This window comes from Dasypus novemcinctus, chromosome 12, assembly GCF_030445035.2.
Source record: "Dasypus novemcinctus isolate mDasNov1 chromosome 12, mDasNov1.1.hap2, whole genome shotgun sequence".
Lineage (NCBI taxonomy): Eukaryota > Metazoa > Chordata > Mammalia > Cingulata > Dasypodidae > Dasypus > Dasypus novemcinctus.
This window is the reverse complement of record NC_080684.1, coordinates 69,164,078-69,236,166: the sequence shown is the minus strand read 5'-3', so window position 1 is coordinate 69,236,166 and position 72,089 is coordinate 69,164,078. Positions and strand designations below refer to the sequence as shown.

At 35.6% G+C, this 72,089-nt stretch overlaps 1 protein-coding gene and 2 non-coding genes across 3 annotated transcripts; 2 read left to right on the top strand and 1 right to left on the bottom strand.

The window, feature by feature from the left end:
- Positions 1-28,696: 28,696 nt before the first annotated feature.
- RASSF9 (Ras association domain family member 9) lies at positions 28,697-69,347 on the top strand. Its single transcript, XM_004453449.4, has 3 exons — positions 28,697-28,912; positions 29,019-29,068; positions 63,436-69,347. Exons 2-3 carry the CDS (start codon positions 29,022-29,024, stop codon positions 64,694-64,696), a joined length of 1,308 nt encoding a protein of 435 aa, XP_004453506.1. The 5' UTR covers positions 28,697-28,912; positions 29,019-29,021; the 3' UTR covers positions 64,697-69,347.
- LOC111762954 (U6 spliceosomal RNA) lies at positions 50,610-50,716 on the bottom strand. Its single transcript, XR_002795945.2, has one exon. It is a non-coding gene; the product is annotated as a U6 spliceosomal RNA (small nuclear RNA).
- On the top strand, positions 57,349-57,480 carry LOC111762955 (small nucleolar RNA SNORA31). The gene has a single exon (XR_002795946.1). It is a non-coding gene; the product is annotated as a small nucleolar RNA SNORA31 (small nucleolar RNA).
- Positions 69,348-72,089: the final 2,742 nt, after the last annotated feature.

Below are 72,089 nucleotides of genomic sequence, written 5' to 3'. Positions count from 1 at the left end.
GTCTCTCTTCCTCTGTGGTTTTACTCTCTGTGTGTCTACTTCCATGTGAGAGTCTGCTTTGTCAGCCCACCATTGTTGGGGGAGGGGAGGAACTCAACCCTGTATGCCCTAGTGATGTGGGCAAATCAAAGCCCTAATCTTAACATAATTAGATAATATATATAACATATATATATATATAAATATAATATCTATATAAGACATCTCAGTTGAATCTAAAGCAATCCAAGTGTATCATACCCAGAGGAACACACCAGTTTAGAAGTATAATCAAATACCTGTTTTGGAATTCATAAATAATATCAAACTGCCACACAAGTGGTTTTAGACAATTTATTTTCAGTACTGCACAAAATGATACAATGAAAGAGCACTTTTTTCAACATGTACAAATGCTCTTTAGAAATGATTAGAAGTAGAGCTTCACTTTGATTCAGGTCAAAGATATACGTACTTTAAATTTTATATACAGAATATTGGAAAATTATCCCATAAATGGGATGTTTTAATTAAATATTCATTAATAACATGTGCCCTGTTGTTAATTCCATAATTATAAGGATAATCATTCTTTTAAAATTTTGCCGTCTAAAGTTTGAAAAGTAACTTGCCTTTGTTGTTTTATTTTCCATTTCTCTGCTGTCTAAAGATTCTGATTCTATTAGTTATCTATTGCTTTATAACAAGTTACCCCAAAACTTAGTAGCTTAAAACAACCAACATTTATTAACTCACAGTTTCTAAGAGTCAAGAAATCGGGAGCAGGGAAGTGAATGTAGCTCAAGTGGTTGAGTGTCTGCTTTACACATGGGTGGTCCCAGGTTCACTACCTGATGTCTCCTAAAAACAAAAACTAACAACATGCAAACAAATGAAAAAACCAACTTAGGGGAGCTGATGTGGATAAGTGGTTGAGCATCTGGTGGCTTCCCACATCAGAGGTTCTGGGTTTAATTCCTGGCAGCCCTGGTACCTATAAAAAAAAGAAGAAGAAATCAGAAGCAGCTGAGCTAGGTGTCTGTACTAGGATCTCTCATGAGGTTTTAATCAGGCTGTTGGCCATGGTTGCAATCTCTCAAGGGGCTGGACTATGCACGTAAAAGCTAATTCATGTGGTCTTTGGTGGCATATGGACCTTCACCCTATGGACCTCTCTGTAGGACTGCTTACATGACATCTTTTGGAGCAGGATGGAAACCCCAGGGTTTTAAAACCTAATACTGTAAAATATCATCACTCCTGCCATTATTTGTTAGAAGCAAGTCATTAAACCCAACCCACTTTTATTCAACAGAAATGCTAATTCTATTCTCTACTCAAGAGGAGGGGAATTCCATTATCCCTCTTAAAGTGAGGAGTGTCAGAGAATTCCTGGGCATATTTTTGGACATCTCTGCATTGATCTTCTTTAATCCTTCTGTGAATTGTTTGTGCAAATCTGTGACTATTTTTTTAAATTAAAAATTTTAGGGCTTCATTATATATTATAATCTGCAAGATCTGAAACACCAGATTGTGGTACTAATAGTATGATATTTATTGTATTTCCCCCTTCAGTTACTTGAGTAAATGTCTATAGCAGTAGGAAATCTAATATCCCTCTCTGATGTCATGTCCCCATTTCTCCTTTACTTGCCTTCTTCTTTTCTGCAAAAACAAAGCAGGCTTGCTTCTACATTTCAGGCTAACTCCCACACACACACTTGTACACTTAAGCAGAGTTTGAAGATCCATGGTGACTCTGTCTTATAAAGATTCCAGAATAAGTCATCTTTCACAATCTGTGATGGTTAGGTTAAAGTGTTCAACTTAGCCAGGCATTTGTGCCCAATTGTTTGGTCAAGCAAGCACTGGGCTAATTGTAATTCAAGGACATTTATGGACTTTAGTCATCAGTGAGTTTACTGCATAGATGGCTGATTACATCTATGATCAACCAGGGAGATTGCCACTAGATAAGTTGTATTTTATCCAATCACTTGAATGCCTAAAAAGGGGAAGTGATTTCAGCATTCAGAGAGAATTTCCCAGCCCGTCTTTCAACAGCCAAAGTCTCCTGGAAACTCATCAAGGACCTTCACTGGACTTTTAACGGAGCCCCTGGTTTGCAGCCTGCCTGCAGAACCTGGACTTGAGCATTCCCACAGTCATGTGAGAATCTTATAAAATCTCATACTATTTACAGATATTTCCTGTTGATTCTGTTCTCTAGAGAACTCTAACTAATACAGAACCTGACAGATTTTTGTGTTGAATCTTAGTATGTTAGTTTTCCATGCTTCTATGACAAATGCCATACAATGGGTTCGCTTAAAGAATGGGATTTTTTTAAAGATTTATTTATTTATCACCCCCTTCTTGTTGTCTGCACTATGTGTCCATTCACTGTGTGTTCTTCTGTGTCTACTTATCTTCTCCTTAGGTGGCACCAGGAACCAACCCTAGTACCTTCCAGAGTGGGGGAGAGGTGCTCAAACTCTTGAGCCACCTCAGCTCTATGGTCTGTTGCATCTCTTATTGTCTCTCCTCTGTGTCTCTTATGTTGCATTATCTTGCTGTGCAAGCTCTGGCCAGCATTCCTGCATGGGCCAGCACTCCTGTGCAGGCCAGCAGCCTGCTCGGGCCAGCTCACCACATGGGCCAGCACTCTACATGGGCCAGCCCTCCACTCGGGCCAACTCACTGTGTGGGCCAATTTGCCTTCACCAGGATGCCCAAGGAATCAAACCTTGGACCTCCCATATGATAGATGGGAGCCCAATTGTTTGAGCCACATCAGCTTCCCAACAATGGGAATTTATTGTTTCAGAGACTGGAAAGCTTCCTTCCTCCATGGGATCAGTAACATTCTAGCTGGCCGGCAATCCTTGGTTCCTTGGTTTTCCCATCACATGCCATGTCCTCTCCTTCCTCTTTTACTCTTCCCTAACTCTAGTAGGCTTCAGGCTCCTCTCCACAGCTTTCTCTTTATGTAGGGTCTCCAGTGATAAGATCAAGACCCATCCTGATTCAACTGGCTACACCCTTAACTAACAATAACATCTTCAAAAGGTCCTATACAATGGGTTCATTTTTTGTGTGTATTTTTCTGAAATACATAACGTAATCTACCATAATGAGAAAGATGGGAACTGCAAACTTCTTTTTGTTGGATTTGGTTTGCCGTGAGCTGCCCTAGTAGCCTTACTGTCCAGGAGAAACATTTTAATCCACCAGGAGATTCTATAATATTAAATCTCAAAAGGAAGATGGGAATGTATATCTCTATATATCCCAGGAGACATCCAGATCCAGATGCAAATTCACCCACCTCTTCTTCCCTAGCACAAACGATATTAGGAAAAGGTAGCTTTTTTTCAAAAGACAAAATGTCCTCTGATTATCATCCACAAAGACAATCAGTCCAACTGTATCAACTTCCTATCATTGATATTAGTGTTTTGATACATATGACGTTCATTATATTTACCATATGTTTTTATCTTAGGACTTATTTATATAGTGACTTTCACCGTTAAATATTATTAATTTGTATATCTATCAGTCTTTTCCTTTATACACTTTAAGTTTTTCTTGTTACAAAGGTTTTCCCCACCCTAGGAATTTAAGTTATTACATGTTTCCCCAATAATTTTATAGCTATTTTTAATGATGATTTTGTTTTGATATCATTTTCAATTTTTAATTGAATATGAGAGTATATATTAGGAAAGAGAGAATTATTTTGCCAAATGTATATAGATATTGCCTGATAAAATACAGTACACTCAGCTAAACTCAAATTTCAGTAAACAACAAATAAAATTTTTAGCATAAATCTTTCCGATGCAATATTTGTGACATATTTTTACTATTTAATATGACTTTCAAATTTAAATCAGTGTCCTATATTTTTATATGACCAAATATTTATTGAACATGCCATTATTTCATCCCTGCTTTGAAAGTCATTTTTAACTGTGAAATTTCTAATAAGCCTTTGTCTATTTAGAGCCTCTTTTCTGTTCCATTAATTTATTTATCTGTACATGCAATAATACCACCACTACTGAGTACTGAAGCATTAGAGTAGGTTTGGTTTGGTAAGGCAAGCAAGTCAATTAATTTATTCATATATTCATTTATGATATTGAGGAAAGGTTTTCATTTTTTATACTGGTACTTTCATTTTTATTGTCATTTACTACTAGATATAACTATTTTAATGGTAATGGTATCCTTTATTTTCAAGTACATTAACAAATATTTGAACTTTCTTAGGTGATCTAGTCAGTTAAATGGTCTTAAGCAGTAAAACTTCTATTATCAGTAAGGTAAAAATTGCATTGGCATAAATTCAAGTAAAGGGAATAATAACCATATTGCTTTTTGGTCATTAAATCTTAAACTGAAGCAACAATAAATAGTAAGAAATGTTCTTATGTTGTTATGTGTCAATGTGTTTTGGTGTAAAATAATTGAAAGTACCATACGCAATCTGTTTTATGCTTGCAGTTGATTTTTTAAACCTTTGAATTTAATTCTCTGTTTTCTTTTTGTACATCTTTTCTAGAATTTTAGATTTTCTGTACAATAAAAGGGCTATTCTATCTATCTGGGAAACTATTTTATCTGTTTATTTAAACAGTATAGAATTTTCATTTCCTGCGTGGTATTTTATATTTTCACAATAGGATTGCTCAGCCAATGTGACATTTCAGATATATTTTCAGAATTTATGCTGAGACATGTAGGGTGCGCCAAACAATTGCTGCATTGCTCATTTAATCATTTTTCTTTTAAAGTAACTATTTATAGCTTGTCTTAGTTTGCCAAAGGCTGCCAATACAAAAATACCAGAAATGGGTTGGCTTTTATAATGGAAAATGTGGTAAGGGTAAAAATTTACAGTTCTGAGGCTGTGAAATATCCAAATCAAGGCATCAGAGATTCTTTCTCACCGAAGTCAACTACTAGTGATCCTGGCATCCTGCCACATGACAAGGCAAAGATGGGGGCCAAGGTCCCTGCCTGGGCCTCCAAAATCTACTGTCTCCTGGATCTCAGCTGTGGGCAATCAGGTATAGGGCTTGTCTCTTTCCAGTCCTCCTCTCTCAGTCTCCCGAGTTCAGCTTTAAGCAATCAAGCACATGGTTTGTCTCTTCAGCCTTAAGCTGCTCTGTGGGCCCAGCCTCTTGGGGGTTTCATGCTTCAGCTTTGGCTGCTAAAGATCCTAAATTCCTCTCTCAAATGGCAGGATCAAAATGGCAGCTGTATTTCTCTCTGTGTGTTCTCAGTTTACAGTAGATTTAGTGAGAGTGCAGAGACTTCATCTGGGTCATGCCTCAGTGACGTAGTCCAATCAAAACCCTAAAGCAATCTGACCGAAAGTAATTTAATTAAAGGTCCCTTAACTGAATCTAATCAAAAGGCCCCATCTTCTGCATTTATAGGCACAGGAATGGGTTAGTTTAAGAACATAATTTTCTGTGATCTACAGAAGTCAACCCAGGACACAGCTCTATTAATTTTTGTATGTGATGTTTGCCTATTAATGATCCCCTATACTACCCACTTACCCATCCCACCACACAGATGTATAGACAGACATTAAGTGGGAAAAAAATGCTGGTATTGTATAGCTTTTGTTTTTTTCACCTTGGGTTGGTTCTTATAGCATAAGAGTGGATTCAAAATTTTCTGTCTAACCTGGGCAAGAATTAATAGAAATATGGATAGGTACAGAAATGCTATAAATTACATTCATGATAAAACATCCATGGAAACTTCTGTAAAGATAATCTGTTTTCAAAGTCCTCTCTCTGTCCTTAATTAGATAGAATTGTCATCCCCATAATTATTTTCCATACCACCCTGTCATCTTATGTCATGATGCCTGTAGAAAGCCTTTGTGTAGAATTTTTAAAACTTTGATTTCATAATTACATTTAGAACTCTTTGACAGCAAGAGACATAACTTGATCATCTTTCTATCCTGTAGTCCTAGTACAGTGCCTAAGTGCTCCATGAATGAACAAACAAATAGAATGAGTGAATGGTTTTTAGAATTAGAAGTCAGTGAATAAGATGGCCATATGTAATGATGACCATATGTGATGAATTAAATTACCTTCAAAAATGTTTAATAAGTTTAAAAGAAGGAATAGTCCCAAATCTATTTACTCAAAGAACTATTAAGTAACAAGGAAAAGTTTTCTGAAGGCCATATTGTATTATAATTATAAACCATTTTTGTTGTTAGCATCCATAAAATGGCAATAATAACACTGACTTCTGGAGTTTATTATATCCCTCAACTTTCTTTAATAGATTCCATTACTCCCTGCCCTCCTACCATCAACGTGTTTTATACATTCTCAATTCAAGGTATGATACTTGGTATTATAATTGTTTTCCCATTCAATTCAATCTTTTTGAAAACCAGAATTGTACCTTCTCAATCTTTGAATAGCAAGCTCCCTAATTCAGTTCCATGCCTCACATACCCTAGTGTCCAATAAATATTTATTATATCACAGATCAAATGAGCTTCAAGTCACTATGTTCATTAAGCATGAATCAAACATAAATAGAAAGGGCTAAATTAGCAAATGCATTAAGATTCTATACAAATCAGCATTTGTCTATTACATAATGTTCTCTTCAAATTCCCACCAATTAGTTTGAATCACTCACATGAAGCATTTCAAAAGAAAAAAACTAACTCTGAGTTTTATTTTTTTATTTTTCACCTTTTTAAAGATTTATTTATTTATTTTCCCTTCTTGCCCTCTGTCCACCCTACTGTTTTTGCTCTGTGTTATCTTCTCTTCTCCTTTTCTCTCCTCTAGGATTCACTGGTATTCAATCCTCGAGACCTCTGATGGGGAGAAAGGTTCCCTGTCAATTGTGCCACCTCAATTCCTAGTTTCTGCTGCACTTCACCTTGACTCTACCCTTGTCTCTTCTTTGACGTGTCATCATCTTGCTGCATGACTCACTTGTGCGGGACACTGGCTCACCACACAGGTACTCACATGGGCACTGGCTTGCCACACGGGCACACTTTCTCTTCTTCTTTATCACCTGGAGCCCTAGGGATTGAACCCAGGTCCTCACATATGGTAGGCAGAAGCTCTTTCACTTGAGCAACACCCTAAGGGTTTTATTTTTGATGATAATAATTGAAGTAAACCCTGGTGTCCTAAACCAACAAATGAATATCCTTTGTAACATTTTTTAATGCTATAATTAATGAATATTCTAATCATTTCTCTCTTTACAGATACTTGGCTGTATTAGTTAGGGTTCTCCAGGAAGCAGAATCAAAAGGAGATACACCTGTCAATAATATGAGGTTTTATGAGTCTTTCATGTGGCCATGGGGATGCACAAGTCCAGGTTCCGCAGGCAGGCTGCAAACCAGGGGCTCTGCCAGAAGTCCAGTGAAGGTCCTTGATGAGTTTTCAGGAGACATTGACTATCTAAAGATGAGCTGGGAAATTCTCTCTGAATACTGAAATCACTTCCCCTTTTAAGGCATTCAACTGATTGGATAAAGCATCACTCATTACTGACAGCAATCTCCCTGATTGATGTAGATGTAATCAGCTATCTATGCAGTAAACTCACTGGTGGCTAAAGTCCATAAAAGTCCTTGTATTATAATTAGCTTAGCGCTTACTTGACTAAACAACTGGGCATAATTACCAGGCCAAGTTGACACACTAGCCTAACCATCACAGTCCACCCCTTGTCAACTCGGCAACCATAAACATTACCTTAAACCATACTTAGTTTCTAAGTAAAAACAATAACAGACATATATATTTCTGCCTAACAATGTACCACTGGAAAAGCATTAATTCCCTACAGAATAGGGTGCACATCCTTGGGTAGTATTCATTCTTAAATAGACATCCTTAAATATTATGACATGAAACTTACACAAGTTTTCATATGATAGCGGAAAAGGTTGGGGAAGAAAACAAAGAAATTCATTTTGTGTACATATGCAATCACACTCATAACAAAACAAGGAAGAAAGATTCATGACTATTACAGTCCTTGCTGTAACTGGTCACATGTTTGAAGTTACTATTTATCACTACCTTCTTCCACTACCCACTCCATGTTTTGGTTACCCTCAGTAAGCACTTCAGCTGGCCGAAGTCTTTGCCGGGTTGGTGACCCAAACTTTCATTTCTGAAGATTCTGTGCCATTGTTAGTCCTGCTTAGATGGAGTTGTTGCAATTTTCAACAACTTTCCCTGTGACTTTAATCACAGGGAATTACAATACTAGGAGATGCCCTAGAGGATCTCCTCTGTTCCAGTCAAACTCTTCTTTACCCCCATTATGTCGATGCAGTTTCTATTTCCTCTTGATAGTCAGGATCAATCACCCCAGCCAGTATAGTAATTCCTTCTTTGCCTGTTGAATCACAGGGAAGAGAATCCCAAAGTGGCCAGGTGGCAGTTTTAACTTCCAGTTCAATGGAATCATTCTCCTTTTGGGATTAAAACTTGTAGAGTAGCAGAGTGTAAGTTTGCAGAGACAGTAAAAAAATTTTCCCAAGTGGGTCACTAGGGGTAATAGTGAATGGTGCCACTCCCATTTCCACCCCTGATTCCTACACCATGAATGGCCAAAGCTGTGGTCTGGGAAAGAGAAGATAACATGGCAGGCATGGTGATCATGGGCCTTTGGGCTACTTCTTCATGTATCTGATTTGTGCCTTCAGGACTTACTCAAACCCTATCTCATATATACCACTTCCACTTTATTATGAAGTGCTGTTGTGCATGCCCAACTTTATGGTTTGGTAGGTCAGACAATACCCATCTCATGATAGGCAACTCAGATCTTATAGTAACTTGATGGCCCATAATTAAGCAATCAGTCTCTACTAAGGTCCAATAGCAGGCCAAAACTGTTTCTCAAAAGGGGAGTAGTTATCTGCAGAGGACGGCAGTGCTCTGATCCAAAGTCCTAAGGTTCTGTATTGTGGTTCTCCTATAAGAACCTGCCAAAGGCTCCAGACAGCATTTCTATTTGCCACTGACATTTCCAGCACCTTTGGATCTGCTCAGTCATATGGCCCAAGTGGTAGTGCAGCTTGCACAGCAGCCTGGACCTGACACACAGCCTCTTCCAGTCCCCAATCAAAACTAGCAGCTTTTCTGGTCATCCGGTAAATGGGCTGGAGTAGCACACCCAAATGAGGAATGTGTTGTCTCCAAAATCCAAAGAGACCAACTAAGCATTGTGCCTCTTTTTTGGTTATAGGAGGGGCCAGATGCAACAGCTTATCCTTCACTTTAGAAGGGATATCTCAACATGCCCCACACCACTGGACACGTAGAAATTTCAATGAGGTCAAAGGACCTTTTATTGTTTTTGGATTTATCTCCTATCCACTCTAACACAAACGCCTTACCAATAAGTCTAGAATCTTTGCTACTTCTTGCTCACTAGGTCCTATCAACATGATATCATTAATATAATGAACCAGTGTGATGTCTTGTGGGAGGAAGAGACAATCAAGATCCCTACAGACAATATTATGACATAGGGCTGGAGAGCTGATATACCACTGAGGCAGGACAGTGAAGATACACTTCTGGCCTTGCCAGTTGAAAGCAAACTGTTTCTGGTGGCCCTTACTAATGGCAATTGAGAAGAAAGCATTTGCCAGATCAACAGCTGCATACCAGGTACCAGGGGATGTGTTGATTTGCTCAAGCAATGATACCACATCTGGGACAGCAACTGCAATTGAGTCACCACCTGGTTAAGTTTATGATAATCTACTGTCATCCTCCAAGATCTTTCTGTTTTCTGCACAGGCCAAATAGGAGAATGGGCATGTGTTTGGAATCACCACCCCTGCATCCTTCAAATCCTTGATGGTGGCACTAAGCTCTAATCTCTGCAATCCCTCAGGAATCTGGTATTGCTTTTGGTTTACTATTTAGCTAGGTAGGGGCAGTTCTAGTAGCTTCCACTTGGCCTTTCCAACCATAATAGCTCTCACTCCACAAGTCAGGGATCCATTGTGGGGATTCTGCCAGTAACTGAGTACATCTATTCCAATTATGCATTCTGGAGCTGGGGAAATAACCATAGAATAGGTTCAGGTCTGTGAGACAGACCTGAGCTAAAACTCCATCAATCACCTGATTGATATTTATGGACCACTACTCTGATTAGTTGACCACAGTGAAGTTTTAGGTCTCCTGGAATTGGTGAGCCAGTATTTAATAATCCCCAAAATGTGTGATCACTTCCTTTTCCCCAGTGCACAGTTATTCTGGTAAAAGGCCATGGGCCTCCTTGGGGAATTCTGGGAGGAAGATTAACAATATAAAAGTTTGGCAGTTTAAGAAGATCCTTCTCCAAGGGGACCTGGCCTTCTCATTCAAGGGGTTCAGGGTCTGTAAACTATCTGAAGTCTGGGAATTGATTAAGGGGCCATAATTCTCTGCATCTGTAATTTGAGTTAGGGTTTCGTTCACTTAACCTAGAAGTCTTCTGCTTATACATATCCAGAAGAAATTTAGTAGACTGCTCCTCTATTTCACATCTAGGTAATCTGTGATCTATTAGCCAGTGCCATAATTCTGTGCAACTCAGACTATGTTGAGTGCTGCTTTGAATCTGTCTTTCATTGAGGTAGCCAAGCTCACCTTATCTTCGGTGAATAACTGCCGATACTCAACTTTTACCAGAAGAAAATCAGATCATCCCCATAATGTTTAAGAATTCTAATTCCATTACAGCCCTCCCTATAATAATATCTGGACTACAGGGAAGAGCAACCACAGAGCTCTTCAGGGAAGGTGGAGTACTCTTACAAATTTTATTCCTCATAGTCCTGGTTAAATGTGTGTCCTCTGGACATTCCTGGGGTGGGTGGGCAGGTCTCAAAAGGTAAGTCTATTCTAGGATTACAATCTCTCTAATCCTTTGAATTCCCTTTTCTACCGTATACTAGGGCAAATCAAACATCTCAACCTCAGACATACTAGGCCATCTTTTGGTCTGTTTCAGTCAGCCACCCAAACAAACTGCTCCAATGAAAGTCCAATGAATGTCTTTGATGAGTTTCTGGAAGAAGTTGGCTGTCCAAAGATGAGCTGGGAAATTCTCTCTGAATACTGAAATCACTTCCCTTTTTAAGGCATTCAACTGACTGGATAAAGCATCATTCATTGCTGAAGGCAATCTCCCTGACTGATATAGATGTAATCAGCTATCTATGCAGTAAACTCACTGATGACTAAATTCCATAAATGTCCCTGTATTACAAGTAGGCCAGTGCTTGCTTGACCAAACAAGTGGACACAATTACCTGGCTGAGTTGACACATTAGCCTAACTATCACATCTCTTCTTTTCAAGTTTTTACAGATAATATCTAGTTAGACCTGAATTTTGCCCACAAATTTTGATTCCTTAAAATAATAATTCTAATAATTTCAAGTGTGAACAGTTGAGAAGGTTGGGATTGTCCAGGGACCATCCATTCCAAAATGATGATCTTTGGATTATGGACTGTGTATATCTAAAATCCAGGGACTGTGGATAGATGCAGCTAATGCTTATTGGCCATCTACTTGGCATACTGTATACATTACAATAGGTAGTATTATGCAATTGGTAATGTCCACATACATTGCCTAAAACACAATACAATATTGTATGTATACAATATTACCTAGTATTACTTATACACTAATGTAATATTAGTTATGTATTATATCCATTTGAGATTACTTAGGAATGTAAGGTTCAGTAGTAAATAGTTGAGACCAAAGCCAAACTAAGATAGGTCTGATTCCAGAACTCAAGTTCTAGACATTAGGAACAGTATTATATGGCAGCAATTCTCTAACTTTCTTAGAAATTCGCTTCTTTCTAAATGGAATATATTGACAGAGTTTCTTTTTACCAGTGTTAGTCAAGTCCCAAGAACTCTCTGCAATATTTCCTTCATATCAGTTATAGGATAGGACATATCCAGCAGCTTAGTTTCATTCAGACTTTCTCCTTTGGCTTCATATACCAACTCCCTAAGGGAGTCTGTTTATTGCCCCTTTTAATTCACACATAGAAAGTGTATATTTTGCTTTTGTGATCTTCCAGGTAACCATACATTGACAAGCTATTACCTATCAAATAATGCAGGATTTGATAGTTCTCAACTACACATCATTCAACATTCCTCTCTCTACCACCAAATTTAGAAGCCTATAAACTGTTTCTGAGATGCTTTGCCAGCTAGCTTTCTCTTAAACTTTGCCAGTGAAGAGAAGTGGCAGAAATTTGGAAAGTAGGAGGAGATGACAGATTTGCAAATATTGGCCCTATCACCATTGAAGTGCAAGCTTCAGGGTTTTGGCTGAACACCAGCTATGCAGTTCTACTAGGAGGAGGGCAAAGAAGTTTCTCCAGCAGCTTAGAAGCCATTGCTGACTCATGGGTTCCAGCACAAGTATGATAGCAGCTTCCTGGTATTGCTTCTCCATTTTTTCCAAAACCTTTCTCAAAAATTCTCTGCATCCACACTCTTATGTCTTTGAACAATCTAAAATGTCATCTAAAATCCTGGCTGGAGAAATATAGCTGAAGATTTTCTTTCCATGCCCATCCCTTATTTGTTAAAAGAGTTCTGAATTTAAAATCATTAGTCTTTGATCTATTCACAAATGCTTCATGAGTTAATGAAAATTATTGTCACTGGGGTAAAAATATTTCTTTTTTTTTTTTCATGAACTAACAAATGGAAGTCATTTAGGCCTCTGCAGTTTGAATCCAAGTCATTTAAATGTTTTCAAATAGCTACAAATTGGGTATCAAAGATTCATGTGATTGAAAATGAACACTTTGCCATGAAATTTGCATTGTAGTCCTATCAAAGTGTGAAGTTGGGCAAGTCATTTATTTTCTTATGGACTCAGAATCCTTAGCTATAAAATGAGGTCTTGCATAGGTGAATTCTAAGGCCTCTTTCATCCATCAAATTTTTATTTTGTATGTGGATCAAAATATACCTATAATCTGAGTTATTAATATAGTCTACATGGTCTATTCTTGTTTCCACTCCATGCTACTGCATATCCTATAGCATTTATATCTGGGTCTCATGTTCATCATTGGTATTATGCAAGACTTGGATAATATAATATCTGGGGCTCATGTTCTTCATTGATATTATGAGTTGGAATAGATATCATGTAAGTTTCTTCTCAACTCTAAAGTTACCTTTGATTCTAGTTTCACTCTGCTTCTGTTTTGAGTAATAATGAAATTATTATATGTTTCTAAACCTTAGTTTTTTATCATAAATTTAGGATAATATTTCTTTTCCTGATGACCATATTGAGATAAAAAAGATACTAGCTACAACAATTCTCTTGGAAGTGTAAATCACTTCAACATATTATCATGATTCTGTCATTTACACAGTAGGTGAATGCATAATGGGAATGTTTATATACCCATAAGAAAATATTTAATTTTATTGAAGTATCTGTGTTTCACAACACTTTCTTTGAAGTGGAGCAATTTCTAGTAGCAGCCACCCTTATTTGTCTTTGTCACTTTATCTCAGCAGAGTTCATAAAAGCCATGGTTTCTAAGTAAAGAAATTTGGCCTTTTATTTAGACATGAGTAGCTTAGCCAACACCCAAGCAGTCAGCTCTTCAAATACTGATTTTAATTAATTAAAACTTGGAACAACCTGTTGAGGCTAGATGACAAATTGGACACCTGATTATATCAGTCCTAAAAAAACTTAGGAGTGCCATTCTAAACTTCTTTGAGAATCAAAAGAACATCATTGCCATAGAATTCTAGAGCTGAAATGGAATCTCTGCCTTCTGCAGTTTATCTAAACTATTCAAAATGAATGGTTATTTCTTACATGCTTTAAGCCTCTTAGTGAAGTTATTTCACAACCCATGACACCTACATCCATTATTTAAAATGCTCTGTGAGAAAAGCCACACCTATTAAAAATTTTGGAATGGTTTCTATTATCATGAACACACTTAAGGCAGGAAAGAAGTCCAGAAGATAGATATTTTCTGGAGGAAAAGCAAAAAATAATAGCTCTGGAATTCAGTTTTACCACTGAATTCTCCACTGACCATTTTGGAGTTTTCTGCCTTCTGTTCTGCACAGGGCTCTCTGCCATATCTTGATTGTCAAAAGATTCTCATCCCAAGTACAGGTCCCAACCATTTCGTTAGCTCTAATTATTTGTTAGCTCCTTTCTGTTGTCTAAACAAAATAGACTATGTATCTTATAATTTTAGAACTCGTTCTCCCTTAATTGAGACTGAGTAGTTTGAATAAATCAGATAAACTGGTTGATTATAAGAAACTATATCTTATTTCCATACAGATTATCATGTAACTGTTGTGTTTTAGTTTCCTTCCAGCTAAAACAAATTTATATACTGGGTTGTCATAAACAAAGGGAATCTATTGACTCATAGTTCTGAGGTTCTGTGAAATCTAAAATCAAGGCATCAGCAAGACAGTGCTTTCTCCCAGAGCACTGTGGCATTCTGGCTGCTGGTTCCTGTTGGTCCTCAGCCTCTTTGTCCTTTAACAATGCATACAGTCATGTCTTTTCCTTTCTCTTCCAAGTTCCATTGACTTCCAACTCTGGCTGTTCTGGGTGGCGTCTCTCTCTGACTGAATTTCATTACGTTTACAAAGGACTCCAGAAATCCTGATTAAAGACACACTGATTCAGTTAGACTGAACCTTCACTGAAATGACATCTTTAACAGAGCCTCATTACTGTGGGTCCACACCCACCTAACAGGAATTGGGATCTGACCATGCCTTTTTTGGGGGTTATGATTCAGTCCCTAACATGGTGACAAACTGGGTCATGGTCAAGTACCAGTACTGTATTTTATGGAATATATGGAACCTTAGCTCTGCCCTTTTTATGAAGGCCCTGGGGGAAAGTGGCTCCTACTAGCACAGATGCATCTTATAATTATGCAAATTTAATCACTAAAATGTGAAGAGTAAATTTTAGTAATAAGAATATAGCATATTCATATAAAATTTAGTCCTATTTTTTAAATTAAAATTGCTCTTAAATTTACAACTAATGAAAAAGTGAAGATGTGTTATTATTAATTTCTTCATTTTGTGTATTATAAAACAGACTCAGAGAGATTAATTTATCCAAGGTCTTTAAACTAGGAAGTGGCAGAGTTGTGACATGGATCCTTGTCTGTGGAGCCCCAAGCCAAGCTCCTAACCTCTATCCTATATTGCCATCCTTTTAGGAAAGTAGTATGGTATAAAGCTAAAAATTAGAAAAGCTCATATAATAAATACTTTCGAGCGCCATCGCCGCCATAACAGGCGGGGTCAGGGATGGCTGGCGGTGTGGGTTGTGTCCTTACCAATGTGGAATCCATTAAGTTTTGAGACCTGCAGTAATGCCATTTCTTTTCTTACAGCCGTGTCTGTTCAAACCGACATGGTCTGATCCGGAAATACGGTCTCAATATGTGCCGCCTGTGTTTCCGTCAGTTCGCAAAGGATATAGGCTTTATCAAGTTGGACTAATCTTCCTTGAATGGACTGTCCAGGATATCTTCCTGACTAAACTATGCTAGTTCTTTGTATATAAAATAAAACTAAAAAAAACTGAATAAATAAATAAAAACCTTGAAATGCCATACTGAATCTGAAAGTCAGAGAAAGAGTTGAGCTAGAGATGAAAGTGGTATTTTAGAAAAATTCATCTTAGAACATATTGGAGCAGGAAGATAAATGAGACATTGATGTAAAGGATAAAGGGATGTTAACAAGACCTTACTCTCCATTCAGCCTATGCATTAGGTTAACTCAAAATATTTTGAAATTGAGTTGTTAGGAAAAGGAATTAAGACTTCCTAATCTGAAGCAATCTGGGTCTATGATTTGCAAATGAACTAGGCCAAGAATTGATGTATTCATTTCCTTTGTTTTACCTCCTTCAAAAACAGAGTTTTCTAACAAAATAAATGTATAAAAACTGTTTTGCTTTTGATATCAACTCGACCACAATTTTAACAATCTTCATTTAATTGAGGGGAATATCATTCATTCTTTCACTATCAAGTATAATATACTATCTTTCATGTTGATCACCTCATATATTAATCTAAATATGTAAGAGAATATATCTTTTCTATTTATTTTGGCTGAGCCTCCTATACATACATTGATGTGGGCTATGGGTGGAAGGCTCTTTGTCTCTTCAGAGATAACCTAACCTGAAGGCTGTGGGTGTGGAACGGTAAGAGGCTGCAGTCCTGCCCTTAGGGACAATGACAGCAGGCTCCAGTCCCAGGAAACAGTTTAACAATGCAAGGGCTATAAACTTTAAGTATTTAGGGGAAATGCAAAAAGTAAATATGCTAAAAGCTTATCTAGAATATCTGGAGTCCATGTTAAAAGCTTACCTAAGATGTGGAAGATATATATGCTAATTGAAGCCTATTGAGAACTGAAACAAAGGGACCATTTGGCCTTTCCTCTCTATACTCAAATAATTGAACTTCTCTCAAATTCTACAACAACATGAGCAAAAAGATATTGTAATTATTTTCTACCATCAAAAATCTTTTTTTCCCCAGAGTATCGTAGGAGGAAAGCAGAATAAAAGCTCCAGGAATCAGGCCATCTCTTAAAACAGCTATTGGATTGGCAGGAACTGTCTGAATCAACACTTTTGAAACTTCAGGGTCTAGTCAAACACTGTGAAACATCTAAAGAAGAGCTTGAGGAAGGCTGGAATATTACAGTAAATACTGGTGAATTTCAAGCTCCATTCATGGCTAACATCCCCCTTCCTCCATCCTCATGAAAGGCACCAGTGGTGACTTCAGCCTAGGCTTGTGATGGAGCTTGCTGGTGCCAGGGTGGGATATAAAATACTAGTCTTCCAAATTCCAGTGTGTGTGTGTATGTGTGTGTGGTCTGATCACTCATCACTGCTTCTGATCTGCTACTTCAGATTGCTGGGCAGCCATCGTTCAAACCCCCCTCAGGTTAAACAACAGAAGAATCTTAAAGACAATACCCTTCCTCAAAACTAAGGAAATCAGATAAAGGTCTGCAGTAATTGGATGAATGCAAAATCAAGAAAATGCAGCTTCAAAAGTCATAGGAAGGAGCAGATGTAGCTCAAGTGGTTTAGTGCGCCTGTTTCTCCTGTAGGAGGTCCTGGTTACAATCCCCAACACTTCCTTTAAAAAATTCATAGGAGAAGCTCTTGGAGCCTTTGGCTCCCCCCTCACCCACTCCCTAATGCTGGGTGGAGCCAGACTACTCTCCCATTGTGAGGCTCTGGCCCAGTTCCAGAAGGAGCTGCTGAACCCTTATGAACTTACTGGCGTGCCTGTATGTCAGTGCCAATCTATCAGGTGGAAGTTTAAAAAGGATGAACCAGGAAATGTGTCTCATATTCCCCCTCCCAGAATCTGTCCAGAAGGTAGAGAAACAGCTGGCAGATAGTTAAAGCAGTATAAGAAATAATTAAGACAGTGGTGTAAGGCAATGGACTACTTACATTAAGTCACACAGTAAAGCACCCAGGAGGGGATAAAAATCTGTTTCAAAGGGAGTAGAGGGGCATTTAAACTTCTGTAAACTATAAACAGGGAAATTCTGGGAGGGGGAGGAGACGCTATGGCCAAGCTCAATCCTAGGTAAAGAGGGAAGCTTCATGGTACCACAGAGGCTCAGATAAGACAGGACCTCTCATTCCCTTCAGGCTGATAGCAGAGCTAAGCTCTGAAGGAGATACCTGGCAAAGAGAGCTCATTTGCAAAAACTGAAAGGTGGTTTTTGCTTTGATTTATTTTTATTAGTTCCAGCACTTAAGGACGTCTATGTTATATTACTATTAGTGAAGCCATAGAAGTGTTGGATTCCTCTAGGTTCTGGGCTACATAGTATAAAAGAATTTAAGATCATACCAGTTTAGTTAGGCGTGTAAAAAGGATTTATTGGGAAATGGGAGTAAAGAACAGAGCTTGGTGAGAAATGGGAAAGAACAGAAATACACACTGAGATTTGGTGCAGGCTTCTCTATGCAGAAAGAGCCATTTGGCTTGTGTGGCTACTTTAATTAAACTATTAACTACTCCTCCTCTTGCTAATGCTAAGGGGAGGGGCTCTAGCTGTTATCGGTTATTCCACCAATGGGGGAGCCAAAGGTGAGGATTATTTGGAATATTTGGGGTCAAGGGGAGGTCCTGGAAAGAGACCCAGTTGGGACCTCAAGATCAAGGTCAAGGTCTCATTGGGGTCTTGGTAGGGTCTTGTGGCCATGTTGTCTGTAGGTCATCTTTTCCGTTGACCACATTGTGTCTCATCTTCTCCTTGTTTGCCTGTACTAACCTACTTCAGTAGGATATAAACATAAGGAACAGAATCTCAGGGACTAAATGCCACAATTAACACTTTAAATATTAAAATGTATAGCATGGAACAAAAGTTTACAAGACAAAGAAAGAGGAAATTATGGCACATCTAAAGGAACAACATAAAAATCCAGAAACAATCAATGAAAAGGACCAAACTTTGGATTTACTGGAAAAAGATTTTGAAAAGTAAAAAGATACTTGATATTATCAACAAGATAAAGAAAAACAAAGTTGTGGAGACCCAGAGCTCAGGCTCCCACTAAGCCCTCAGCACACTGCCACCTGCATGACCTAGGCATAAATTAAAGATTAATAACCTTTCCAGAGGGAAAAGAATATATAGATGATATTGTAAACCAGAATCTCCTCTGAGCAATAAAACTTCATTCCTATGTAACTAGTGATAACATCACAAGACCCCATATGTGCATGTCACAGGACCTTAGCAGAAACTCTGTTTTCATACACTATGGAATGTCTTTGTTCTGAAACCCTTACCTCACCTCTCATTTTTTTCTGCCTCTTTGCAGAGTGTTACCTTCATTTTCTGGACTGCCACTGTTATGGAAGAGAGAAGTCAAGTGATTGCAGTATTGAAGGCTAGGATGTGAGAAATCTCTGAGAAGGAAGATTTATTAACAGCCAGCTGGGCCTAGCAGACTTCTGTCCAAAAAAACAGACACCTGAATAGGATTTCTAGGTCCCTTTTATACACAGGATGTAGGAGCGGGGAGTCAAGTAGTGCTTTTATGCAAAAAGGACTTTCTTTGTTGGTTTCTTAGAGTTTTAAGTGTTTGTTTGGGTACCAGGTAGGTTTGAATTAACATACTGCTCACATCCAGGCAAGCTTGAATTAACATATTGCCCACATTCCATCTGGATGTAAGTTTGCATACACATTCAGTCTGTATCCTCCCTGAATATCCAAAGCCTATAGAGCCTATATCACTTAATTGGCTTTCTGGGAACTAGGCCTACTTGGATATAGAATGTGGTAAGTTTGAATTCATGCATAGTTCATATTAACACTTCTAGAGACTCTCCCCTATCCATAAGTCCAAATAAAGCTTATGTTAGATTCAGTGCCAGGAGCATTCTTTAGTCTCACTGCTGCACCAACCTGTGTCCTTCAGGAGTTGGGTTGGGAAACAGAGAAAAAGTAAAAGATATAAGGAAAGGAATGAATGAGGAATATAAGAATCTCAATAAATAGAAAGACATTTTAAAACACAACCAGACAGAATTACTGAGTTGAAAACCATAGTAATTGAAATGAAAAATTCCCTTGAGAGTTTCAACAGAAGATTGGAGCTAGCAGAAGTAAGAATCAGTAATCCTAAAGACAAGGGAATTGAAATGATTCAGGTTTAGGAGCAGAAATAAAAAATAAACAAACAGTGAACAAAGCCTTATGAGAACTCTGGGACACAATCAAACATACCTATATTTGCTTTAAAGAAATTTCAGAGAAGAAGAAAGAGAGAAAGGAGCAGAAGGATGATTTAAGGAAATAAGGACAACAGATTTCCCAAATATAATGAAAGACATGGATATGCACTTTCAAAAAACCAACGAACAACAAACAGGGAAAACTCAAAGAGAACCATGCCCACAAAGACTGTAATCAAAGTGACCAATGCAAAGGACAAGGAGAGAGCTCTAAAAACTGCAAAAGGAAAGCAACAAGTTAGTGAAGGCAATCACAATAAGAGTAGATGCTGATTTCTCATCAGAAATCTTTAAAGCAAGAGGTCAGTGGGATGAAATATTTTTAAAATGATGAAAGAAAGCCATTGCCAACCAAGAAGTTTATATCTGGCAAGAATTTCTTTCAAAATAAGGGATAGATTAAAACATTCCCAGATAAACAAAAGCTGAAGGAGTTCATCAACACAAGATCTGTCCTATAAGCAATGGTAAAAGGAGTTCTTCAGACTGAAAAGAAAGTACACTAGAAAGTGGTTCATATATATCAGCATAAACAAAGATCTCAGGTAAGAATAATTTTATGGGAAATTAAAAATGCATTATATTGTATTTTTTGGTAGGTAACTCCACTTCTTATTTCTTACAGGTGCTATAACACAGAAGGATGCAAAGTAAGGATAAAGTTTTGGGTTTTGGACATACAATGGCACAGATATCATTTGTAGCAAGTATAAAAATAAAGTTTGGGGACAGAGGGATATAAAAACTGTGTATGTGTATGCCACTGAAGTTAATTTGGCATCAAATCAAATATGACTTTTTTTTTTTAACATTTTTTTTTATAAGATTTATTTATTTATTTTAATTCCCCCCCCTCCCCGGTTGTCTGTTCTTGGTGTCTATTTGCTGCGTCTTGTTTCTTTGTCCGCTTCTGTTGTCGTCAGTGGCACGGGAAGTGTGGGTGGCGCCATTCCTGGGCAGGCTGCTCTTTCTTTTCACGCTGGGCGGCTCTCCTCACGGGCGCACTCCTTGCGCGTGGGGCTCCCCCACGCGGGGGCCACCCTTGCGTGGCACAGCACTCCTTGCGCGCATCAGCGCTGCGCATGGCCAGCTCCACACGGGTCAAGGAGGCCCGGGGTTTGAACCGCGGACCTCCCATATGGTAGACGGACGCCCTAACCACTGGGCCAAAGTCCGTTTCCCGACTTTTATTAATTCATCATGTTAAATCTTAACTCTGTGGTATTCACAAGGAAAATATATGAAAAATATATTCAGAAAGAAATGAAAAGGGAATCAAAATGTTACAATACTAAAGAAAACAAATATGAAACCATGCAAAAACAGAAAAATTGAGGGAGGAAAAAGATACAAGGGTTACAAAGACTAAACAACAAAATGGCAGAAACCCTCCATTATCAGTAGTTATTTAAAATGTAAAGAGATTATACTCTCCAGTCAAAACATGGAGACTGACAGAATGGAATAAATAGCAGGGCACAATGACAATGCTGTTTAAAAGACATGCTCCACAAATTCAAAAACATAAATAGGTTGACAATGAAAGGATGGAAAATATATACTTTGTAATGAAATTTAACTGGGGTAGCTATAAATATCAGATAAAATAGACTTTAAGTAAAACATTATTAGTGGAAAAAAGGGGCATAAATTCATCAAGAAGATTTAACAGTGATAAATATATACACAATTAATGTCATAACCCCAAAATACATGACAGAAATAGATGATTCCACAGCAACAGTAGGGACTTAAAAACATCATTTTCAATAATGTATTAGAATATCTAGAGACACAATCAATAAGGAAATAGAAGACTTGAATGACACTTTAAACCAACTAGACGTAACAGACATATATCAAACACTTTACCCAACAGAAGCAGAATACACATTGTTCTCCAGTATAGATGGATCATTCTTCAAGATAGCCTATAAGTTAGTTCACAAAACAAGTTTCAATATATTCAATAGACTCTTTTCCAGTCTCAATGGAATTGAGCTAGAAATCAATAACAGAGGGAGAAAATGGAAAATATGTGGAAATTAAACAATATACTCTTAAACAACCAATGGGTCTTAGAAGAAATCAAAGGGGAAATTATGAAATATCTTGAGGCAGATGGAAATAAAAATTCAATCTACCAAAACTTATGGGATACTGCAAAGTCAGTGTGAGAGGAAAATGTATAGTTCTAGATACTTACATTAAAAAGGAAGGAAGATCTCAATTTAGAGACCTAGACTCACAACTGGAATATCTAGAAAAGAAGAGCAAAATAAACACAAAGCAAGCAGATGGAAGAAAATAACAGAGATTAGAGTGGAAATAAATGATGTAGAGGAAAAAATAGAGAGAACCAATAAAAACCAAAAGATTGTTCTTTGGAAAGATCAATAAGATTGGCAAACACTTAGCTAGACTGACCAAAAAAAAAAAAAAAAAAAAAAAGAGAGAGGAAACAAATAACTAAAATCAGAAATGAAAGAAGGCATTACTACTGACCTCACAGAAGAAAAAAAAGGAAAAGTTAGATCACCTAAATGAAATGAAAAATTCCTAGAAACATGCAAATGATCTACATCGACTCATAAAGCAAAAGAAGATCTTAACAGACAAATAACTAGTAAAGGGATTGAATCAGTAATCAAACACCTCCCACAAAGAAAAGTCTAGGAAGAGATTGCTCAAATTCTTCTAGAAAATTGGAGAGGGAACATTTCCTGACACAGTCTGAGAGGTGAACATCACCCTCATACTAGAGTCAGAAAAAGATACCATAAGAAAAGAAAATTACAAACCAATCTCTTATGAGTATAGATGCAAAAATCCTCAATGAAATACTAGCAAACTGAATCCAACAGGACATTAATAGAATTGTACACCATAAGCAAGTGGGATTTATCCCAGGTATGGAAGGTTATTCAACATACGAAAATTAATTAATATGATATACCACATTAACTGAACAAGGGAAAAAACCATATGATCATCTCAATTGATGCCAAAATGGAATTTAACAAAATCCCACACACTTTCTTCATGAAAACATTTAGAAAATTAGGAATTGAAGAAAACTTTTTAATCATTTTAAAGGGGATATATGAAAACATACAGGTAATGGCATATTCAACAGTGACTGAAATCTTTTCCTCCCAGATCAAAAACATGACAAAGATGATCACTGTCACTAGTGTATTTCAAATGTTATATTGGAAGTTCTAGTCAGAACAATTTAATAAGTGAAAGAAATGAAAAGCATCCACATTGGAAAGGAAGAAGTGAAGCCTTTCCTATTTTCAGATGACATGATTCTATATATAAAAACTTTTGAAAAATCTACAAAGAAAGCTACTAGAACTAATGAACAAATCAAAAGTGGTTGGGTACAAGATCAACATGCAAAAATTTATAGTGTTTCTATATAATAGAAATGAACAATCCAAAGAAGAATTCAAGAAAGGAAAATCCATTTACAATTGTGTCCCAGAGAATCAGATATCTAGGAATAAATTTATAACCAAGGTGGTAAAGGACTTACATGTGGAAAATTACAAAACATTGCCAAAAGAATTCAAAGAAGACCTAAATAAATGGAAGTACATTCTGTGTTCATGAACTGGAAGAGTTTATTTTACTTTGATGTAAACAAAGCAATTCACAAATTCAATATAACAGTGATCAAAATTCCAACAGACTTTTTTGAAGTAATAGAAAAGCAAATCACCAAATTTATATAGAAGAGTAAGGGGCCCCAAATACCAAAAGCTATCTTGAAAAAGAAGAGCAAAGTTGGAGAACTCACACTTTTTGATTTTAAAACTTATTGCAAAGCTATAGTAGTTAAAAAAGCATGGTATTAGCACAAGAATAGACATATAGACCAATGATATCAAATCAAGAATTCAGAAATCAACCCTCACATTTGTGGCCACCTGATTTTTGATCAGGGTGACAAGTCCACTCAACTGGGAAAGAATAGTCTCTTCAATAAATGGTGGTGGGAAAACTGGATGTCCATATGCAAAAGAAATGAAGGTGGAACCCTACCTGGCTCCATATAAAATTAAAAAAAAAACACAACTCAAAATAGGTTAAAGACTTAAATATAAACTCCTAGAAGAAAGCATAGAGAAGCATCTTTAGGACCTTGTGTTAGGCAATGTTTTCTTGAACTTTATACCCAAACCACAATCAACAAAAGAAAAAAATAAATTAATAAATGTGATTTTATCATAATGAAAAACTTTTGGACATTAAAGGACTTTATAATGAAAATTAAAAGACTACTTAAATAACAGAAGAAAGTATTTGGAAACCATATATATGATAAGGGTTTATATCCCTTATCCACATATATAAAGAAATCCTAAATGCAACAACTAAAAGACAAACAATCCAATTAAGAACTAGGAAACAGATTGGGATAGACTTTTCTCCAAGGAAGACATACAAATGGCCAAAAAGCACATGAAGAAATGCTCAACATCATTAACCATTTGGGAAATGCAAATCAAACTAAATTTCTACTATTAATAAAATGGAAACTAGCAAGAATGTGGAGAAAGGAACACTCATAGTGCAGCCACTATGGAAGACAGTTTGGCAGTTTCTCAGAAACTTAAGTATATAATTACCTTATGGCCTGGAAATCTCACTGCTAGATATTTACCCCCAAACCATTCAAAACAGGAGCTCAAACAGATATTTGCACACCAATATTCATAGGGGCAGTATTCACAATTTTCAAAAGATGGAAGCAATTTCGATGTCCATGGATAAATAAACATAATATGGTATATAAATACAATGTGGTATTATGCAGCCAGAAAAAGGAATGAAGTTCTGATACATGTGACAACATGGATGAACCTTAAGGAAATCATGTTGAGTGAAATAAATCAGACATAAAAGGACAAAATAGTATGATCTCACTGATATAATTAGATTAATCAAATTCTTAGATTCTGAATGTAGAATATAAGTTATAAAGAGTCAGGGTGGGAGTGTGGAATGGGGAGTTAATACTTCAATTGCACAGAGTTCCTATTTGGTGTGATGGAAAACTTTTGGTGATGGATGGTGGTGATAGTAGCACAACATTGTGAACATAACAGCCATGAATTATATATCTGAAAATGTTTAAGAAGGGAAATTTAAGGTTGTATATGTGTTACTAGAATAAAATTATTAAAGTCCTGTGAAACACAAACAGTGAACCCTATTATAAATCATGGACTTTAGTTAATAATACAATTATAATACAATAATATTCTTTCATCAGTTGTACCAAATGTACCACACTAATGCAAGGTGTTAATAATAGAATGTGTATGGGAGCCCCATATTTTCTGCATGATTTTACTGTAAATCTACAACTTCTCTAATAAAAAAAATACAAAATTTTTACAAAACTTTTCACATTTTATCTTTTTAAAAATTTAGAATAGCATAAATAAGAAATTATCTTTCTCTTTCTATGAAAACTTCCTACTGTTTCAGAAAAGGGTGACTACATTGTCATAATTTATCAAAGTATAATTTTAAAAATGCTAAAAAGCATGAGTCTCATACAAATATATAGTGTGCAGGTTTCCAAGATATTACCTCATAAATGAGGTATCCAGCAGAATTATAAAGGTAATCCAAAGGAAGATAGAAAAGACTGCAAACTATATATAGTGAATTAAAGACAGAATGCTGAAATAAAATAGTTAGATATAAAGTTGATTTTTATCCTATAGGACAATAAAGCCATAACCTTTTAATATTGTCTATTAGACAATACTCACTTGTATCACTCCTGAACAAAAATCATTCTTAACTCATTTATTTTTGCAATTTAATGTCTAATTTCAAATAGTCTGGGCCTACTCAATAGCCAATAGTAAATCAGAGAAAGTGCATTTTCCCAAAGAATTGGATGATGTCTGGAACAGACAATTAGACTGTGCTACATTATACTATCAAAAGGACATGCAGTCATTCATTTGCCTTATTTTCAAGTTTGGATAGTTTTTCTTAACATCCTGTACATCATAATAAAAATACTTAATTTTTTTTTATATGATGTGTCAGCATTTGCATACATTCTTTCATTTAGTTGTTGTCTTCATTTGCTACGTATCAAATGCAGACAAATTGCATTGCTTAAGACAACAATGTTCAATGGTCTCAATGTTCTGGAGATAGAAGTCTGAAACCAAGATTTTGGAAGAGCTGTGATCTCTCTGAAACCTGCAGGGAAGTATCTGTCCCATGCCTCTCTCCTTGCTTCTGGTGTTCTGCAATCCTTGGCACAACTTGATTTTGGCATAACTCAATCTCTGTCCCTGTAATCACCTGGCCACTTTGCCTCTCTTTGGCTCTGTGTCTCCTTTCCCCTTCTCATATAAAAGCCATTCATTTTGGATTAAGGTCACAGCCGAATCTAGGATGACTTCATTTTAATTTGCCTAATCCCATCTGTAATAACCCAATTTTCAAATAATGTACTGGGGATTAGGACTTCAACATATCTTTTTGGGAGACAGGATGAGCATAAGCCTTGTGAAATTCTGATTCTTTCCTTGGAAAAATAAATCTTAAGTGAACAAACTTAGGTGAAAGAGTTTGCATATTTTGAAGGTTATTGATGTACATAGGCAAATTCATTTTTAAAAAGGACATATGAATTTATACTACTCATGAAGAGCAGATGTAACCGTCCTACAGATAGGGCCGAGCATCACCATTTGCAAAATTCTACCTATTTGGTAGATGCAAAATAAATTCTTTTTCAAATTTTATGTGGTATTTGAAGTACATATAAAGCAGAAATTTTAAAACATGGTATGTTAGTGTCCTTTTTTTTTAATTTCTGAAAGATTAACCCTTTGTGTTTAATTCTCATACTACAATGAGCTTGTCATGAGTAATAATATTGGGATGTTTCGTGTGAAATATAATGATATCATAAGTGAATCTCATTTGTGTTGACTTGAAACTCAAAATAAGATTATACTAACAAAGATATAATGTAATTTCCTTTTTCTATCAAAACCGTATTGAAAAGTGATGTGCACTTATATATGCAAATAATGAGTGTACAGAATTGAAACTACAAGAAACATTACAAGGATATTGTAAATGTAAAATTCTTTGCAAAATGGCTGTAATTATTATATTAATAAGTGAACAACATGGCTTTAGAAGATTCTATTTTAACAACTTAGAATTAACTGGATAACCTTCCATAATAGTTTAAATCTTTTTAGGGGGACATGCACATGTAAAATAAAATCAATAACTGAAACTGAAGTATACTCAAAATTATATAATTTATTTTGCATGTAAAGTTTACATATATGCACAAATATAAAATATAGAATAAAATATGCAATTACTACTTTTGGTATATTAAAGGTTTTCTCTGGAACCACTGGCCATTTAAAAGATGTATATGTATATTTAATTATCTTACCTTCTAGGAATAAGGAAAAATTTAGCAATAGCTAGTGTAATAGTTTGGCTAACTTTTTTCTATTCCCAACTAATGCCTTCTAATTTATAACATTTGTGATATATGCATGTGTGTCCCTTCTTAAATAATATGTAATTTACTCATAAATATAGATAAAACAGATTAGAGGATATTTATCATAGTAATTAATGGGAAATATGAGTTCTCTGAGCTCTGTGGAATCCTGTATAAATCAATGTGTATATATAGCACGCAAGAATTATAGAAGTCTTTGAGATTACTTTTTTGTTTGCTATTGGGGTGATAGGGTTGGGATTAAAGGGGGGCGGGTGCGATCCCAAAGAAAGTGTGAACCGTCCACGTTTTGCCAAGGCCCTACTAAAATGTTAACTCAGAGTGACCCCACAGTCCATTGGTTTCCCACCCTCCTTCTACCGCCCTTTGCCACGAAAGCCAATGATCAGAAAATGAAGGAAGTTTTTTTTGGGAAAATCGTCCCGACCCTGGCCCCTGAAGAGCGCCTTCTGTTCCCCTGCGCCGCCGGCCGCGGAGCCCCCTCTGCGCAGCGCCGGGACACCGCCCGGTCCCCTCGCTCAGCGCAGCCGGGAGCACCGGGTGGGGTTTTGAATTCTCCTGGCACCAGGAAGAGTCAGCCCACCCTCAACTTCCACCGCGCTCTTGCGACGTCCTATCTCACTCTACCAGTTGGAGGGGCGGGAGCCAAAACATCGTTTTTTCACTCTGGAATTCCCACTAGGTCCCTAAGGGCCTAGTGCGTGCCACACAGTACGTTTCAAAGCTTGGGTAGGGGTCGGTGTAAACGCCGCCCGAGTCCGACCCGAAGCTGGATCTGGTTCCTATGACGGCTGTGGTCAGTCGCCTTAAAGCCTTTTGGTCTTTCAGGTCCTTCAACTTTTGGAAGATGAACTTGAAAGTGTTGAGATGGGAGTGGGGGTAGGTGGGGAAGCCCTCAAAAGGTCATGAATGGAGCGGTTTAAAATCCCAGTGCCCTGTGAGATCACCTAGATCTGGTCTCCTCGACGTAATCTTAAAGTAGTGACACCCCCCAGAAAGGAATTTTTGTGTCGAATCGGTTGGTAAAGAGTTCTTGGCTCTCGCTCACACTTGCCAAGATCGGATTACTTTTCACAGCCTGGAGCTGGCCAGGAGGTAGGGGGTATTTACTTTTCATCTTTTTCTGTGTGCTCAGTTCACCTTGTGTGGTTGGAGGTGGTGGTGGTGGGGGGGGAAGGGGGTTTCCAAATCGAGTGAAATTCCCATTCCATGGGTATTACCAGGCCTGCGGGGTTGGCAGTTTTTAAAGTTTAGCAAGTCTGCAAATAACTGCAAAAAACAATAGAGCCCCCCTCCCTTCCTTTTTTTTCTTTTTCTTTTTTTTTTCTTTTCCTGCTTTCAAACGCCTTCTTCTAGGCTGAAGCTGGGCAGGGCTCCAAAGGTGCAGCAGCCACAACAATCCCGCAGTTCAAAGTTAAGCAGCAGCGGTTGCACAACTTCCAGCAGCTCTCACAGCCGGCCACTACAGAGCTGAAAGCCAGGAACCGCAGAGGAGGTGAAGAGGAAATTTCTCGCCGTCTTTTCGTCCTGGAAATACAGATATCTCCATCCCCACCCCCAGATAAATTTGAGCTAAGGTCCTGTATTCACTTGCCTTGCAGATCATGGCTCCCTTTGGAAGAAACTTGCTCAAGACTCGGCATAAAAACAGGTAAAGACAAGTGTGTATGTGTGAAAGAATGTGTTTCCCTGGAGTTCTGCTAAAAAAAAAGAAAAAAAATATTTCCCTTGAGGGACAAAGCCATTAGGAGTTAGGTCTCGCACCAATAAATATTTAGTTGGTAAGGATATTGTTCCAGTGTGGATGATTGCAGGTGACAAGGGTCACAGAAAAGAAATAGTTAGGATTTGTAACTCCTGTGGTCTCTTCTGCCAGACTTGGTTCCACAACTAGCACCACCAAGTCTCTCTGTTGCACTGCACCTTTGAGGGTAGTAGGATGTCAAGTTTCATTCTGCTACAGACAGAACATTAGCAAATTACAGAAAGGGTTAAAATGTTGGTGAAGATAGAGCCAGAATTTATAGCCATTAATTGGAACGGAAAACACAGCCTGCTGATAGAATCCGGAAACAGTGCTTTGGCTCCTCTGAAAGCTGGGCATTCCTGAAATCTATAAAGTACCCAAAGTGAAAATACTTTGTAGAGGAACTTTGTGTAAACTGATTCTGTGGAAAATCGTTCAGGACTTTAAACGTTTTAAACATTAAATGAGGACTCAACAGCTGTCCTCCTTTATCTTTATGATTATTGTTTTACTTTGATTTCATTTGCTATTTCAAGCCTGTAACATCTATAGTATATTCAAAACACCCCCCACCCCCCCACACACAGTTTTGAGCCAGGATGTGTGTTTCAGTCCCATTAAACATTTTATTAGGACCTACCTCAAATGTTATATTTTTAAGCCAGAATATGTGAGGATAAACTTAGATATGGGCTTTACCTTTTGAATATATAGATCTATATAGATATATAGGCTAGGAGCTTTTCCTCTATTCTTCTCTCAACCCTGCCTGTTTGTACTTGTCATAATTTACTTAGTGTAAATTTTAAAAACTTAAAATTATATAGTAGGAAATGATATAATTATCTTAAAGTGTGTGATAATTCAGACATACAACTTTAAAGTAAATCTCTACACTTTATTTTGTTCTAGGATGCCTACTTTAGAAATTCTGATTTTTAACCCACTTCATGTTTGCTCATGATTTGGTTTACTAAACATCCTTAATAAACTAAAACAACAACAATAAATACTATAAAACATTCTAAGCCAGTTTTATTTGTTAATAAATTGTTTATAAATCACAAATACGACAATTCTGGTAGTTAGTAAAACTGTATGTTAGTAAAAATAAAGTGGTTTGAGTATTTTATAAATATTAGTGATGGTTATCAAAATTAGTTTTGTGCTTTAATGGTGGCAATGTATTAAACAGTCATTTCAGAAAACAAAATCCTTACTGCTTTTTAAATGATTGTTCTGTAGCACTAACTTTGAAGTACTTTTACTGAAATGTCCTCAAAAATACATAAAAAAATACTCTGGAAGAGTTCATGGTTTTATGAAATAAGTTATGTTTCTTACATACTGGTCTTTCTAAATCCTATCCCTTTAGTTTGTTTGGTTTTGTTTGTTTGGTTGGTTTGTTTTAGCAATTCAAAAATTCTGTTATTCCTAAACCAAATAGCAGTGCAATTAAACTTTGCATGCACCCCACTGAGTTTCTCTCAGGCCAGTACCCTGCAAGTTTCCCTCAGAGGAGTACATTCTCCACTTTCATAGCACCAGTTTTGTCATTGCACCATCTTCTACTCAATCCATAAAACTAGCTTTCAGTCAAGGAGGTGAGTATACAAACACTCCCTTTCTTTCATATGATATTTTCTGTGCATAATTATAAAAAAGATGGAAAGAACAATAAAAATATGGGAGTTTAATGGTGTTTCAATTTTCTCAGAAAATGAAATTGTGTTCCAAAAATTATGCTTTATTAGGAACGCGAGTATTTTGGCAAAGTTTGTTTTAATGGGGATGTGTGCTAATTGCTGTAATAACTGAAAGTTTCCCTTTACAGATTTCGTTTGTATAATGCTCAAGAAAATTTTAAAGTACAGCATATTGCTGGTCGGGGACATAAAAAATATGGCTATTTCAAACTAAACAGTGAATAAGCCACATGGCATAGTGAAGTAAAATTAATGTGTTTAGTATTGCTATATATGAGATCTTTTTGTTTTTTGTTTTTTCATCTTCTCAGAGATGAAATTACAGGGAAACCTTAGTTAGATGATTAAGTTTATCTATTCTTTTTAACAAATTCCAGAATGATTTGAATAACCCTGCTCCAACGTATTGAAACCAAATAGCTTTCGTTAAACAGTATGGGATTCATCCTGTGATAACACATGATTGATGGTGAATCAGTTATCTGATAAGAACCAATGCAAGCTTTGTATACATACTATAATTCCTGTACAGTCCTAGGAACAGGAGTTCTTAACCAGGGGTCCGTGAGCTTGAATTGAAATTCAAGAAAAACATTATTCTTGTGGGGACGTGTTGGTGCGGATATGATATATTTACTAAATAATGCACAGTATAATATGGACTTAGTAAGGGGTCTGTGATTTTCACCTTACCAGCAAAGGGATCTGTGGAACAACAAAGGTTAAGAACTCCTCCCTGCCTTAGACTATAAAGGATGATTTTGAGTAAAGTCTTTGTATGTATACATTGTGATATATAAATATAAAATAAAAGCACTACATGAGCATCATTTCATTTTCATCATCAACAAAAAATATAGATCCCTAGAAGGAAAACTGGTATTTGTAAGAGTATTTAATTCTGAGAAAGTTTGTTTAATGAACTATTCTTTATCCTGTTCTCTGCCTGTCTTTTCATTTTTGCTGCCTCTTGGAGTGAAATATAATCACCCAAGATTAAAATTTATACATTTGTTCTGTAAATATTCTCAGAATAGATGGATATTTGAGAGTTTTTGAGACAAATGTAACACATACCAACTTCAAAGTATAAGGCATAAAAACTTTGATAAAGCAAAAACTCAGCTTAGAAAAGGTAGGGCCATATTTTTCTACACACCATTGATTCTCACGCCCAGGACAGTGCCAGTTGTGTGGTCGACTGGCAATACAGTTGTCTATACATTTTGTCAATGAAGAATACAATTTTTACTCAAAATAGAAAAAGTAATGTTAAAACTGTTTTATTCTCTACTCATCATATGATGTCATCTATTAACATATCAAAACAAATACTTTATAAAGAATTGTTTGACATTTAATGTATTCAAAACCCTAAGGAGATACTCAATTAAGAGTAACCAAGCTGTTCTTGTTCTCCCAGGTAAGCTTTTCTAACATTTAAGAAATATTTCATTAAAAAATTTGAAACAGTCTTCAGAAAATTTGAAAATACATTGTATTTGGGCATACAAATTTTGAATGCTTTTCATTTCAAAATTCCATATATAAAAAAGAAATGGAGGCAATCTAACATTCTTTCTCTTACAATCTGAGTTAACCTTTTTAGCTTTTCTAATTGTAGTAACATTTAGTAGTAAAAGAATAGATTAGAAAACTTTGTAACTGAATTGAACAGTGTTAAACCAAGTCTAGAATAACTACAAATGCCACTGAGAAAAGAGCAGCTTTATTTGTATATAAAGCTTAAAATTTTACAATTCTTATAATTCATTACCAGGAAGAATGCAATTTTCAGAACACCTTTTGATCTCAAGTGATAGACTTTAATTTGGTTCCAGAATAAGAGGATAGTCTGAGATCGAATCCCAAACCTTTATGCATATCTTTTTTTACGCTCAATTTTTTAAAAATATGTAATCTTTATTTTTAAAGAAGCTTTAGATTACATAAATGTTACATAGAACATGTAGGGGATTCCCCTATGCCCTCTTTCCCCACCCCACTTTCCTACCTTAACAACATCTTTCAGTAGTGTGGTACCTTTGTTACAATTGATGAACACATATTGAAGTATTGCTACTGAACATGGACTGTAGTTTACATTACAGTTTATGCCTTACCCCACACAATTTTAAAGGTTTTGACAAAATGTGTAATGGCCTATATCTGTTATTGCAATGTCCTGCAGGACTATATATATATATATATCTTCTTAAGCAAAGTCTTTTTCGACCTGAAAAATCAAAATGTTATAGACTGTAAACATTTTCTTTTCAACAAACTAGTCAAGTCTTAAAGCATCCTCTTTTTAAACTTGTTTTCTAAAAGTAACCAGGTAGCTATTGTTTCTCATATAAAAACTATAGAAATAATGAAGCACTAATATACTTGAAATTGATATAGATAATAATTGGATTTAAATATTAATATTAACATTTAGGTACTCATATAGGTTCCTTTTGTGAATGTGATTATCTTTATTTTAGATTCTATTTTCAGGACAATGTTTTAAAAGGTAATATTACAAAATAGCAAACAGGAGCTTTTTAAAAAGTTTCGAAAACTGGAATGTCACTTTAAAACTTTTTGGGATACTTGGTTGTGAAACATATTCTTCAGGTGTTTCATTTAATAAAAGTTGGAGGCAAATAGTTGGTTAGCCTTTTTACCAACCTTCCTATTAGCAGAAAATTGTCTTAGTAAAGCAATGTCTTACATATTTGTCAGAAATGCAAAATTAGAATATTTCATTTAGGTAATTTCTAAGAGAAAAGAAAATTAACAATTAATATGGGAGAACTAATTCCAGTTAAGAAAGCCTACAAAATAATAATATAATTATTGTTAAATTACTATTATTCCTCTCCTGTATTTCTCTATGGCTTTCCATCGTAGGCGATTTAGGCAAATGAAAGGACCTGAAAAATGTACTCCTAATGAATACATTGGAAGTATTTCAGTTATTTTGTTCTATAATTGTAAAAGTTGCTTTTAAATTAGAACATATCTGGCCAATTTTTAAAAGATTAGATGCATTTTATTTCCTCCATAATTACATCACACTATGACTGCATCATCAAGCTCTGTGGTTAGGATAAATGTTGCTGGCAAGAAGGACGGCTTCTCAATGTAGTTAGAAGTATGGTAACTCATGATTCTGCCAAGTGGATAATTATCATGTACTTTTGTAATGTTCTAATAAATATTTAAAATGTTTCCACAATTGGATTAAGAAATGTCAGATATTTGAATATGTAAGTCATTTAGATTCTGAGGAGTTCCTGAAAGAGATTTCCCCTGATGATACCTGGTAATTTAAGTAGTAAAATAGTTGGAAGCAGGCACTCATTACAACCAATGACTGGAATGTGTCTTCCCTAGCAAAAAAAAAAAAAAAAATCCAAGGAGCAGTGACAGTGGTGAAACTTGAATTGTTGTTGACAAAACCAGAAGCCAAAATGAACGACTCTAGATAAAGTGTCCTATTATGTGTTCTAGCATCAACTCATGACACATGTCAAGGCTAATGTTCTAAATGGATTTTTGAAGAAAAGTTTAAAAAATCTGCTTAATAATTTTGTGTAGATAGTGTTTTTATTAGCTGGACTAAAATATCAGTAAGATTTGATGCTACCTAATTGGTATGTGGTTCTAGGAGTTCTGATAATAGCTCTAAAAAATTTACGCAAGTACATCTCTATTTTGTTGATTTTTATTCTCTACTTTGCTGATTTTAATTCTCTATTGATGTTAATTCTGAAAATGAAAGAAATTGAAGTAAGGGTACAGATTTATCTCTTCCAGGTATATGGAAGTATTAAACCAAGTTAAGGAACCTCTTTGTATATTGGTTTTCTAAAATGAGATCTTGTGTTATCTGCAATAGGTACCTATCAAAGGAAAAAGTTCAGCATACTTCTGTGTTCTAATATTCTGTAATGTATGTTTGTCTAACGAATTTTTTCTTTAAACATTCTTTTGGCAAAGCACAGCCTTGATTTCTTAAGAGTTAATTATTTACTATTTTTAATGAATTGTGATTCCACTCCCCTAGAGCCTGCTTTAATACTATACCTTGTACAAAAAGTTTGTATATTTGTTGGTTAGAATTGAGATGAATACCCAAAGCAGTAATTAATATGAATTATTACCCAAGTGCAAAGTCATTATTTTATGTGAATAGAATGGAGTCTTCGGAAGATGCTTATCACTAGGAAAGCCAAGCAATGTATTTTAAGAATAAGTTTGACCAATGAGTATCAAATGTGCTAACCAAAAAGAGAATCTATCATTTTGCAGTTTTATTTCTGCAGGCTAGAAGGTACTCTGGTTTTATAAATAAAGTGATTTAAAGCTTGTATAAGAAATTCTCTGGAGCATAGGTTCAATTATAGATGAAAAATATTTGTAGTAGTACCTGACAGACAGTGGGTACTAAATAATATTCTTTTGATTGAGAGCATAAATTCAACAAATACATACCAAATACAATTGTCCTTAACATAGGGCCTGATTCAGAGTAGCAGATAAGTACATTTTTTGAATGGATGCATGGGCAACTTAAAGAATGAATCCATATATAACTGCTATATAAAAAATACAGGAGGTTCCCATATACTCTGCTCCCTACCTCTCCCACATTATCTTTTTTAAAAAAAAATTTAAAAAATATATTTATAAAAAATACATATCCATTAAAAAAGAATCCATAAATAAGGAGTAGACTTCTCATCATCCCTGGGCTCAACTCCTCCTTGCTTTCAGATGGTGGAGGCATATCTGACTTAGGATTCTTTATGGATCTGTGGTAGAAAACAAGTCAAAGAGCAAGGTTGCTCACTCTTCTATAGGGATGCTCATACCTTCGCTCCTCACGTATTTTTTTAAAAAGATTTATTTATTTATTTATTTCTCTCCCCTCCCCCCTCCCACCCCGCCCCGGTTGTCTGTTCTCTGTGTCTATTTGCTGCGTTGTCTTCTTTGTCCTCTTCTGTTGTCGTCAGCAGCACAGGCAATCTGTGTTTCTTTTTGTTGCGTCATCTTGTTGTGTCACCTCTCCATGTGTGCTGCGCCATTCCTGGGCAGGCTGCACTTTCCTTCGTGCTGGGCGGCTCTCCTTATGGGGTGCACTCCTTGTGCGCATCAGCATTGCGTGTGGGCCAGCTCCACACAGGTCAGGGAGGCTCGGGGTTTGAACCAGGAATCTCCCACGTGGTAGATGGACGCCTCGACCACTGGGCCAAGTCCGCTTCCTATCCTAACATACTTTTTGAACACAAACTATGTGTGTGCATGAGAGAGGTTTGGTGGGTGGTGGTGGATGGCTTCTGCAGATGTCCCTGCAGAATGTGGAGCATTTCCTCTTTTTTTTTGAGATATGAGAAAGAAAGAGAAAGAGAAAGAGACAGAGAGAAGATATTGGGGTGATTCTTTGATATACGATTCTCTTCAATGATTGGGAATTGTTTTCTTACATAAAAGGAGGATTTGCGTTCTTTGTATAAAATTATTAGTTTATGAGACAAAGAGAAAATGTTAGAAATAGGCAGAAAAATATCTCGGCTGAAAATTTCAGCTCTGTAGTCATATAGACTTTAGAGAATATTCCAGGTGTATCATTAATAATTGTGTACTCTGGGGCAAATATTTTATCTCTCTAATACAACTGAAATAATAGTATGCAGGGGTAAATTCAAGGTATAGAATTGGTGAGATGCTCTGTAAGTAAAGAATATGCAATTGTGAATTTTAAAAATTACTAAGGCTACTCTGAAGTTTGGAAACACACTGTGCAGATGAGGGTGCCCTGATAATCCACCTCTCCTAACACTTCTTAGAGCACTGTGTGCCAGGTACTGTTCTAGTGATTTACATATATCATCTCATTTAATATTTGCAACAATGCTGTGAAGAAGGTATTACTTTTCCTATTTTCCATTGAGGCAACTAATACACAAAGCATATAAGAAACTAATAAATGCCATAACCAGGTTTCAAACCCATGTTCTTAACCATACCTCATATGCCCCCATTTAGGATTTAGTGTTTTGTCTGCAAAATAGAGTTATTCCTAAACCAACAAGTTTTTGGCTAAATCTGATTTTTATCTAAAAGACTTAGCACAGTGCTAAGTATCTGATTAAAGTTCAATACACGCTTGCTAATTTCCCAGACATGATTCAAAATGCTGTGAAATATATCTAGGTTTTTAAAGTTTAAACATGGTGTGTTCTTTGGGCTTTGAAATTTCAACTTTGACCCACTAAAATAGCTATATGACCATAGATCTCCTTTCTCCATGTTCATATAAGGGAGCAGATTTATGTATTACTGAAAATAATTAGGAATGATACAGATAATTGTACAGAGCTATCTTTGTATATTGATGAAATATTTGAATTCTGACGACTTTTTAGGTTTAACCTTCATGACTTTTTTAAGCCCAAAATTATGAGACTACTGAAGAAATGATTTTACAATATATAACATAGTGTAGTTGAGTTATTTCCTAAATGTTTTTGTAGAGTTTGATAAATGGAAATGGTATAAAATTTAAATAGTTTAGCCTTATATTTATCTTATAAAATGAGATGTTAAATTAACTATTTAAGATATCTTTTCAGGTCTAAATTTTGATTCTAACTCCATTACCCAGTAGGATTTAATACTAACAGTGCCACTTGTTTCACTTTTCAAAATAACTTAAAAAAAGGAAGTAATTTTTTGTGTGATTTTGTTTTAACTCAGACATTATGGATTGCCATATAACTTCCACCATGACAGGTAGAATTTGATGAACATGAAATATACTTATTTCCACTTAGAAAATGATGTTATCAGTTTATTAATGAAAATAATTTCTTATAATTTCCCTCTGTTTATTATTTGGTAAGCATAGTTCTGATTTTACCATAGTAATGCATGAATGACCCGAGTAGTTTTATTTTCACTTCATTTATCACTGGTAAACTCTGTATTTGGTACAGTACCAGACGTGCAAAGACACAACCCCATTCCTAAGAGATTAAACTCCTAATTGAGGAAATAGCACAATGATTAAATGTCTCATGCATGAACTTTTAAAAAAATCACTTGCCCATGAGAAACTATCTTTGAGAGAATAGATAAAATCACACTCTTTTATAATACAATTAAGAAAATGATAATATAGTCTCTTAAGAGTTGAGGAAGGCTGTTCCTCCATAGAGTAGGTGCTCAATAAATATTGCTGATTAACTTTAAGCTGAAGAACATAAGAAAGGAGTGAAAAGAAGTAAGAAAAATAAAAAGAGCATCATCTAATTAGCATTTATTAAGCTCCCACAGTTAGGTGACAGGCTTGGGCAAGACATGGGAATGCAATAAGGTGTAGACGTAGGAGGGGGTTGAATCACACAGAGCCAACACTGACTCAGATAGGATAATCAAGAGAGAAAAATCATGGAAACAGGCAGCAATATGGTCAGTTTGTGAGAATCAACAATTTTGGTTGGGTTAGTAGAGAAAAGATATTTACAATTGAAATTACAAAGTTAGTGTTTATAAAAAATTTTAAGGATGTCCTTATATAACAGTGCCAGATTTAAAGTGATCTGTAGTTGACTGATATTAAACTTAATAATCATATTAAATTAGTCAGTGTATTGGTTCATGGAATTGCATGATTCCACCATGTAGCTGTTTGATATAGCTTATGAATTCCAGAAATAGATATTGGATTATGTTTATAAACTGGTCTGTGCCTGGGTGTGATTAAATTATGATTAGGACTTTGATTGGGTCATGTCAGTAAGGTGTTAAGTTCCTGCCCCTTGGTAGGTGGGGACTCACAGATATAAGACATGGCAAAGGACAGAGTGGGGGTATTGATGTTAGGGTATTGATGCTGGAGTTTTGAGCTGAATCCTGGGAAGTAAGCACACAAAGGAGCCTGGCTGTGAGGAAAGAGAAAAGGTCCCAGGAAGAGAAACAAGCCATTCACCTGATAGTCTACAGTTGACCTTATGGAGAAAACAAAGGAGCTAAGCCTGGAAAGAAATGAACCTTGGGAAGAGAGGATCCCAGGAAGCCTGAACCCTGGCAGATGTTGGCAAGCCATCTTGCTCCAACACATGGCAAAAGACTTTGGCAAGGGAAATAACTTATGCTTTATGGCCTGGAAACTGTAAGCTTCTACCCCAAATAAATACCCTTTACAAAAACCAACAGATTTCTGGTATTTTGCATCAGCACCACTTTGGCTGACTAATGTATATGATTTTGTAGATCTTTTTAATTTTAGTTCCATAAATGCAAATAATGGTCCAACACTGACAAATTTTCATGCTCATTATTGATAGGAGTTTTGGGTCTGAGACCTATTGAAATATCCTAAAATGAATATTTGTTGTTCTCTACTGAGGACTGGGTTATTTTAGCCCTATCTAACTAATGTTCTTCATTTACTTTGACATATTTCAATTCCACTGGTTTTCCTGAAGTTATGGGCAATGGGAAACTTAGGACTCAGTAGGGGAACATTAGTTTTGGGAGACCATAGTCTTTCACAGTTGAGTGTGAGTATACCTATTTTTAGCTCTGAATATAGACCTCACATGAGCCTGGAAGCTGTGAGAGAGGCCATTGAAATACCATGGGTGTTCCCATTGGGTAGACATGTAATAACCTCATTCTCATATGAAGAAAGGAATTGTGTACAATTAGAAAAACACTTAAGAAGCAACAGGGAACCTTTGAGATGCCATCTCTATTAAAAGTGAGCTACGTACCTCATAAGAGTGGACCACAAAGTATTCAACTTGGCGTTTTGAATTCCTGTCTTCTAGGCTCATAGTGAGAGCTAAGGTATTTCTACCTATGACTATTTTTTTATTGCTTTTTTTAAATCTTTTTTTTGTCTTTATTCATTTTTTTTATATTACATTAAAAAAATATGAGCTCCCCTTATACCCCCCACCCCCCTCACCCTACTACTCCCCCATAGCAACATTCTCCTCCATCATCATGAGACATTCATTGCATTTGGTGAATACATCTCTGAGCATCGCTGCACCTCATGGTCAATGGTCCACATCATATTAATAATGATAATAAGACTGAGGCTAAATAACTTTTTTTCCTGTTGGTCATTTTCAGTGGTTCCATTTTTCATTAGGAGACTTGCTGTAATCACAATTTAGAGGATTAAGTAAAATGGCTTGTATTATATAACACTGTACATAATGTGCACATACTATAATATTCCTTTCTCAAATCTTATTTTTAAAAAATCATGAACTCATGAACTTTCCCACTCTGTCAGATTTGACATCCACTCACACATCTTTCATTTGTTGTGATTCAAGATGATGGCTATTTAATAATTTTTTAAAACTCGGAAGTATTTGTAGAACCCCCATTTTGAGAGCACTATGAAAGATTAAAGATGAATCAGACATGGATCACACTTTTAAGGAACATAATAATTAGTAGATACACAAGATGTGTGTAAATAATTGAAATACAAAGCAGGCAGTTTTAAGTATCATACTAAAATTCATTTTGACAAATATTATTTACCTCTTAATAAGATACAAGGAAAATAGTATTCTCTCTTTAGGTGCTTTAAGAATATGGTAGAGAGCAAGGTAGTCAAGGGTTTTACTTTCGTTGAGCTTACAGTGCAGTGGTGGACAAACAATAAAGAAAGAGTAACAGTAAGAAATTTTAGATAGTGTTTACTTCTTTAAGGCAAAAAGCTTAAGTGTTGTAATAAAGAGTGTCTGGGAAGAAGAGGCATTTGAGTTAAGATTTGAATTACCCAAAGGGATTAGGCATGTAACACTCTGGAGGAAGAGTATTTTAGGCAGATGAAACAGAAAGGGTAAGACACTGAGATGGAAAACAGATTGGAGTTGTAAAAGAACAGAAAGAAGATTGATGATAAGGGGCCAATTAGAGGAGATATTTGTTGAGGAAATCGGTGGAAATATGATTATGTAGGAGTTTTGGGGCCCTGAGGGATATGGTTGTACTTAAAATGCAAGGGGAATCTGTTGAATATTTCCAAGCAGGGAAATTATATGATCTTAATTGCGTTTTTAAAAGGTTACTGTGCATGGAAGAGGAAATGTAGTAGGACTAAAAGTGAAAGCAGGGAATTCAGTTAGGAAGGTATTACAATAGCCCAAGCAAAAGATGTTAAATAATGTGATAATAATAGAGAGGGAGAGATGTGACAAATGATTCATACATTTTGAAAGTAGAACTGTTAGGATTTACTAATGCATGTGGAAAAATGAAGGACATTTCTGAAGTTTTTGGTTTGAGCAACTGTGTGAATGGTAGTGTCAACTGTTGAAAGGGAAGTATTTATAAAGGATCAGGTTTTGTAGAATAGTGGGAAATTAATGGTTCTGCTGTGATCTTGTTAGTTGGAAATGTTTGTTATATATCCAAGTAAAGATGTTTGCTAGAATATTGATGCCTGATGTTGAGGAGTAGAAATATAAAGTGGGGCGTGATGCCAGAATAAGAGATCAGTGTCCCTCTGCTGGTTTCACAAAGCAGCAGTTGAACTGGACCCTAAATGGGAGGGGAAATTTAGATATAACAAAATGGGAGAAGACCATTGCAGGAAAAAGAAAAACAGAAAAGGCAAAGTGTCTGGCATGATCATATTAAGGCAGTTTGTGGAAGACTAAACAGATTATTTAAACTTTAATTTTTGGTGGTAGAAATCATCAAGGACTTTGAGAAAGAAAAAGCATGATTATTATGCACCATGAAGATTAACCTGGGTAGAAATATACAGAAAATATTTTAGGGAGTAGATAAAGCTTATGAGTGGGCCAGTTATGGGGAATTACAGAGATCTTTTACATAAAGTAAAAGCAGGTTCTCTCTATCTGGAAAAGCCCGCACCAAATCAGTGTGTATTTCTATCTTTCTCTCCCATTTTTCAGGAAGCTCTGTTCTTTCTCCCATTTCCCAATAAAAATTCTTTTTACTGGTCTAAAAAAAAAAGCAAAAGCAGTTCAATTCATAAGAGTCACTAAAGAGGCAAAATTTATAGGTATTCAAAATTGAATGGATGGGGGCAGTAGAAAGTTTCAGGTTGAAAAAAGATTCCATGATAACTCTAATTTGGTGTCGGAATGACTGGGAATATAGGGTATCATCATTAAGAACAGAAAAGAAAGGTGAGGGAATTTTTGGGAGGAAAGAATATCAGAATGAAGAGTGAAAAATTCAGAGTGTCATTTAAATGTTTCCAAGTAGTCCCCCTTCAAACACTTAGTGTTTGGACATACTGCACCGAGATGGGATTGTGAAAGCAGCCTTTCATTCAACCTACTCATCCTTCCTGATATCCATATGGGGCTAACTAATATGGATCATACTATACCTGGATAGGGACTTTAAAGATAAAACATACTGGTTTCCCGGTGATGACCTTCAAGCTGACTAATTCTATGCTAAACCCATTCAATCCATATGAGGCATTTAGCAGCCATCCTCTGAGTGATCCTTTTGTATTACCTTTGAAATTATTCCCGAACATGGCTCTCACTTCCGCTAGATTTTTAAGTTTCTTCTGCTTAAAGACCATGTTATTTTCATCTCTTTATTCCCTAGAGAACCTTGCACAAAATACTTGTCTACATAGTAGAGTTCACTAAATGTTTTATTATTTAAATAAATCTAGATGTTTGGTTCATGTAAATCATTTAGGTATCAGGGGCTTGCAAAATTTTTGTGTAAAGGGCCACATAATAAATATTTTAGACTTTGTTAGCCTTAATGTCTCTGTTTCAACTACTCAGTCTGTCATTGTGTGAAAATAACCATATACAATATGTAATTAAATGGGCATGGCTGTTCCAATAAAACTTTATAGCTATGGGGAGAGGGAAAGGTATGGCCACCAGAATGTAGCTTTTAGACCCCTGATCTATAATACTGACTGAAAAGTTCCCTTCATTTGCTCCCCTACATTCTCAAAAAAGAACAATTTAATACCTAGTATATGAGACATTTAGGTTTCAAATATGAAATACTCGGTTCAAGACCTGACTGGCAAACTAGCAAAAAGCAAGCATTATGTAAGGTATAAAATGCTATTACCAAGTATACAGTGGATTTGTAGATGCATCAAGAATGGGCACCCATTTCTATCTGTGATGATGGGAGTGGGATTATTCAGAAAAGGTCAGGGAATTTTCCTAAGAAGGAACAATTGAACAGGGCAAAGAGTCAGAGGGAGAAGAGTTAAAAATGATGTTTCAGGTGAAGGAAATATTTTAGGAGAGGCCCAGAGTCAAAACAAAAGCATGGCAGAGTCTTCTCAATCCACCCTAGTAGTCAATCAGGTAATTATGTCACAGCTTAGGTAACCCTCATTTTATATCTAACAGGGTTCAGCAAGAACTTGGGAGCACCTAACCCAATGTACATATTAAGAAGTGCTTAGTTTTGAGTTGGAGAGGTAGATCATGGAAGGCTTCCTTGTAGCAGGCCAAAAAAAGAAAAGAAAGAAAATTAAAATGAAGCATCTGAGAACCATTTAAAGAATTTTAATCAAGGAAAGTATGCAATTAGATTTTTAGTTTAAAAGGGGCAATCTGACACCATTTTGTAGCGGACAAATGTAAAGAGGGCAAGAGTTTATAATAATAATGCAATATTGCAATACCTTACTAAAGTAATCTAAAACAGAATTGTCTGAATTTCAGCAGTGATGATGAATATGAAGGGAAATGTCTGCTACATTTAGGAGAAAACTAAGAAAGATATAATATGACTCCTGTTAATGGGGGATAGGGCAGAGTGAAGAGTCTAGGAAGACTCCCTGTTTTTAAGCTTGGAACCCAGGATAAGGGGATGGCATCTACATTCAGTAAGATGGAAAATCAGGAGATGGTATAGATTGAGATATGAGAAGAGATGATGAGTTACTTGTGGTCAATAGTTTTGATGTTTCAAGCTTTAGGTGCCTGTGGTTTATGTGCATATAAATATCAAAGATGCAAAGAAGGAAGTTTGAAATATGGCTCTAGAGGTCAAAAGTCAAGGACAAAATAATTAGATTTGGGAACTCTTGTCATAAAAATTTTTAATGAAGTTATGGTTGATGTTATGATCACCCTGAAAAAAATGTGACAAGAAATGAGCTGTAGGCAGAAAATAGGAGATGCCACCTATATTAGTTATCATTCACTGTCTATAGAATGGCCCCAAAATTAGTGGCTGAAAACAACAAGAACTGATTACTTTTTATGATTCTGTGGATTGACTGGTTGATTCTTCTGTTGATTTTGCCTGTCATCTCTCATGCAGCTGTGGGTTGACTCCAAGCGGGGTCCAGGTGGATAGCTGAGATAGCTGTGCCTCTTTCTCTACTTGGTCTTTTATCAAGTGATTTTTTATCAAGGGGCTGTCTCATGGGAGCATTCCGAGAAGAAACTGGAAGCTGCAAGAGTCCTTGATTCTGGCACTCCAATACAACGTTGCTTCACTACATTCTATTGATCATAGGAAGAACAAGGAAATTGACTCCTTCTCTTGATAGAAGGAGCTATAAAGAACTTATGTTGGGAAGCAGACTTGGCCCAGTGGTTAGGGTGTCTCTCTACCACATGGGAGGTCTGCGGTTCAAATCCCGGGCCTCCTTGACCCATGTGGAGCTGGCCCATGTGTAGTGCTGATGCGCGCAAGGAGTGCCCTGCCACGCAGGGATGGCCCCCGCGTAGGGGAACCCCATGTGCAAGGAGTGCACCCCGTAAGGAGAGCCGCCCAGCACGAAAGAAAGTGCAGCCTGCCCAGGAATGGCACCGCACATACAGAGAACAGATGCAGCAAGATGATGCAAATAAAAAAGAGACACAGATTCCCGTGCCACTGACAACAACAGCAGCGGACAAAAAAGAACACGCAGCGAGTCTAGGAATGGAGTGCTGCAAGAATGAGAGGAAGAGGTTAATAATGTATAATGTTGAACAGAGGTCAGGACAAGTTAGATGAGTTCTGCAAATGGCTATTGGGTATGGCAGTTTGAATTTCTCTAATGCCCCTAACATGAAATGTATCTGTATGAGGTGGGTGGGGAATGAAGTCATTTTGTAGGGGATTTGACAGTTGTTGGGAAAGGATGAACTAGAGAAACTGTGGATTGCAATTTGAATTTGACTGTGAGGGAAAGTGCATAGAGAGGAATATGTGGTCAAATGAAGATCATTACAATGTGGCAAGAGTTATAGACAAACTGAAAAGTGCCAGAAGAAGACTTTGAGAATGAATAAATTATAAAGCAGAGTCCAAAGAAGGAAGAAAGTGAAATTCAGAGCACATCAAATGGATTTAATCTTGGGAAGGAGAATGGATATACTATAATTTTAACAAACTGGTGTTTTGCTTATATTAATAATGTTTTCAAAAGTTTTTCTCCTGTTCACTAACAAAATGGTATTAGATTTTGTGACAGGTCCTGGTATATCCTGGAATATTTATATTTCTATAATTACTACTTTGTTATTATTCTTTAGGTAATTTATTTGTGACCATACAAAAGGTTGATTGTTTTAGATTAAATTTCTAACAGCAAGTCTTGATTTCCTTTTTGGAAGTCAAATTTTATTGCAGTTTTTTTTACAGAGCATGTTCAGAAACTGAAAACCAGGGAGGGAGTCTCACCTCATGTTTTCAGCTATCTTACTAGGTAATTCAAATTGTTGCAGATTTCCAGTGCCATTAAAATATGCTAAAATACATCTCAGAATATATTTAGAGAGGGAAGAGTAGGTGGCTGCAGGCAAATACAAGCTTAAAATCATCATCATTAGGAAATATCTTCCATAAGAAGGCAAAACCAATTATGGATTTGGCTGACTACATGAAAACTAATGCTAATAGTTGCCGTAACTGCAGCTAAATATTCCGGTTTCGTAACTTTCTTTTTAACAAATACACTTTGTTATAAAATAATTCTTTACACTGTGCAAATCAGTGAGGCAACTTTAGATATTTGCCAGGCACAGGGAAATAAGCACTAGAATTTCCAATGAGATTAGATATTTTCTCAGCATTTCATCTGGTAAATACTGCATGTTAAATATTTACATTTTGATTATAATCAATTTCCGGAATCCAAACTATGATCTTAGTTTACTTAACCCCCAGTACTCTTCAGTACACATTCTTTACACATTCCCATACCCCTTCTCTGTTTTGGGGAATTATATACCATTGCTACCCTGTAGTTATAGAATGTCTAAAGTTTTTCTTATCCTGCATGACTGATGTATATTATTCCTTCCTAAAAAAATTAAGTTGGTATTAGTAGAGGAAAAAACTAGTTGCTTTTATTTTTTCTACTATATATGTATACATATACATATCTATTAAATTTTAACTTGAAGGGTAATTTTTCCTTTGTTTTTACTTATTTATTTATTAATTTTAACTGTCTTAGTTCATGTAGCACTTTGATATGTTTTCGAATTCCAAAAATAAATATTGGATGAAGTTTGTAATCTGGTCTATACCTGGGAGTGATTGAGTTATGATTAGAGCTTTGATCGGGCCACATCATTAGGGCATTGAGTCCCTGCCCCTTGGTGGGTGGGGACTCACAGATAAAAGGCATGGCGAAGGACAGAGTTGAGTGTTCTTAATGTTGGAATTTTAATGTTGGAGTTTGATGCTCAAGTTCTAAGCTGGAGTCCTGGGGAGAGAGAGACAGAGTCATTCACCTGATAGTCTACAGTTGACCTTGTGGAGAGAGGCAGAGCCTAGAGAGCTTCATAGTCTACAGCTGACTTTGTGGAGAAAACAGAGGCACTGAGCCCCAAGGAACCCAGGAAGCCTGAAGTCTCGTAGACATTGGCAGCCATCTTGCTCCAACACGTGAAAATAGACTTTGGTGATGGAAGTAGCTTATGCTTTGTGGCCTGGTATCTGTAAGCTCCTATCCCAAATAACTACCCTTTATAAAAACCAACCAATTTCTGGTATTTTGCATCAATACCCCTTTGGCTGGCTAAAACTGTTCATAAAATGCTAAATTTATGAAAGACTCCAATTTTAAAAGTATTTAAAGAAAAACTTTAATGGATTTGTGTTCAGAATAATTTTTGGTAGCACTACATTTCATGCTTCATGAAAATAACAATTCAAGTTTTCTGGGTAATGTAAGGAAAGGTGCTATTTATGCTATTTATGACTAAAAGGTCCCATGATTACTCTTCCTGGGAATGCAGCACTATGACCCCAAAGTGCTACTTTAGAGGGCATTAATTAATCTGTTAGCTTGTAGGCCAAAACATTCTCATCATTTGCCTGCTTCATTAATTTTTTTCTCTTTTCATTTATTATTTTTTTATTTTATTCATTTTTTTAAAATATTACATTAAAAAAATATGAGGTCCCCATTCACCCCCACCACCCCCACCCCACCACTCCCCCCACAGCCACACTCTTCCCCATCATCATGGCACATCCATTGCATTTGGTGAGTACATCTCTGGGCATCGCTGCACCTCATGGTCAATGGTCCACATCATAGCCCGCACTCTTCCATGTTCCATCCAGTGGGCCATGGGAGTATCTACAATGTCTGGTAATTGTCCCTGGAGCACCACCCAGGACAACTCCAAGTCCCGAAAATGCCTCCACATCTCATCTCTTCCTCCCATTCCCTGCACCCAGCAGCCACCATGGCCACTTTTTCCACACCAATACCACATTTTCTCGATTACTAACCACAATAGTTCATGAAAAGAATATACGTAAGTCCACTCTAATCCTTACTGTATTCCTCCTTCCTGTGGACCTTGGATTGGTTGTGTCCATTCCACATCTATGTCAAGAGGGGGCTTAGATTCCACATGGATACTGGATGCAATCCTCCTGCTTTCAGTTGTAGGCACTCTTGGCTCCATGGTGTGGTGGTTGACATTCTTCAACTCCATGTTAGCTGAGTGGGCTAAGTCCAATAAACCAGAGTGTAGGAGCTGAAGTCTGTTGAGGCTCAGGGCCTGGCTATCATATTGTCAGTCCAGGGATTCAGATCCCTAGATATATCTTAAACCCCAGCATCAACTACAATTCCAGTAAAGGAACAGGGAAGGCTTGTGAAAAGAGGTCACATCCGAGTCCAGCTCCATCATGCAGAGACACCAACTCCAAAGAAGGGCCAACTGACATGGCAGTGAACTCCATCTGCCATGACCATAAAACCTGTGGGTCTCTTTAGCCCTCAGAAGAACCAATACCTGGGGTTGTGTCTACTTTATCTGTCTCTGAGACTCTGCTCAGGTGTGCATAAGGGCAATCCTTCTGACAACCTCTAGACTCTTTTTTAGAGAGTCATAGCCATATAAATTCATTTGTCCTGTCCATTTCCCCCTTGGTTTAGGTCAAAAAGCATTTTTAACTCCTGTTATTATATGTAGACAGGGATATTCTGCTGGTCCACTTTGAACCTTTTATTCAAGGTCATTTTCTAGTTACGTCATCATCTGGTACCTGATAGTGATCCCTCGGTGCCAGGGAGGATCATCCCCAGTTGTCATGTCCCATGCTGGGGGGAAGGCAGTGCATTTACATGCTGAGTTTGGCTTAGAGACTGGCCACATATGAATAACACGGAGGCTGTCAGAAGGGAAACCTTAGGCACAGTGCTGCTCTAGGCCTTGTTCTTATTTCAGGTGTATAGGCTCACAAGCATAGTCATTAGTATCAGGGACTCACTGTTGAACCCTCATTCCTTCCTGGTCTTTGCCGTTACACCCGGGGGACTGCCGCTGCTCCCCTAGGGACCACAACAGAGCCCCCCCGGCCAGTAACCCAGTACCCCCCCAGCTGTTGTTTTTAATTGTTTCCACTATAAGTATATCCAAACATTTCCATGCACCCCAGACACATGCCCTGTATAACTCCCTGTCAACCCTATGTCCCCTGTCAATAACATCCCATACCAGTATTCCTCCACTGCCATTGTTGAACCACTCTGTGATCCAAAACTTCCTGAAAAGTGAAGCCCAATATAATGCCAAGTTCCCTTAATAGTAAAATGGAATATAGTGATGAGTTTAAAGGTTAGATACAGGATACATATTGATTTGGAAAAATTCTACATCCTATCTTTTTCTTTTCTTTTTTCCTAATTATTGAGCTTTTCTTCACAAGAGCCATAGATCACAGTAATTCATATATACAATATACAGTACTCCCACATATCCAATATAAAATCTTTTCCCTTCCACAGCAATAATCTTTTAACATATTCATACCATATTTACTGAAACTGATGTACAGATATTGAGACAATAGCTTTCAAACAAGGTAACATTTGTGTTTACATTGTGGTTTATACTTTAGGCTATACAATTTTCTAAATTTTTAGTTATCCTATGTTTTACATTATGATTTACATTTTTAGTCTGTCGGCCCCTATATGTTTTTGGTGTAATATTACATGTTATATATCCATCCTCGTGTACTCTTGTGAAACACTTCTATTGCCCTCACAGTTATGTTGGTTGCATCTATTCAATATCTATTTCCCCCTCCCCTTGGGCCCACAATGATAGTCAATCTTCATTTCTTGAGGAACCATGTTCAGAGATACTTGCAACAGTGTTGAGGGCTTGACTTGCTCAACTGCCCTAATGCCCTGGGAGCCACCATTTCTCTTGAGAGATACAGTTCCCTCTATTTGATGGCATTAGTCCTCCCCAGGATGTGGGTATACCTTCACCCTCATTATATGGGTCTCTACCTGATGGTATAACCCACTCTGGCAAAATGAGCATTCGCATATTCCCTAGGAGTCTGTCTTACATCAGGTTATCCCCTTTAACTGTCTTAAACAGGTAACTTTCTTAATTATATTTTGAAAAGGTTTTCTCAGCATTATACTCTCAACCAACACCTGATATTCTCCTATGTTCGTATGTTGCCCCACCCTCCCCCAATTTCTTGGGCAATATTACCCAACTCCCACCCCTAGCCCCCCTCAAGCCCACAAAGCCCCACCCAAAGGTCACCCTATGCCCCCATTTTATCCCTTCCTTGTACACATACTTACCTCCAGCTTATCATAGATTTCCCCCATGTAGATGTCAGCTTATATCCTTCCTCTGCCCTCCGATTTCCTGTAAGCCTATCTTCCAGTCTCTAGCTCTCTGAGGCAGCTTGGTTTACTTATTTCATATCATTGAGGTCATGTAGTATTTGTCCTTCAATGCCTGGGTTGATTCACTCAACATAAGGTTCTCAAGATTCATCCACGTTATCACGTGTGTTTGCAGTGTATTTGTTCTTAAATCTGAGTAGTATTCCATTGTATGTATATACCACATTTTATTGATCCACTCATCTGTTGATGGGCATTGGGTTGATTCCAACTTTTGGCGATAGTGAACAATGCTGCTGTGAACACTGGTATGCATATATCGGTTTGTGTCCTTGTTTTCAGTTCTGCTGGGTATATACCCAGCAGTGGAATTGCTGGGTCATATGGCAGATCTATGGTTAGTTTTTTGAGAAAACGCCAAACTGTCCTCCAGAATGGTTGGATCCTTCTGCATTCCCACCAGCAGTGGATGAGTGTTCCCATTTCTTCACATCCTCTCCAGCATTTGTATTCTTCTGTTTTTTTCATAGCTGCCAATATGGGAGTAAGATGGTATCTCATTGTAGTTTTGATTTGCATTTCCCTGATAGCTAAAGATTTGGAGCATTTTTTCATGTGCTTTAAAAATATGGAACGCTTCACGAATTTGCATGTCATCCTTGCGCAGGGGCCATGCTAATCTTCTCTGTATTGTTCCAGTTTTAGTATATGTGCTGCCGAATCGAACACTGCTTCATTAATTTTAACTTTGCTTAAATTTTATTGTGTGTGTACTTCTAAGAAAATATCTAAATTGTCATTTACCATTGCTATTTCTGTTTCATATAAATTTTTATATTTGCTTTGCTTAAAATTCCTTCAGTTTTCTTGAGGTGCTCATTATTATTATTTTTCAAGATTTTTAGGTTTTTAAACTTTATTTCTCTCCCCTTCCCCACCCTACCCCCAGTTGTCTGCTCTCTCTGTCCATTCACTGTATGTTCTTCTTTTCCCTGCTGGTATTCTTGTCAGCAGCACCCAGAATCTGTGTCTCATTTTTTTGTTGTTGCATCATCTTGCTGCATCAGCTCTCCATGTGTACGGCACCACTCATGGGCGGGTTGCACTTTTTTTTCACACTGGACAGCTTTCCTTATGGGACACACTCCTTGCATGTGAGCTCCCCTCCATGAGAGACACCCCTGCGTGGCAGGGCACTCCTTGCATGCATCAGCACTGTGCGTGGGCCAGCTCCACACAGGCCAGGGGGCCCTGGGTTTGAACCTTGGAGCTCCCATATGGTAGGCGGACACCCTATCTGTTGGGCCAAATCCGCTTCCCTCATTATTTTTTAAATAGAGAAAATAGCCCAAACTTAAGATAGATTTAAAAGGTCAATGTAACTTTTTAAGGCTGAACAAGTTGGAAACAGGTAATGCTTTAGAACCTACTCAAAAGAAGTTATTGAAAAATTCTCTAAAACTCAGACCTTTAATTCTCTGCTATAGTTCTATCCCCAATCCTGAGGATTCTGGGATGGTGATATCCACTCCATCTCTATTTGAGAGGGGGCGTCGATCCCATACTGCTGATGAATGGGACTTTCCTGCTTGCATTTGTAGGCTCTCTCGGTTCCTTGGTATGGTGGTTATCCATTATCACCTCCCTGTTAATTGTCCTCGGTGAGTCCAATGAACTAGAGAGTAGGTGTTGCAACTCTTTTAAGGCTCAGGACCCAGCTGGCCCATGGACAGTCCAAAGAGTCAAGTCTCTTGGATGTATACCTCCTAACTCCAGCACCAACTATAGGTTCAAACAGAAGGGACTGAAGAGCCATGTGTAGGGAAACCACAACTGAGTCCAATTCTGTCACAATAGGGAGCACAAACCCCAAAGTAGGAGGCCTGCTGGCAAGGCACCAAACTTATGAGCTCTCTGCCCTGACCGTAATGCCTGGGTGTCTTCAGAGTCCTCAGGAGCCCCGCTATTTGGGGTAGTGTCTACAGAAGTTTTTAGAAATTAAAAATGAATGGAAGATTCTGAGTTCAACTTCTATTTCTTTTTATTATTTATTAAATGTTATTTTACACTTATTAGAGTTTGTTTTCCTTCTCTGAAATCTTATAGCATATTTGTACAGTGTCTCCCCTAATTTCCAATACTATTTAATCTGGGTTTTGAATTTTTAAAATTATATTCCTCAAACATTTTTTTCTCTTTTCTGACTACAAGACAAATTCTTATACCAAAAGGATCATCTTATCTTCCATTTCTTTTTATCCTCAGCACTTAATCACATTTCTAACACTACAGTGGAACTAATAAAGGAATGTTGGAAGAAGTTGAGAAATTCATGTAATTAAAAAACAAACAATTTATTTGGAGGTAAACTAATTTAGAATATATTCGATTAATTTATATAAAACTTTTTAATCATTCATTTAAGGTTTTGTTCTTAAAACTTTAAATGAATGATAAAAACCCAATTTTGTCTCTTATTATCTATTTGTGTCTGGATTAGTCCTTCTTTTTTATTACACGGCCCTTTGATCATATTATACAAAATATACACTTATTTATGTAATAATGATAAAACTAAAGTAGTAATTTGTTAGCTAAACTTAATTGTGTTTGCATGATTATAGTTTTGACTATTGGGAAAAGTCTCTGTTGAATTTGGAAGTATAATCTTTTAGTTTGAAAATAGCTGTGATATTTTATTTAGCCCATCAACATCTAAACAGATCATTTATGCTTTTTTCAGGATTTTAAACTTTATGTTTGGTATAGAGTTGTAAACTCAAATCCCAGTTTAAACCTCTGTTATGGAACTTTATTTACTAAATTTGATCTTAATCTTTACTCAGCTTCTTTAATGAATGATGTGCTTTTATTCAAAATTTAAAGAAATTCAAAGTAATGTGAATTCCTGTACAGTATTGCCAGCTTTGAAACTGAGATAAATATGTTGAAATCAAAGCATTGAATTCTTTTTCTTATTATGGCTTTATAGCTCACATTCCTAATTATCATTTCTGAACCTTACATTGTTGAGCCATTCTGTGTTTAAGGACTGTATACTTTTATGTTTTTAATGTGAGAGCCACATACAATGATACACTGAAGAGTTAAACAGGCTCGACCTTATTTCCCATCAGATTAATAACGTTTTAGGGTAAAATGTATTGAGAAAGGACTGTCTAAGATGAGATTTTAAAATTGTCACAGTCATCCACAGATTATGCTTTCAGTCACAATCACATTTATAAATCAGCAGTGTTATTAGATTCATTATAATGTAGTACCATCAACTGTATTCTAAGGGAAAACAATTGTGTGGTATAAGAGAGTATGGGATTTTTCCTTTTAAAGTAATGAAAATGTTCTAAAATTGACTGAGGAGATGACAGCACAACTTGGATGAATATGAGAGTCACTGAGTGTACACTCTGAATGGATTGTGCAAAGCACGGGACTGTATATCACAATGAATCCTGTGGTGGAAGATGGACTGTGGTTAATTAAACAAATGTAAGAGCATTCTCTCACGAACTCTAACAAGTATATAATATTAATACAGGGTGTCAGTAACTGGGTGAGTTGGGGGAAAATACACAAATGTAAGATATTGGCTATACTTAGTAGTAATGTTTTGATGATACTCTTTCATGGTTTGTAATAATTGTTTCACAACAATGCAAAGTGGTAGTGGTGGGGTAATATATGGGAGTCCTGTATTATGACATGCATGTTTGTTTTGTAAGTTCACAGCTTTTACTACACACTTGTTATTTATGAATGTTCATGTATGAATGATAAACTTCAATTTAAAAAGTTTTAAAAAACTGGCACAGTCATCTAATACTTTTTCTGTGAAAAATATGACTGAGATATTAATATCTGACTGAATCATAATCTGTGTGCAGAGACTAAATTATTTTTCTTCATATTATTATTTCAGATGGCATTTATCATAGTACTGGACACATATAATTGAATAAATAACATGTTATACTGATTTTGCTTCTGTTACTTGTTAAGGTTTTGAATTGCTTTGTATAATAGAGGAAAGTGAATTCCTATCAGCTGAGTAGTATATAGGTTTATTGAGCTTTAATCAAAAATTTTAAGGGAATTGATTGTATTATGTGTTAAAAATATTAAGGTGAACAAATATTATTTCTCTGTAGAATCAGGATTTAGACTGAGAAGCATTTATTTACTTTGTACTACATGGGAAAACGGTGTTATGGTTTTGTTTTGGTCAAAAGGCTGAAAAATTGTCTGATGTTATAAACTCTTGTATTTCAACAATGAGAAACAAGTACTGTAACTAGATTCTTTTGTATAGTATTATATGCCAATTTATGTGAACCATAATGAATTTGGGACTGTATTAGATTTCAGTGTGTTCTGAATAACCAAATCAAGATATTTTATTCAGTGTACTTTTACTGCTAAATTATTTTTAAAGACTTATCTAGGCCTCTCTTAAAACTTAGTTTCCCCAGCCCTGAGTAAGTGAAAGTAGAGTTTTTTTTTCCTCTCTTATTTCTTTTAGTTGCCTCTGGGAATTTCCCTTTCATCTTGTAAATGTTTCAGGTGTTGTCTTATCCTCTTCTCCCAAACTCTGGGTACCTGGAAACTGCCTTTCCCAATTCAGGTCTTTGCTTGTCCCAGCTGTCCAGGGCAGAATAGACTGGAAGAAAGGAGAAAGAGTGAAACACAATTTTAAACCCTTCTGCTGATCCCACTCCCTATTCATGGCCCTGACAGTGGTCTCCTTGACCATTCCCAGAATGTCATTTCACGCACACATCTTCTCATTCCACAATCCACTCCTCATATCTAGTAACCAGATGTTCACAAACTATTTCTTAATGAAGACATAATATATTCTAGGCCCTAAAAATAAATTTGTCCTGAGTTAAAATTAACTTTATTCTAGATGTTTGTGTTTCTATAGCTTCTATAGCATCTAAATACAAATGTCATTACACCTTAGGACAGTCTCTGGGATTAAAAGAGGGAAGTTGGGAAACGGACTTGGCCCAGTGGTTAGGGCATCCGCCTACCACATGGGAAGTCTGAGGTTCAAACCCCGGGCCTCTTTGACCCGTGTGGAGCTGGCCCATGCGCAGTACTGATGCGTGCAAGGAGTGCCCTGCCACACAGGGGTGTCCCCGCGTAGGGGAGCCCCACGCGCAAGGAGTGCGCCCCATAAGGAGAGCTGCCCAGCACGAAAGAAAGTGCAGCCTGCCCAGGAATGGCACTGTCCACACGGGAATCTGTGTTTCTTTTTGTTGTGCCATCTTGTTATGTCAGCTCTCGGACAAAGAAGAAAGACGTAGCAAATAGAGAGAACAGACAACCAGGGCAGGGGGTGGGGGGATAAATAAATAAATAAATCTAAAAAAAAAACAGAGGGAAGTCAGTTAGGCAGAATTAATAATAGCAAGCATAAAGATAAACTAAAGGGTGAAAAGAAGGGGATAAAAGCAGCAATATTCTATTTACATTCCAGTAAATAATATGCCAACTTTTATCATTATTTATTTTACACTACTTGAGATTGGTGAGGTCTCTCTTGTTTGCTATTTTTGTTTTCATGTATTTTACAATTAGATTCCCGAGACAATGTAAGAAAAAAGGATAAAGGTAGAACTGTGATGAAAGTATATTTTGTTGTAAATCTAGAAACAAGACTTCTTGACAGCAGCAATATTGACATTCTGGGACAGATAAGTCTTGCTGTGGGAAGCTGTCTTGTGCATTGGACAGTGGCACCCTGGGACCTTGATGTAACAAACAAAGATGTCTTCAAACTTTGCCAAATATACCCTGAGGGGCAAAATCGCCCCTGAAAGAGAGTGACTGATTGAAAATTAGAGTATCTGCAGTTTAAAAAAATAGTGATGGTAATAAAAAGGGAAAACAGAGACCAGTCCTTGGGAAATTGGCCAGGACTCAGATATATCCCAAAGCCTAGGAGTTCTTATCCTTTAATCTAATTGAGTCTTCCGTCACACTTTCCAGGCATAGGTGCTATTACCTATTGCTTGGAAAAGACAACGTTCTAACTCTGATTTCCATGCATGGAATTTCATTCTGCAGAGTCAAGCAATAAAAACCTTTCACTTAGAATCGCTGCTATACATGGTAGCTTGATTGTGTAAGTATCACATTTTCATGGTGGACCCCAAAAATAAACAAAGAATTGTAGCATAGGTTCTATGGAAAAATGCCTACAGAGTTTCAAATATTTTCCATAAATATCTATAAATCTTATTTTTGTAGTTTATATTGTGAGTTTTAGAAGTATATCTCAGATTCTAATTATTCTTAATTAATAATTTAATATTATAATGATTCTTAGTGCTATGATGAAAGCAGGAATAAATGTAAAATATTTGTCCTAAGTTTGATATATCAAATTACAACTCATCTTCAGTGCCCACTACATACTTAGAAGAAATGTTGCTCTTTGACTGATTTCTCAAGCGCCCCAAAGTCAATGCTTTCAATGTCCCTGGACAGCTGCATAAAGGCAGCCAAATTTTACTCACTTATTTCCATTTTCCTATACCTTCACATTTAGTCACTCTATGTAGGTATTACACATATGTATATATATTTGATCTGCAATTTGGCAGTATAATATCATACACAATACTTTATCTTAAAACTTCAGGTTTATAGTGTTTATAGTGTATTGTGCGTAATAGTAACTCAATGAAAATTTGTTGAATGCCTATTTGATTTATGAAGGTTGTTTTTTTTCAATTATGGGTCAACTCTTAATGCTTCATCATTGCTTTGTGATACTGAAAGTCATCATCAATAGATAAATATTTTTAAAAGTTCAGGTTGACAATAGAGTGAATGCAAAAGTCCAATATTTTTCACTATTATTTTAGATTCAACCTGGAAAATAATCTCTGTATCAGGCCAAAGGTGGTATTTATGACTTTCATCTAGCAAGTTATTCAGCTTCACTTGGATACTTAATTTTCTAATGAGGATATAATAAAAGGACAAAAACCAATTAATGAAATAGTTGCAGAATAATGATCAGGTATATAAATATATTTTGGGGGCAAATCAAGACTCATTAGCACAGTCTTCATTAGATTAGACAATTTTAAGTCAGAGAAAGATTAAAAACATCCTTGGCTCACTTATTATCCAGAGTTTATAATAAATATTTTTTAAATTTCTCTTACTAAGCAAAAAGTTATGCCATATTGACAGTGTACTTATAATAAAATTGGTTGGCTGAAACAGGTGAAAAATATTGTGGAAACTATTTGCAACAAAATATCATTAACTACAGTATCAAATTCAATAAGGTTATAGAATGAGAACACTGAAAACACTATGCTATGCATCTTTGATAGTTCTGGAGTAGTTCATGTCCGCTGCTAAGTTTTCCACTGTAGATGCAAGAAAAAGAAATCCTAGTGCTTCTTATCTGTCTGGTTATGGCAGCCAAGATTGAATGGGGGAATACAGGAAATAAAAAAAATTAAAAATTTAAAAAATTTTAAAAAATACCATGCCTTTCTCTGCATTAAATAATATTAGTAGTATTTTTATTATTATTGTTTGCAATCTATTTTTGCCCAGTGCATTTTTCAGTTTTCAAATCTCTTTTATTCTTACTCTTACTTGATATTTTCAGCAACCCAGTAAGAGACGTTAGTCAGATATTTACATTGTAGTATCAGAATTTAAAATTTCTGCTAGTGCAAGTTAAGATATGAAATCATACTTTTTAAATTTCAAGCCCAATTGTTCCCACCATGCCTTGTTACAAATATTCACAAATTAATCTCATCAATGTTTAAGAAGGAAAAAGAGAATTTGAGGAATTCGATTTTTTAAAGTTTATTATAAATAACTTTCAAACATTTCATGATCATTAGGCATTTTAAATTAATAAACAGAATTGTAGTAAGTAACAAAACAATTCTTTGTGAGAACCTTAGAATAAATTGAGTATTATCAAATTCAGTAAAGTATTAAGACCATATTTATAACTAGGACTAGTATTTATTTGCATGAGAAATGTCATAAATATATACTACATAATTATAGATGTAGTGTTATATATATTTAGAATGTGGAGTAAAGTAGTATAATTTTTGTTAAGTAATGTTTCATATTAGTTTTAATGTAATTTCCACTCACTAAAATATCATAAAAGATGATTGTGTGAAAATTACATATTGAAGTGATTTCTTCGTGGATAATAAGATATTAGAAATGCTAAGTACAGTACTTTGAAGCCATGACCTGACCAAATTCTGGTTTATGAAATTTCATATCTTTCTGCAAATTGCACAGCGTTAATTTATGGAATTAAAACAAATTTCTGAGCTAAAATGATGTGAATTAAATCTAAGTGTGGTAATCACTTCATTTGTATAGCTATACAATTTTTGAGTAAATGTTTTTACTCTGTAATGTAACATAGATGTCACATGTTTGACTCCTATAATCTAGGCAATATTGGATAAACAGCTAAATTTTAAATAACCTATATTTGCAAACAGCTTTGGTGTGAACCTCTTGGCTACTCCCCCTAATCTAGAGAGGCTAACTCCTGGAACCACCATCCACATTAACCTTACCCTCTGCCATCAACCTACACCATTAAGATTACAATCTCAGAAACCTGGGACTCTTAACACTTGCCTTTTTATTGGACATTCAAATGAAAGAATGATAGTGGTGAGGGAAGGTAAATTTATATTTCAACTAAAATCATTCAAACCAGAGCTTGATTGATTTCAGTAGATAATCCATTAGTTTTATGGCAAAAATTGCATTGAGTTCTAATAATTTAAAAATAATTTTAAAAATTGTATTGAATTCTAATAATTTCAAAATAACTATTGAAATGTAATCACTTCATAAGTTAGAAAGTTTTTTAAGTGGGTAGACATAAAGGCTATTATTGTATTAGTCTTCAGAGACTAATTGTAGGTTAACTTCTAAAGCTAGAGTTACAATGAATGAACCTACTTACTAGTTTTGTGACTTTAGATGAGTTACTTAACTTTTCTTTGTCTCAGTTTCCTCATCGGTAAAATGGGGATAATATTTAATAACTACATACATAAATTCTTAAAATCAGGAGCAATGCTCTCTTGCAAGCCAAGAAACATCTAAAATATAGATAATTTAATTGGATTGAAAAGAGTAAATGTCAACAATTGCACCTCTAATATAAGAGAGTAATTTTTAATTTGAGCTATTACATGATATTGAGTAAGGGCAGAGTGTGTGAACTGAAAAGAAAAAAAAACATAATAATGTTAATCAGATAAACAAACAACGTTGTTATAAAAAGAGCTAAAATATTGGAGTAAAAATAGAAAGAAAAGAAAAAACAAAAGAGAAATAAATTGAAATATAAGGATTTATAAATTGACAACAATATAAAGCCATATTCATTTTCAGCTTTCATATGGTTATGGGGTTTTCTCTGGGGAGTTTAAAGATCTAGTTAAAATTTTACCTAAATTTAAAGTAATTTCTTCTTCCCCCACAGTCCTTACTCCCAACAAACACACACAAAGCAAATCAAATCCAAACAAAACACTCTTAAGTAGGCAATATATGTTAATATTTTTATTTTGAAATGGCATCTCTCCTTGCATTAGAATTTCAGGTTATGAATCTCACCATCTAAATTTGAATCTTTAAGTAAGAACTGTTTTGTAACCTTACACTACAAAGTAATCAGTCAAATCTAAACTTATATTTCTAACCTTCTTGTTCTATATACATTTGTAAGATGTCATTACTTCTACTAGATAGTAAACTTCCAAAGGTTAAGAAGGAAACATTTTATTAAGTTTCCAGTTCTAGTGCTAAATTCTTTATTTATGTCAAACGACTAGGTTGATGAGTCTGTGACCCAATGCGGTTAGCACTACAAAGTAATGATTCTTTGAGACTGCCAAATTTGGTTTAGCTTCAATGTATATTTTTATTTTGCCTCCTTCCTATATTTTTGTATGTGAAAGTCCTTCTTTTTTCTTTAACAAAATGATGCTGAGGGTTATCAGTTTGAGGACCAGCATCTGAAACCACTGATGGTGATAAAGAATTTAGCACTAGAACTGACACTAAGAGGTTCCCTTCTCAACCCTAACACAGTTTCCCACAATAAGCCAGGAATGCTATCTTATAAATCGTCTGTGTCTTTGTATAGTCCACATTTCCCAAGACAGTGCCAGTCACAGAAGAGGTGCTCAGCAAATACTTGTTGAATTAATGAATAGAAACTCAAGTAAAGCCATATTATAAAATAAATACAGTTTTTGAAATCCTGAGTCCGCTACAAAATAGACTAGGCATGATGAAGCATATTTTAGGTGTGGAAGATTTATTGCTTAAGTTCAGTAATGAATGGTCATTACTTTTAAACTTGTTGAGTCAAGTGGCAGGATTTTTTGAAAATCACTAGCTGGTTGTAAAAATGTCCCCAAATATTTAGAAATAAGTGACCCAAGAAAATACAGGGATATTTGCAGATTTAAAAAAAAAGAAAAAAAAGAAAAAGATTTGGAACCAGTGAGACTTGGATAAGAAACATAATTTTATTCTTAAAACTTACAAAGTCATGGAATGTTATTTAATAATGGCAGTAATGTTCTCAATGTAACATGGAAATGATAATGAAGCCAGGGAAGTGTTGGATTCCTCTAGGTTCTTGGTTATGTTGCATAAAAAATTTAAGGAGGTGCCAATTTAGTCAGGTCAGTTAGAAAGAACTCACTGAGAAATGAAGGAAAAGAACAGAGCTTACTGAGAAATGGGAGAAAAGGATGGAAATACTCATGGAGATTTGAAATGAGCCTCTCTAAGCAGAGAGGGCTGTTTGGCTTATTGAGTTACCTTTATTAGGCTATTAATTACTCCTCCCCTTCCTAATGTTAAGGGATGGGCCCCAGCTGTTAATGTTACCTCTTCAATGGTGGGGGCCACTGGGAAGGCCTTTTCTTTGGGGTTTTCCAGGACCAATGGGGAGGCCTGTCTGGAATTATCCAGGGCCTCCCCTTGGCCCTAGAAAGAGTCCCAGCTGAGACCTTGTGGTCAAGGTCTTGGTGGGGCCCTCTGGCTTTGTTTTTAGTACCAGTGGTTTCCAGGCGGGGTGTTGAAACCATGTTGTCTGTCGGCCATGTTGTGGCTTGTCTTCTCCTTGTTTCCCTGAACTAACTTGCCTCAATAATATCTTTTTCGATCGTGATGAGGACTTGAAATATACATGTAAGTGTATAGAAGAAGTTCTGTGACACAGAATAAGATAGTTCTTATTAATATAAAAGGACTATTTTTTTATACTATAGAATAATAATGATGATCATGACAATTCCTCAACACTTCCATGACCCCTACCCAATTAAGGTTCTTCCTATTTTGAAAGTATCAGGTTCTCATAAACTGTGTGGCCTTCCTGAGGTATCTTCTAGTTTTCAGCTCACCTGGAAAATGTAGCACTAATGGTTTCTATGCAGGGACCATCTAATTTCCCTGCTCTCTACTTCCCAGTCCTCTGCTCAGCTTAGTACAGAGTGGAAAAAAGGACTATAGCATATGCACAGTCCTTAGCTACACACCCAGTGCTGATATTTCCCAATCAGAAAAGGGAACAAAACTAGGGACTAAATCTAAGGATCCAACAGAAAAGGACTTTAGAATATGTGAGAGTTTTGTCAGTGAAGGGAGACATGCAGGCCAGCCTGAAGTCCTTTATTACTGCAGCAGATCAGGGACAAGATTAATAATAAAAAGACACACAAAAAATAAGACATTTCTGTGTGCTCTTCTCCATTGTTGATCATTGCTCTTGACCAATAGAGCATTCTAATGGGACATGAGGAAATTTTTTTTAATGGTTGCATTGCTCTCAAGGGTTAATTTAAGTTTTTCTTTTAAAAAAAATTTATGTTATGATTATTTTCCAAATCAGTCCACATGCCTGAATTATATAAAATTTGTAATCTTGTTTTTATAGTGCTAATGCTTAGGACTGTAGACTCTGGAGCCAGCTTTCTTCCTTGACCTGAAATCTTCACTTCACCACTAACTGTGTAAATTTAGATAAGTTACTAAAATCGCCTATATCTCAGTTTCTTTATCTGTAAAATGTAGATAATATTACTATTTACCATACAAAATTGTGAGTAATAAATGAGTGAATATATGTTTAAAAGAGTGGCTGGGACATGTAAGATGTTTTAAGACTGATAATCGTTATCTTTAAGGCTGTTTATTTTTTAATAAGATTTTTAGTGTTTAAACATGGAAGATAACATTGTAAATAAAGATTTCCTTAGTTTTAATATAATAGGTATTGGCATAATCTCATAAAGTTGATAATTTTGACAACTATTCAATTTTGTTATTTTATTAGTGTTTGTAAAATGTTCATATTGAAATAAATTACATTACCATTCAATGTATGCACAGAATATGATTTACTGCTTTTCAAAATATCCAAGTTGAAGTAAGTAAACTCTTAACTCTATGTGGGTTTAAAATGTTCGTATTAATTTTGAATATTTTTTGTGCATGATTAAAGCATATAAGGTAAGGATTTATTTAGAACTGATTTGTACTCCATAGTCATAACCCAGAAAGTAGGTAATATAGTTACTTGAGAACTTGTTATTTTTGCTTAGAATATATTTGTGTATTATTTCTTTGCTAATTGGAATGTGAAAATAATTTTATTATACTAAATTATTACCTACTTTATTCCTGCATAGAATTACTAAATGATGAATTATAGATATTGCCAAAATAACACATTTATTTGAAAATAACACATTATTCAATACTGATTCATTAAATGCAAAAGATTATATAGAGAGCCATGACAAGTCTGTATAGCTTTTTGAATAATCCTTTATAAAATTTTACATAGAGTTAAATTTTCAAATTTTATTGGATACTCTTTCTTGGAACTGGGTCTAACTTTTTATGTTACTTGGTGTCACTTGTTTATTCTTTCACACTTAGTAATTACTTTATGACCCCAGAAAAGTCAATAACCAATATAAAATAATTCATTCATTTAAGATAAAGATGATAACATAGGATTAGTCATTATTTCTACATAAACAGTGTAAACTATGAATGTCAAAAATTCTAGAAGCCAAGGAAAATTTTGTTGGTATGTGCTTCATGGAGCCATATGTTTTGAGTGTCCTGCATAAATAAGGTGATAAATGATTTTGATCTAAGTTTCACAAGTATATTACTACTCAAAAGTCTTATATCACTATAAATTTTTCCCAAGGAAATCCAATGGAAATGAAGATATATTTCCAGAGTTTTAAGTAATTTTTATTCCATTAAATTTTCTCATTCTTATGTAATCTGAATCTCAAATGCAGCTCTCTGAGTTTATGCAGGTGATGGCAGAAATACAATGTACCTTGTTTTTATTTCAGATCTCCAACTAAAGACATGGATTCAGAAGAGAAGGAAATTGTGGTTTGGGTTTGCCAAGAAGAAAAGGTTGTCTGTGGCTTAACTAAACGCACCACCTCTGCTGATGTCATCCAGGCTTTGCTTGAGGAACATGAGGCTACATTTGGAGAGAAACGTTTTCTTCTGGGGAAGTCCGGTGATTACTGCATCATAGAAAAGTGGAGAGGCTCAGAACGGGTTCTTCCTCCACTAACTAGAATCCTGAAGCTTTGGAAAGCATGGGGAGATGAGCAGCCTAATATGCAATTTGTTTTGGTTAAAGCAGATGCTTTTTTCCCAGTTCCCTTGTGGCGGACAGCAGAAGCCAAATTAGTACAAAACACAGAAAAACAGTGGGAGCTCAGCCCAGCAAATTACATGAAGACATTACCACCAGATAAACAAAAAAGAATAGTCAGAAAAGCATTCAGGAAACTGGCTAAAATTAAGAAGGACACTGTTTCACAAGATCGAGATAGTATGGAGACATTAGTTCATCTGATTATTTCCCAGGACCATACTATTCATCAGCAAGTCAAGAGAATGAAAGAGCTTGATCTGGAAATTGAAAAGTGTGAAGCTAAATTCCACCTTGATTGGGTAGAAAGTAATGGAGAAAATTATGTCCAGGATGCATATTTAATGCCCAGTTTCAGTGATGTTGAACAGAAACAAGACTTGGAGTATGATGAAAACCATATGCTGGAGGACCTGAGAGAAAGTGATGGAATTGAACAGCTGGAAGAACAACTGAAATATTACAGAATGCTAATTGATAAACTCTCCGCTGAAATTGAGAAAGAGGTGAAAAGTGTTTGTATTGAGATCAGTGATGATGCAGAAGGGGCTGCTGCAGGTGAACAGGAAAGCTCTAATTTAGAAAGTGTTAAGTGTGATTTGGAGAAAAGCATGAAAGCTGGTTTGAAAATCCACTCTCACTTGACTGGCATCCAGAAAGAGATTAAATACAGTGACTCACTGCTTCAGATGAAAGCCGAAGAATATGAGCTCCTGGCCAAAGAGTTCAATTTGCTTCACTTCAGCAACAGAGATGGATGCCAGCTAAAGGAAAACAGAGGGAAAGAATCGGAGGTTCCCAACAGTAGTGGGGAGGTTCTTCCCTTTACTCATCAAGGACTTAATGTGAATACAAATGACACAGACTCGGACACTGGGATCAGCTCTAACCACAGTCAGGACTCAGAAACAAATGTAGGAGACATGGTGCTGTTGTCAACATAATTTGAATGACTATATCCTGACCTACTTCAATGTTGTTGATGTCAGTTTAATTTAATAGGAAACTTTATTTTAAATTTTACCTTCTAAAACATGTAAATCATACTACCCCATTAAGAAAAACTAGCACCATGTTACTTTTTAATGTAAAATATAACTTTGATCATTACCAGCTCAATAAATGATGAACTATTTATTAGGAAAGCAGTACAAGTAACTAGTATGTGTATAACAGAAATAATTTGTGGCAAATATATTATAAGGACCCATAGCTTCTATGGGAAACGATTTGTGCAATCTGAAACCAATTCGTAATAGTAGTCAAAATACTGAAACTGTATATACGTGAACAAGTAAACTTAAAATGTGCTGTAATTTTCTTCACCAATATATATTTGGAGATTTTAACCTGTAAAGTACAAGACAGCTGTTTTGTTGTAATAGCATGAATCCAAAAAATTATTCTTTTAATCGATACTAAGAATGCACAACATATCATGTCTGTCACCCTCTGAACCCCTTTACCTACTTAGTCTTTATACAGGAAGTGAAAAGAGCTGCTGTTAGAACATGTACAAATACTGACAGTGGATCCATCTGGGTGACATGAGAAAAGGCTAAGCATTGCATAAAAATAGCAATTCTTTTGAAGGAGACTAAAGTTATTGAGCTATGCATGGGCTTTCTCCTTCTCACCATGAAAGTCTTTTGATCAAAGATGTAGTTTGTGCAGGTTCATCCTTTGAATGACGCATAGCATGGGTTATAGAGGAAATCACTGGGTCTTAGTTGTATATATGTCCAACCTACAAAAGTACAAGAGATGAAATTTGGTGTCCTTTGTGTGAGCAAAATAGAATTCTATATGTCATAAGTGTTAGCTTTTAAATAGTTTCTGAATGTACAGAGAACCTACATGGAAACAAAATGTTTCTTCTATGATAATTTGCTTCATATTGTCTTCATCCACAGTGCAAACTAAAAAACAAAAACAAAAACAAAAGCAAAAAAAAAAAAAAACCCAAACTATTAAGTTCACCTCCAAGCATGCTAATAAAACAGCCTCTGGTGAACTGAATGTATTATTTAGGTCCTACCTTGACTGGCAGACATTATAGTGCCAGACTACTTGGTTTTGCTTGATTTTTAATTAAGAAGCTCATTTGTTCCTTTCCTCCTTCCTCACCCATCCCTCTTTACTCCAGCCTTCCCTTTTCTTCACGTGATCCTTCCCTCTCTCCCTTCTGTCCTTCCTTCTTGCCAGTGAAAACGTTAATGCAATTATTAAAAACAGTATGGTCATTTTATTTTACTGTTAACTGAATACTGCTGCAGATCATTTTTTTCTTTAACTGATACATTCTTTTTCACACTATAGTGCATGTTTTTAACTCAGTTTTCTTAGCTATTCTTTTATTCCCCTCCTTCCCATCTTTGGGAAGATATCATTTCCTTGGTATTTCACTTAAGGCACTGCTTTCTAGGTTATCATTGTTTTATATCAAGATATTGCTGCAGGCTAGTGAGAAGGATATGTAGTTGGCTGAAAAGAAAAGTCAGAATTTCCATACTTGGAAAAGCATAGTGATAAAGGTTTAATTAAAAATAAGTTAGAAAGAGAATTGAATAGTCATCTGTGAAAGCCAAGTTTACCTCACTACTAGTCCATTAAATCATTCAGCGATACGATAAGTCATTGACACATTCATTTTTCACTCTTGAGGATTAAGTTCAGAACTTCTTTATAAATATTAAGCCAATTATAAATGCTGTTTTCCTGTGGTGAAAGCAGTCGCTTTTGGTTACTCTTACCTCTAGTGAGAAAATAATAGCGAAGAGTATTGTTTCTAATTCAGTATTTCTCAGAATTTGGAAGAAGTTCTGATAAATAAGGACTAAGAATTAGGGAGATAATTTCATTTTAGAAACTTTGAACTATCTTCTATTTTGATACTGGTAAGCACAGTGATAGATTCTGAGTGTTAATTCTATATTTTTTCAGTAAATAAAGTTAAAAAGCCTTGGTCGAAAGTGGGACCATTGTTTTTTAAATTTGTTTTAGAATTTTTATTTGCTGTTTAGTTATATAAATGCATTTCTCCTTTTGACCATTGCAATATTAAATCATTAGTTACCATAGTGAATCTCTAATTTAGAGTAATATATTAATATATTAATACAAGTAGGAATACTAAGATACAATGCCTTCATGTATGAAACAGATATTTGTTAAATTTAAGTGAGAATTTGAGTTACAAATATGAGAGGTGGCATAGGTTTAATGTTCTAATTTATTTGTAGAAACTTTGAAGTGTCTATAAATTCTTGTTACCTATGACAGCTGTGAACTTGCTATATGCAGCTAGAAATAGCAAACCAAAGCTGACTAGTCTTCATCCCTTTAGGAGGACCTAGAATTTCAGAGACAATGCCTTATTTGTCCTTTCATCAGAGAAAAGGTCTCTTTGCCCCTCATCTTCCCTTTTCTGAGAGGCTCCCCACATTTCACAGTCTATTTCACATACTTCTCTTCAATGAAGCATTTAGTGTTTTATTCAAACAGTTTTAATCTCTAATCTTTATACTTACAACTATTTTAGAAGTACTTTTTGTAGAAGATTATTTTTATCCTGGCTTAAGTTTATATCTACTTATGAACATATTCCTCCCTCCCCTGAACTCCATTAGCAAAGATTCTTGATAAGTCTTTATCATCAACTTTAGCCTTATTCCTTTCTGTCAGTCTCTGCCCCTACTCAGTACTTTTACTGAAATGCTAAATTTTAGAGGGTTGTAGCTTTTTAAAAAAATTTTCACACATGGTAAATGATGCTCCTGCTTTTTGTACATAAATATACATTTTAGCAGACATAAAATGTTAACAGTAATTTTGTTTACAAATTCCTGGTGGGGAGAGCATTAAGTCCTCACATTATTATGAGCATTTTTAATAAGTCCTCAATTTTGGTAGATTTGAAGAAAATCATGCTACATTTATTTTATTTTTAATTCACAAAATTACTGATATAAATCAAAACACAATTGGTTGTCTTTTAAAACCCCTCAGTGGTTAAATTCTAGTATTTTTCTCTGTATGCATATAAGGAGAAATGATTTTATAGAGTTGGGTTTCAAGTTGTAAGATGCAAAATATGTTTGAGTATCTTCTAAATTAAATATCCATTTTTTTCTCTTTTAATTAAAAAAGGATAATTGCAGTGTCTAGACTATCCTAATCCATTTAAAATTTTTATATTTATTTAAATATTTGCTATACATGACAAAATATATTTCTGTAGCTGCATTTTATACTTTTTCAAAGTAGAACTATAATCATTTTATTTAAAAATGTATTTTTCTAGTGTCCAAGGAGTGCCTTTTAATCCAGATATAGTTTGATTTTTTTTGTTCGTTATTTTTTTTTAATATTAGGCTGTTTCTTTATATACTGCCTGTTTGGTTTAAGTAGCCTGATGTGACAAATTCAAAATATTTATATATATATAATTTCTTCATGTTCTGACAGATACAGAAAAATAAAAGGAATAGTTGGGCTCTTATGATATCTTTCTTATTGTGTTACTTGACTATATTAAAATAAAGTTTATATCAGTTGGAATTATATAACTGTTGAGCTAACTGACCATTTTAGCATATTTTATGACTATAAATTTATAGCAAAATTAGGATCTAATAAAACTTTTTGTGTGGTTTCTAACATATTTCTGACATTTTGTCATGAATGAGTATCTTAACTAGATCGTTGGTTTTATGACCTGATACCTTACTTTCTGGAATAAGATCCATTCTAATATAAAAATATTCAAGGAAGTTTAAATTTTCCCTACTAAAATTCAGTTTGTCACTATCCTTGATTTCTCATATAGGCTTTTAGTGTTGACTGTATCTAATAACTAAATTATATGAAGCATAAGGAAACTCAAATTATTAAAAATAAGTACATAGTAAAAGTAAGTCTCCTGTCCAACTGTGCTGCCTAGCTACCCAGATATTCTTCTCAGAAATTTTGACAGTTATGTGTTATTTGTGGATTCTTCTAGAAATAATCCATGCATATTCAGATATATATGTATTTAATATAAATATATTTCCCCAAAAAATATTGTTCATAACACAAATTGTTCGGCACTTTGTTTCCTCACATAACACTTCTCAGTCTGAGATATAGACATTCTGGAGATGAACCTTTATTATTCATCTAGAGATTCTTTACTTATGTTTCATAGTCAAAGAACTGCATTGTATCAATTATAATTTATTTAACCAGTCCTCTCCTGATGGGCAATTAGGTGGTTTCCAGCCATTTGCTCTTCTAAACCGTGTTATTCTATCAGTGCATTTCTGTGAGTCTAGATTATTAAGTGTTGAATGGGTGGGTCAATGGGTGACAAATGCATTTTAAAATTTTACTAAATATTGCCATTTATGGTCCATGGAAATTAATCCTGTATAATCTGAGTTGGAAATATACTCCTACCACCCACAGCATATGCTATTTTTCTTTGCCTTTTTAATATGTTATTCTACTGCAAAAAAAAAAAAAGTGGAATTTATGGATATTTCAAACTAATGACTCATGTTATTGTTAAAACAACCTTCCCATTGCGTGATAATTAAATATTTTAAAAATAAATCTCTCCCATAATTTCTTACAGTGCATTTATGCTTTGCTCTTAAATTTTGAACCATTGGAATTTATTTTGGTACAATGTTTACACATAGGGAGACAACTGATTATTTTCCAGATGGTTACCAGTTATCTCAACATCATTTACTGAATAACTTTGTCTCACTGCTTTTAAGTGCCATCTCTTTTTGTAAACCAAATTCTGGTATGTATTTTAGGTCTATTTTTGGACTTTCTCTACCATTCCGTTATTTTGACTGTATTTATGTTCTAGCACCACACTATTTAAATTTTTGTGACTTTATAATCCTTTTAATATTTGATACCTTATTCATGTATCTCCCATTACTCATGTTTTTCAGAATTTTCCTATTATTCATACTTGTTTATTTTTATGATATTTATAATCATCTTGTATACTTTAAAAAAAAAGTCTTGTTGGTAGCTTACATTTGAATCACGTTCAGTTTATAGATACGTTTACTGAGAATTGACACCTTGCATACTGAGTCTTATTTTCTGGATATACAGTGTGCTTTCTTTCATTCAAGTCTTCTTTTGTGTCCCTGAGAAACATATAAAACCTTTATATAGCTTTTGAACATTTAATATTAGATTTATTTATAGGTGTTTTACCTTTTGTGTTGCTGTCATAAATAAGTTTTGAGGATGTTTTCATTTTGTTTTGTTTTTTGTTTTTCCCCATTGCATTGTTTAAACTCTCTTCTGGTTGCCTATCTTAAGCCAGCACCTTAGAACTATGTTTTATTCATTTGAATGACTAACATGAATGAATGTTATGAATTAGTTTACTCTCATGCATATTATTTCTTAGATTATTTGCATCTCATACAGTAAACTGTGAAATTAGGAAATTCCATGAAATTTCAAACTGTCTAACTCTCTCACTCCCTGAAGAAAACCTTCTCTGATCAAAAGTATTAAAACCAAAGAAAAAATTTTAGTGAAGTCTACCATCTCTACTTATTTGTGTAGGGCAGAAACTGTAGTAGAACTAACAATATTTGTAGTCACTATAATCATAAGATAAATACAATATTGCTTACTATTATGTCCATAGTCAAGTTAGAAAACCATAAGACTACACAATGAATGTTAATATAAGATAAATGTTTAATCGTTACCTGTGGTATTTATTAACAATGTCCTGTTGTCATTTTGGCAGAGGAATTTGATGTTGTACCAGACTCTCACTAACCGCACAGCATTTAGAATCCCTTCCTCTTACTAAATATCAGTAGTGCCTCTCAGTCACTGGGACAAACAAAAATGCTGTTCCCCTACCCACCCCTTTCGCATATTTCCAAGCATCCCCTAGAGACTAATTTTGACCCTGGTTTAAAACAATGTAAGTTTTATGGGTGTTCAACTATTACTAAAAAAAAATAACTGGTGTTCTTAATACAAAATTAAAAGAAGCACCAATGACATGGGTCTGTGATATTGCCAGCAAATGCACAAAACACACCTCCTAAAACAAAAATGCAGATGGATCATAGTAGGTCAAAGTCAAATAATAATTTATGAAGTTGAGACACAAACATGGGACACTATGCCTTAGGGAAGTTTTTAATATATTAACAGGAATTCAATCAGCCCCAGTTGGTGTCAAGGGTTATATACAACCTTATTATGCTTCCATAGGTGCTTCAGAAAAGGCTGATCAAATTATCTGTTGTTGAAGCATTTGTGTCAGCACAGGTATTCTGTAACTGCTGCTAAGAAGAAATCCAAAGTCCCACTTGGCATGGGGAAGAAAACTACTCTTCAGTTTTCTTTAATTTCCTCCCCCACACCCCCCATATATCACCCCATTATTAATACTTGTATTATCTGTTAAAACTGATGAAAGCACCTTTTTATAATTAAACTATTAATTATACTCCATGGCTTAAGTTACAGTTCACTGTGTTTTGTTTAATTCTTTCTGTAGGGACAGTTGACAATAAGTTAAAAGACTGGTTGTTTTTCAGAAGAAATGTTGCTTATAAAAGCTACTATGTAAGATTTCAGATAATGGTCAGACTGAAAAGCAAAAAGGAAGAGATTAAGAACCAACTGTCAGGAATACTAAATATATTCATAACAACTCTGATTTTCAGCCATCAGGGTTGCAGGTATTTTTTGCTTCTTGACATTTTTGGAATTTGTGCACTTCCATAATGTATCAGCCCCAAGATTCAGATTTCTGAAGAACTTTCCATTTTGAAAATAAATTATGTGAAATAGGCTTCCCTTATATTCTCCTAAATTTACTTATGGCAATTGGCAAAACACATTGGAAAGTAATTTGGAATTACTTTATCAACAACCTGTAATTATTCATAGCCTTCAGTCTGTACTCCAACTGTTCATGATAAATGGCAAGAAAATATTTCACAATTTGTGAAAACACATATACATTTAGGTATTCATTCTTAGCCTTTTTTTGTATAATAACAAATTAAAAGCCCAAGAATAGAGGAATTGTTGGGTAAATTGAGAATATTATTTGGGTGAAAAATTTTCTAACAATACTGATACTTATAAAAACTATGCAACAGTGAAATCCATATTTAAAGAAAAGAATTCATAAGTGCATACAGTCCAAGAATATAACTGTTTTTTTTTAAAAAATCACCTCCATATCAAAAAGTCAATGGAAATGCATATTTTTGGTTAGAGTTTTTGTGTTCAAGTGATTGTTTTAAGTATGATATATTTCTTTTTATCATAAATATATTTCCA

What these genes read in the sequence shown, in the direction of transcription:
- RASSF9 (XM_004453449.4), top strand. Translation starts at nt 29,022, where the DNA reads ATGGCTCCCTTTGGAAGAAACTTGCTCAAGACTCGGCATAAAAACAG. An exon ending in AAGACTCGGCATAAAAACAG is followed by an intron (nt 29,069 to 63,435) that starts GTAAAGACAAGT and finishes TTTTTATTTCAG; the next exon opens with ATCTCCAACTAAAGACATGG.